Genomic DNA, 68381 nt, shown 5'->3' with positions numbered 1-68381 from the left:
ATATTTTATTATTTGAAAACATTCATTTATTTAACTTATTAAAATTTCTGCATGTGTATCTCAAAATTTAATATTTCGGGTTTATCTCACTGTTGCTTTGGGCTAGCGATATGTATGTATGATTACCATGTTTACCTGTTTTACCGTTTTACTTATATATTCGGTGATAACATAAGTTGTGTCCGCTTTTTTCCTAATTTAAAAATCCGACAGCTCTTCTTGTTCAAGTTCAATCAAATGGATAAAGAAAAATACTTAATACAAAAAACGTTATTATTTTTTTTTTTTTCTTGTGACTTGGAAAAAAACTGTGACAACTTATGTTAACACCAAATGAGATAACTTTTTTTAAATTTATATATACGTCCAATGGGCATTTTAAAGGACATATTTATACATAGAAAATAATTATAAAGGAAAGTAAAAAGACACAATGGTTTATAGTAAACTTGGTGGGAGTGGAAGCGGGAGATAGGTGTTAATAATTTATTTAAATCGTTTGAAAGAAGACAACTTGTTATCAAAGAAATCAAGACTGGTATGTTTGTTAGTAGACCTAAGAATTCTGGGCATAGGGGAATGAAAACCATAGTTAATTCTATGGTTATCGGTATGAAAGAGTAAGTTTTATCTGAGTCTTTAATTGAGTTCAGTAGTTCAGGCGCATCAAACAGTGAGTTGAGAATTTCAAATAGGACTAGAAGGTCGAATTTATTTCAACGGTCTAGAAGAAAATATATATTTAAACTAGTTTCTAACTCATCATACGTATATTGGTCTCCGGATAAACCCAACTTCCAGCCTATCTTTCTTAAAAATCGATGTTGAACTGATTCAATATTTTTGATGTGAACATCATAATATGGAGACCAGATAACAGAGGAATACTCTAGGTGCGGGCGAACTAGGGAACAGAAGAGAGTTTTAAAAGAATTGATATTTTTGAAGTCAGTTGTGCTTCCGTTAATAAATACAAGGAGTTTTAAGGATTTATTGATTACATTTTCAATATGAATTGTAAAAGATAGTAATTACATAATACCTAAATCTCATATACTAGACTTAGATGATAATATTTCATCGTTCAGTGAGTAGTCGTATATGTTTGGATTTTCCAGACGAAAAATCTCATAACCTTGCACTTACTTAAGTTGAGGTGTAGATCATTGGATGAGCACTAGGATATGATAATTTAACCTTTACTATTTACTTTTCAATCACTTTTGATTCCATCTTTAACAATAAAAAATTGACTTAATTTTATAAAATACACACGAGTACATACAATTTCATGGATACATTCGTGGTAATAATAAAAAAATCGTAAATACAATCTCGTTATTTATTCATAAAAACGCCCAACCAAACCGTTAGTGCTGTATTATTTATTCGGTTATTTGTTTCCGCAGCCCTTGTCTCTTGTTTTGCATGTTAAATTAATTACTGTTTTTCGGTCACTCAATACAATTAATTTATAGTAGAACCAATTTGCATATCATACTTTAACTGCTAAATTTGGATCTTTAGAAGTAAACAAAATTATATTATGCTAAATATCGAAACATCGATCACGCGCGTTAAAGCAGCATAAACAGCACTATCAGCAAGGGCCTATCGGGTGTGAGACGCGGGAGCGGGGAGTTTCCGCCCCGCAGCACCTCTTACCGCGCACGTCATGAACGTGGGCCCCGCCTGTACACGATGCATACCAGAAGGTGTGCGTTATTCACGCTCTAACTTGGGCGATCTGCGGCCGCCAGTTGCTAGTTGCTGGCCTACCACTTATCATACTCGATCCAAGTGAGCGATGGATATTGCGATCGTTAATACGAACGTTCGTCATTGATAAAAGAAAAGTAAAGACGAAAGAACAGGCTTTCCTTCACAACGAGACAAAAAATAATGAAGAACCTCAAGTGGATATGCGGTAGAGCAGTTTGATGAATAGGTATTTGAATACTGTTTTTCTGTAACTCTCTTTTAGGTGCCTCCCTAAATACTGTTCGAAAAAGACGACTACACGTCGGACTGATTATCACTTATAAAAATCGTCAAAATCGAGATCTCGTATTCCTGTTTCCCGCACCCTAAAACGCACTGATTGTTCAATGAAGAAAACGTATAAAAACACAGAAATATTATATTCTTAATTCTAAACATTTCCGCTTAAGAAATTTTTATGTATACAGTAAAACTACAAATATCTGGATTAATAAGTGCCAGACGTTATTTGTATATGCATAAATTCGGAAAGTGATCCTGTTTTTTAAAAAAAAACGCAGAATTTACTCTAAAATCACTTTTTTATTGCTTTTAAAAGAATACAGCGAATTAGAATTTCGTTGAACAAATGGACGACAAAAAAATGGTAAAACAAGTATATATGGCAAAAATTAATGGTAACGTGAGACGAGGACGACCAAGGAGTACGTGGCATGATCAGATAAACCAAAATCTTATGTCTGATCATGTCAAAAGCGGACAGAACCGAAGGGCATGTATGACAAGATGTATGCATGTGGAAGAAGCTAGGAATGTATGCCAGGATAGACGTGTGTGGTGGTCTATTCCCTCTACCTACCCCTACGGGGAAATGGCGTGATGGTAGTAGTAGTAGTAGTAGAATCACATTCAAAACTTCCTTTACATGTCGAGCAACGTTTGGTTTGACAAAGAAACTCGTTTACGAGCAGTGAGTTCCCGCATGCGCGCACGCTTTATTTTCTATTTCCTGATAACAACGATCAGGATATTTGGCAATCCGGATGGCTGAAGTTTGGGTAAACGTTGTTCTATTGTATCTTCATTTGGCGTCAAATTAACAAAGGACAGAAGTGCAACGAAACTGGAATATAGAAAATTCCAAAAGGGAGAAAATAATTTCATGTAAACATTAAATAAATAATTATAATACGCGCGTATCTTTAGACACAATAATACTCTAGGTTTTGTTCGACTTTTGTGCGTCATAAAATCGAAAAATAATGACGATTACACAGACATGGCGTGGTCTTCGTATCCCCGTTCGTTTACTCTAAACAAATTACTTGTGCGAAATTCGTGTGCCAAGGCCTCTCTGTAGAATGTAATGTCAGTTAGTGGATTCAAAATATCCTCTTCTAGATTAAAACTACACGTCTGTACAGTTCCTAGAGTTGTGCTATGCTGTGCTATACTGTGCTATGTTGAACGTTGTGCTATGTTTTGCGTTGTGCTGTTGTTTTACTAAGCTCTACTGCAGCTTTCCTTTACCGGACTTGAGCATAAACTCGATATTTATTCGTTCGCTATTCAATCGTCACAACTATTTTTTTTTTCAATCTAGTTGTAAATAATTTATCTTACAATTTTAGACTCGTTACGTGAATTCATTACTTTCAACTATACTTTTCAACTATTACCCTAGAGAAGAGAAAGCTCGGGTACTTCTGGCATGTGATGAGAGGTCAAAAATAAAGCAAACCAACGCGGCCCCTTTTTTTTTATTTTGTTGATAATGCTTGCCTCAGCCCGGCATAATTCACGGACCTCAACATTTGTGCACCTATCATACATCATTTTACCACACATTTGTCTGAGAAATCTTATTTTGATAGCATTCAACATTCTTTCAAATTTTTTTTTCAATTCAATACATTAAGGTCGGCCCCAGACATTATTGTAAACTGCTAGTTTTCCCTCTTGCGACAAACAGTATTTGTTTACTAAGGTAGATTTCAGTGCATCGTTTACCCTGTTCCCGGCTCTCACCCTTCTTTCAACATATTTCTCAGTCTTTCCACCCCTAATAAACATACATCCCAGATACACAAATTCTCAAGTCTCAAGTAGTTGGTAAAGAAATTGTTATGTTTGTTAATTGTTATGGATTATTTTATGAAATAATTTATTCTAATTAGTCCAAAAATAATAATCATTCCTTTCTTCTCAAAAAAATCTATTTTTTTATAGAATTATGTTTGTATCCCGACCATTATAGAGGGTTCTCTTCTTCTTCTTGGTTTAACACTTTGTATCTCGGAGCCGTGTAAACACGTGATTATATAACCACGCGTTGTGTCCCGGTCCCGTGTTTTCACATGTTTTACTAGCTGTTCAAAAAAGTGCATTTTATTGACATCTAGTGACTTTTATTAGTACTTTTTTACTGCTGGTAAACTACGTGAAAATACGGGACCAGGACACAACGCGTGGTTATTATAGTCACGTGTTTACACGACTCCGGGATACAAAGCACAAAAAAGGAGTGAGACGCTGAGGGTATATGTGCAAACATTGCAATGTGGCTCTCCATAAAGGGCAATGTTGGCAAAACTATTGTACAAAAATTACTTATTGATTGTTTCAAATAATTATGAGTATTAAGAATTGATTTACTTTAGTATTTTCATAAAAATGACACGTTTAAGAAACCCTTCACAAAGCAGGAAATTTCACAAAAATGTGCCGGGCATAGGGTAAATTCTATGTGTATTCGGCCGGTACTCAAAGTGTTCATCCCATGGATATGATTGCAGCCACAGAGTATACGCCTCTACTTGTCTTAGTCCTTTATCTGACCGTAGGATGTAACGTAATTCACGTCTGCCTTGATTTAATAAAAGTGCTGCTGACAGGTTGTCTTAGATGATGTTATTCAATATTTAGTTAAGAAAAGTTTATTATCAAATTTGAGCATAAAATATGAAACTAGCAACAGCGGTATAGTAACGTCAACCTGGCGAACGATTGACGAAGTGAGTTGCACAATGGCCCTTGATCTGCTTCGCCGGACTAACGGATGAGTATATTCATGAACAGACATTTGGCACAAAAAAGAAACAGTTGGATTGCTCCGAGCAAGAGACAGATGGACAGGATAAAATACACATTTGTGTGAGTGAGCTACTCTTTTTACCTATTCAGAATACCTGCAATTGGATTTGTAAAACGAAGAAAGAAACGGTAAACTACTACTACTACTACTACCATCACGCCATTTCCCCGTAAGGGTAGGCAGAGAGAATGGACCACCACACACGTCTATCCTGGCATACATTCCTAGCTTCTTCCACATTCATACATCTTGTCATACATGTCCTTCAGTTCTGTTTGCTTTTGACATGATCAGACTTAAGATTTTGGTTTATCTGATCATGCCACGTCTTCTTTGGTCATCTTCGTCTCACGTTACCGTTAATTTTTGCCATATATACTTGTTTTACCATTATTTTATCGTCCATTTGCTCTACGTGACCAAACCATCTCAGAGACCTTTTCTTAATCTTATCAATTAAACTTGACTCAGATTTACACTCTTGCCTGATTTCATCATTCGTAACCCTGTCATTTATTTATTTTCAGTTCACAAACAGTAAAATATATCACAATATAAATACAATACATTTATAAAATAAAAAATAATAACACCAAACATCTTTCACCAATTATATTATGTGAAAACCAATAGTCACAAAAGAAAAATTAAAAATTGTATATAGACCAAATTTTATTTTCATTATATTATGTTATCAAAGCAGTTTATTAGAATTAATATAAGATTAATTTTAATAAAATTTAATTCAAGATAGATGCAATTTATACAATCGAATATAATTTTACAAGATTATTTATAAAGTCTCGTAGTAGTAATATTTTTATTTTTATGTATATCAATAAATTGTAGTAATAATAGTCACAATAAAATAACATAAATAAAAAACAATACGTACTCTTATTTAGTGTATCCGTTTTATTATTGTTGTACATGTTAGTAAGGGTGAGTATATCTGTTTAGGGTGTGTGAGGGTGTGTGTATATGTGTATGGGTGTGTGAGTATTGTGTGTATGCAAGAGTGTGTAGTGAATATAAGTGGACTTATTGATCAATGATTATAAAAAAATATCTGATTTTTTTTAAAAACCTTAATGAGGAAACGAAGAAAAAAACTTAATGAAAACGCTCCGGCCTAAAATCCAAATTTAAAAATATGTAAAAAAAAATAAATTGAAAAGTATTAAAAAACTATATAAATATACATATACATACAAATATAACATATTTATATATTTGTTAGTACTCATTATTCACAGGGATCTGTCACAATAGATATTCACAGGTCGTAGTGTCATACATTGATTTTTCCACACATTCGTCTAAGAGATCGCATCCTTTCTCTGCCAGTTTCACTTCTATACATAAGTGTTGGGACTAAAACTTCGTTAAACTATTTGTACTAAATATATCATATAATAAATCCATGTAGTTTATTGTAACTTTTTTTTTCACTATGTATATTTTATCTTGCCGATAAGGATACATACTGTCTTTTCTCCTTTTCAATATGAACTGAAAGCCATTTTTAGATATGTACTAAGTAAACTAACCGACGCGCCGACGCGCCGGACGCATAAATGGACAAATTATAAATAATATCCGATATTCGGATGATACTGGACTTCTAGCAGACAGTATGGAAAGCTCGAAGCTATTATTGAACCAAAGTATGAACGGCTAGTTTTAGTTAAGAGCTAGAAATTAATATTTCCAAGATAAAATGTATGGGTACTAGCAAAAAAGCCACTAACTTTCCTAATTGCTTTAAAAATTGGATAGCAGGTTACTGAACAAGTTCTTTGTGAGCACCCTGACATTTCATGAACACATAGAGACAATCAGTGGTAATGCATTGAAGATGTTAGGATTTCTTCTGCGTACTGCCAGGGTTTTCGAAATACCCGCGTACTGAGAACTCTTTACAACTTCTCGGTGCGAAGTAGACTCGAGAGTGGCTCGATGATTTGGGGGCCACATGAACTGAAGTACTCTCTTATAACAGAGAAAATCCAAAAGAAGTTTCTGAGATATGAGAGAGTGCGGGTATTATCCTCGGCTCTACCCGACCGAGTTTCTCCAGGGTATGCTTGGCTACAACAGTTTAGAGACTAGAAAGATCGAAAGATCGATATCGATTGTTGCGCGGTATGATCGATAATTCTGAGATTATGATGAGCATTGGTTTGAATATTGCTGATAATTACCTTAAACCGCGTCAGCATAGATCGTTTCATATTCCAATATACAGGACCAACCTGCATATGGCTATGCCTGTTGGAAGGGCTACCGCTATGCTGAACAACATCGCTCTGGATATTAATCTGTTCCATGTATTCTAAGAGGTTTTCCGGAGCAGGATTCTCCTAGCACTTTGACATGAATTAAATTGAATCAATATAAATATTTAGTTTGTTGGCTGAATGATATATGGGATGACTCACAATGAATCAAAGTCAGAATAGAGATGGCGCGAGACTGCTTGTTAACTCTTGCATGGCTTTGATGTCACACTAGACTTGATATATCTCTCTTAATTTTTTTAATGACGAAGTTGTATTTTTCGAATTCTTCAAATTGACATTTTCACACCGGATTTGGGTAGTAAAATTAAAATTACTACACTGAATTCTAAAACATAAAATATTTAACCTTGCTACTCAAAGAATGACGTCCGCAAAAACAGCAATGCATCTGTATTAGGGAGAGCACGTAGATAGAGCACATAACGAAAGACGGAGACGCTGTTCTGTAGCCACCGTAGCCGGTGTTGTGTGAAACAAATTCAGTCGGTTGTTGACAGTGATGGGGGACGCACGCGTGAATTATGATTGGCGAATTTATGATTTTATACATTTATTTTTATAAATTAAGGAAAAAAGTTATTTAACAGTTTGTTTCCGTGTTTTTTTTATTCCAAATGTCTTAGCTTTAGAATATTCCGTCTTTTGCTTGTTGTAACACGATGTTACATCACCGCGCGCAAAGGGATTATTTACCAAAGTCTTTAAAGGGTAAAGAATGCGTGACCTCTTTTGCAGTAGGGACTTCGATTTGCACCTCTGAAAGCGCATTGTATAATTTGACGTCTTTTTGGTACTTTTCTATGGCATCGAAACGCGAATACTCACACGAGCCACTTTAAAAAACGTCGAAGCGCTTGAAATGTGGAGCGGAGCTACAGGCGAATAATAATAGAACTTAATATTCTGTTCATATTGTATTTTATAACATTATGTACCTAGCTGCTTTAAACCTTTAATTGTATTTCTTTATCTTATTAAAAAAATAGAAATATATATATATTGCTTTAATTTTTTAAAACCAACTTAACTTTAAAACACAGTTCTATATTTTATTACAGTATATTGTATTTTTTTTTAAATTTATGTTGTTAATACACTCATCTTTTTATTTTTATACCAACTATACTTCTTAACACTGTTCCTTTATTTTGTTCCTTTATTTTATTTCTTTATATTGTGTTTTTTTTTAATCTATGCTGTTTATATACTCATCTTCTTTTTTTATACCAACTTTACTTCTTAACACCGTTCTATCTTTTGTTGCTTTATATTGTATTTTTTAAATTTAATGTTGTTTATATACTTATATTTTGTAAAATTTTCATGTATTTAAAAGCCTTATGGGCGTGAAAAAATAATAAAATAAAATAAAAAATAAAATAAAATAAACATCTCCCGGGTGGACAGAGTCCGAAAGGATGACGTTCTCCGACGAGTGAAATAAAAAGAGAGGTATTGAATACCACTAAGAAAAGAAAACTTGAGTACTTCGGGCTTGTAATGAGACACAAAATATATTTAATGCCATATTACAAGTCATTTTACTAGGAAGGATTGAAGGAAGGCGCAGTGCAGGAAGAAACTGTTTATGACACCTGATTTTTATCATTCGAATCATTTCTATCAAACTTTTGTGTCATTTTTATTTATATAAATATAAATATAAATGGGTGCAAATAATATTTTTTTTATGTTCGTTTTTTTATGTTTGAATCAACTTAAGCGTATCGTCATACCTCCCTGTTTTGTGGTTGACTTTACATCGTATTCACTGTATTTTGTGGTTACCTACCGTATTATATGGGACTCGTTGCACATTATTTATTCAGTGTGTATCAATTGAATTTTAAAATAAAATGCTTTCTTTTCAGAATAGGTTTTGAAATTTAACATACTTAAAAAAAATACAGTTATAACATTACTTAACTAAAATGCTTTTCAAAAGGTTTCGAAAGTAACTATAAACATTTTTTTTTTTTAAATAATCAAACTTCTTACCAAGCTCGTTCCTGTACCTACCCTTTTCGGTATATGTAAATAAAAGTTTCAAAATATTGTTTTTTATACTTACCCACCCACAAACACGCACCCTCCCACACGCTCACCCTCACACACCCACAAGCACACGCTCATCTTCACACGCTCACCCTCGCACGTTCACCCTTACAAACCCACACGCTCAAACGCACACGCACACACCCACACGATCACACCCACACGCTCACACGCTCACACGCTCACCCTTACACGCTCCCCTCACACGCTCACGCCCACACGCATACCCTCCCTCATTCATTCACACACCCTCACATTCACATACACACCGTCACACACATACAATTACGTAAACTCTTTTTTTTATAATATTATGCGCTATTAGATTTACATTCGATTTTTTAAATTGGCTCTAGTTTTGTTAATATAGTTCTACTTATGTTTTATGTAATGGCTGTAAAAATCCCAAATAAAATAAAATCGAAGGCCCATCTCTCGGCTAGACTGGTTCCATTGCAGCGCTGAGTCCTCGTCCACTGCAGCAGCGAACGAAGTCAGAATTGCTGCGATAGCAAACAACCTTCACCCGGGAGAGAAACGAGCGGTCGTATAAAATATACGCAGATTTGATAATTTGATAAAAATATGCCACGTGGTTGTAAGTTTGATAAAATACAAACACATCGCCAACATGTTTAACAATGTTGTGCGTAGGCGTGGCCAACGCAAGCTACAAAAGATGACAAAGTACCCACGTACCTATATAGGTAAATGGTAGTATAAAGTAGGAGAGGTACCTTTGACGTCTTAAGATTGAAATACTTCTTTAGTAAAATTCCCGAGCGCTTAAAAGATTCTCGCATTAATTACCAACTATTTTACATAAAAGATTACGAAGATGCAAATTTGAAGCTGGCGAATTTAACAGACATATTTACATAATTGTGCATTATAAAAAAACGGTTCAAATCTCCGGGGCGGGGATCATTTTTCCTGAAATTACACTCCATCCGGAGTTTGCACCGTCTCCAGAGACAGGTTTTTAATGCGAGACATTGAGATTAACAATTTCGAGTGAATATTATTTTTGGGTACCTGCTGAGCTAGTCGGGTAAAGATTAACTTCTAACTTTACTTATTTTTAAATCGTGTATGGTTATTAACATTATAACGTGTGAATGAGTGAGCGGCAATATTTTTAACTCTTAAAAGCCTTTACTACAAAACATCGTGTTTTTGAAAAAAAACACAGCAGCATCTTATTTAGTAATTGCTTTTCCATAATTCATAAAAATTATAATAAAATTTAGGCCAGTCGTAGCAAAATAAATTAAAAATCAAGCTACACGCGTGCACCACTACACACTGCCAATAACCGACTGAATCTCCTTCACACTGACACCGGCCACAGAATAGTGTCTCTGTCTTCCTTGTAGTAAGTTCTATTCCCGTGCTCTTCCATATACAGTACAACAGATTTAATGTGATATTGGCACCACTTTCATTCGTATAATTATTCTTCGCACAGTAAAAAAAATATGTTTTTTGCATTAAAATCCAGCAAATTATACTTTCCAAATCCAATGTAAAAATTCCATTGATAAATTTACCCTTATAAATGGATATTGATTAATCCACCCGGTCCAAGAAGAAGCATAGAAATTGAAAAATATTTTCAGGCGTTGCCTAGTATGTAGGTGAATTATTCAATCATATGAATCTCACCCGCAACAATCAATGTTTTAGCTTCACAAACGTCAACAGATGGAAGAATTAAAGGAGAATAGATGTTCAGATATAGGCGGAATGGTGAATGTTACACGGTGTGTAAAGTAGGCACTTAAACTAGCCAATGACATTTCATAAGCCCTGTGGATGCCTAGACTTCTTTATTCCCTTTTTTAAAGTGTTCTTCATCTCTATTTTCATTTATTTATTTATTTATTTATTTATTCAGATATTTAGAACATTACAGAAAAAGACCCAATTCATTCTAAATACAATAATAAATCACAAATTACAGTAGATAATTATGTTATTAAAATAATATAACAAAATGTAAAAAGAAAAATTAAATGTTAGAAAGTGCTTTCCTAAGGGAAGGCCCACTGTCGTGAAATATGTCGACATCCGAGGCGATGCGATTAAGTAGCAAGATTGCCCTACCAACCGGCATAACCATTGGCAGGTTGGTTCTGCATCGCGGTAGGTAAAACAATCGATGCTGTCTTTGTCGAAGATAGTTATCAGGTACGAACAGACCTACATCCATCAGAATTTCTGAGTTATGTATGCGACCACCGATCACCTGGAAAAAGTGAACACCCAAATGAACGTCCCTCCTCCTCCATAATGACTGATAGCCTAGCATTCCCAGTAAAAAGTCAGTTGGGAAGAGCCAAGGATAATATCCACACTCTTTAAGGTACAGATAGCGCAGAAATTTTTTCTGCACTCTCTCCACCATCAAAGAGTATCGAGTCTCATGTGGCGACCAAATAATGGAACTAAACTCCAAACGACTTCTTACCAAGGAATTATACAATGTCCTCAAAATCTGAGTGTTAGAAAAGATCTTGGCATTTCTAAGAACAAAACCAAGCATTTTAAGGGAGTCATTACATAGATTAACTATATGAAGATTAAAAGATAACTGAGCATCAAACAACACCCCGAGATCTCTGGACGTTGAAACCCTTTCAAGTCTTACTCCGTCCATGAGATAACGATAGTATATTGTTTTGGATGCTCTTGTGTATGCCATTACAAAACATTTGGAAACATTGAAGAACAATTTGTTTTGTTTGCTCCATTGAATTATATTTTGAATGTCACACTGAAGTTTAATACAATCAGAAGAAGTCAGTATTTCACAAAAAATTTTTAGGTCGTCAGCAAATAAGATAAAATTACAAAATTTTATGACTTTACCAATATCATTTATAAAGATTAAAAATAACAATGGTCCCAAATTAGATCCTTGAGGAACCCCTGAAGAGGTATTAAATGTTTCAGATTGATACAGTCCATATGACACATATTGCTTACGATCTGTAAGATAATTTGTGAATAGCTTCAGAAGAATGTCGCTAAAGCCAATCCTCTGAAGTTTCAGAAGCAAAAGTTGGTGATCTACCTTATCAAACGCTTTGGAAAAATCGTTGTACGAACAGTCTACTTGAGCACCTTTGTCGAGTGACTTAGTGACAAAATTCGTAAACACCATCAAATTTGTATTGGTTGAACGCCCAGGCCGAAATCCATGTTGTTCGTTTGATATGAATGGTTCTAATTGGGGATAGACAAAATGATATATCAACCATTCAAATGCCTTTGCAGGAGCAGATAAAATTGCCACCGGCCTATAGTTTTCGATACATGTTTTATTCCCTTTTTTAAACACTGGAGAAATTTTGGAGATCTTCCATAACTCCGGAAAGACACCTGTTTTTAAGGACAGATTGAAAATAACAGTTAGTGGTTTTTTGAAAATGTGTACACAACTCTTCAGCACAGCGGTTGGAACAAAATCGGGACCAAGTGAACAAGTGTTCTTTAAAGAACTAATAGATTTGAAGACATCAGTTTCGCTGAAATAATCTATTGAAATATTTTGCGAGCCTTGAGACGAACTTTGTTTATTTAGATGCACCTCTTTATTCGGAGTAGAACAGTAAACAGATTTAAAATTACTAGCAAAAGCATTCACAATATCCACATTTCGAACGTCTTGACATTTCCAGGTCATGGAGTCCATGATCCCTCCATCCCGGCGCTTAGAGCCAATATATCTCCAAAAGTCACTGGGATTTCGCAAGATATTTGATTCGATATCGGAAATATAAAAGTCAAAGGCTGCATTTCTTTTCTGTTTTACCTCGGTTCGAAGATTACTAAAAAGAGAGTAGTAGTATGGATCACCAGAAGACTTCCACTTTTTGTGGTATCCGTGTTTTTTTCTGATGTCACTGATAATATCACGAGAGAACCACCTCGGATATCTCCTGTTACTCACAGCCGGGTGTTTCCTCGGAAAGCACATATCTAAACAATTGTAAACAGTGTTATAAAAATAATGAACAGCCTCATTAACATCAGTTAAATCTATTATGCCGTCCCAATCAGCATTAAAAAAGGAGTCGTAAAGGGAGCGGAAATCACCTTTAGTAAAATCCCATCCCCTTTCCGATGTTATATGCGTTATGGGAACTATTGTACATTAACAGCCCCTAGGGGGTTGAATCCAGTCCTTGTCTACAAAAATTTGGACAAACTCATTGTTGACAAACATATTACTAAAACCTACATAAATTAATTAGACACTGAAAAACATTTCGTTTTAATTTGTTCCAAAAAAATTGTTAATCATAAAATTGGGCGATTAAAATATCTGATAGGTTAAATTTGGAGCTGCTACTACGGAAAAATATTAAATTTTGAACATCGTTTCTTTTAAATGTATTTAAAAAAATAAAAAAAAAAACATTTTTTTTTAATTTACTGATTACTGACAAATATTCTAAATTACTTCACACAAGTAAAAATTACAAAGTTTTAATGAATGCAATATCTAAAAAAAATCATGTGTTTCTTTTGATAGATCCGGACATTTGTCTAGTTTTACTCTTGCATATCTTATTTATTATCAATGTATTTTTTAATTTTATTAGGTAAACAAATAGTATGTACACAAAAATTTACAATTTCTTTGTATATCAGTGTAAGACACTCATGCACACACCGAAAAAATTGTTTACACTTATTACAATAATTTAAATTGCGTTCAATATAACAAATGTTAAAGAAACGAAATGAAAAAATATGTACATAATAATTAAGTTAAATATCTGCTTCTCTTAAAATTTCTTTAATTTTTTACCTAAATTTACACATATTGTCACAAAAAATATCAGCCACGTATAATATATTGTTATATTGGTCGCATATTCTAGGTATTGTAGCTCGTTTAAAGGCTGGGAAATACGTTGATGCATTTTCTGTGTAAAACAGAAGATTCCGTCTTGTCAGTCTAGATGGCACACGGAATAAAAGTCTTTCAAGTAGGTTAGGAAAATAAATTTTATTGTTTATTAATTTGAATAAAAATAACCGGTTTAACATTATCCTTTGATTTTTAAGAGAGTTTATTCCATGGTACTGCATACTTTCAGCATGCATACATATCGTAATCTGAATAAAATATCCGAGACCCTTGACCAGTTCGCGACTTAAAAGTCAAGTGGTATTTATCTCCTCCCATTTTCGTATAAGGCATAATCTAAATGTATGGCAGGACTGCGGATCCTTCAATAGGGTAGAATTACATCGGGAATATATCGTCCCGGCACGTGACAGGATTAGCCGAGGAAAGTGCTTCTGGCGGGGAGGAGTGATGGACCGAATCTATAGTGATGCTTGTTTAGACGACTCCATTTGATTCTTGCAACTTAAATCGTCCATTTGCAAGGAGCCAGCAGTCACTGGTATCAGAGTGTTGGGAATCGGAAAGCCATGAAACTTGATTTGGTGTGATCTGATTTAAGATTTCACCGTTTTGAATCTTGATTGTATATCTGAAAAATACGAGTACCTACTTGGAGTGATTTATATAAAAAAAAAATACTTTAGTTGATCCAGAAAAAGTTTATTTTCTTTATGTTATTTTTTGTGCATTTATAATTATTTTTTGGATTAATAATAATAATAATAATTGTTATAGTTTATTAACGAAAATAACAATTTATTTATCTACTACGTACACGCGTAGGTAATAGATTTCTCTGGATCGTGTCTAGTCTGCCTAACTAGGCACAACCTGATTTAAGGCAGACACTTTTATGCAAAACAAACAAAAGCATTACTACCCACTAGTTCATTTGTCATACAGATTTATATAAAGTTGTTATTTTACATAAATGCCGGCCTCGAGGTGTAGTGGTCAGCGCATTTGCCTACCATGCAAGAGGTCCGTGCGCTCAGTAGCTGCAAGACTTGCTGTAATCTAACTTATATTTTGATAAATTTGTTTTTGTTTCGTTTATTAAAATATCACCCAAACTCTAAACTTTACTGTCAAATAAAATAAAAAAACGTAAATAAGGGCTAGATTTCTTAATGTACATGCGCTCTGTAGCTGCAAGACGTGCTGGAATATTCATTTATTGTACAGCGCCCTTGAGGTGATTTTCATAAAAGTGGCGCTATATAAATTATCCATATATATATATATATATATATATTTACATAATTTTATTGTTGTCCTTGCAAAGTCGAGGCTTGTCTGCGGGTTAAATTAGATTTTTTAAATTATTCAAATAAATTACTCCAACATATATGTAAAATGACTTATAATAATAACAATGGAATTTCATCAAGCATTGTCAGTAGATGACATAAATCGAATATTATGAACGTAATTTCTGTCCCATTTCTACTCTGTAAATGAATGGTTAACTAAGTTTGTGACATTTGTCTCAGTCCGTCCGAACTGCCTTCAGTCGGTACACAGCGCGGCGCGCAGCACTATGCCGCATGCCGGCCGGTTCACGGGACAATTCCAGGAAAACATTGCACTAGAACTAGAGAGAATGCTGACTGCAGGTACCACACAAATGCTTCATTCACTTACTTGAGAACTGTCATCTGAACTGTTAATTGCAAATATTCCAACTTTGAAAACAATTTGCAACTTGTGACGCGCATAATGTACGATTGACAGATTTACTTTCGTATTAGTTTTCGTATTAGATTTCTCAACAAAGGTGGAGATTTTTTTAAGAAGCATAAGTGTGTTTAGAAAAAAACGGGATTTTTTTAATTTCGCAGGTTTGGAGAGTCTGATTCATAGAATTAGGAATAGTCCAGAAGAAGTGTAGAATCATATTTGAATACATCGGACTGTGTCCAAAAATGCCCCCACTATGCCCTACTTTCACCGCACGCATTCGTGCTGTCACCGCTAATATTGATTGACTTTTGTCTGTTGTCAGAGGAGATAAGTAAAGGGTCATTTAATAAGAGTAATTGAATTAATGAACTTTAAACTTTAAATATAAAGCAAATTTTGTTTTACATAAAACGGATATTTTTATATCATATCGAATAATATTTGATGCTTTAAAGATAATGTCGGTCAAATGTCCACCACAGAATTGTTTAATCCGAGGTCCAGTTTTCATCAGTTCTCTCATTAGATGAGCAAATGAGGGTAAAAAAAATTATTACCCTGGCAACACTAACGAAATATCCATTTCGATTTCTTCGACAACCTGACAGCTGGGAAAAAAAAATCATTTTTTAAGTAATGTATTTGCTACTTACACATTCATTTGCTAATTACACATGAAAAGTGATACCATCCTGTTTCTTTCAAGATCCTAGCAGTATTTCTACACTTTGAAAGGACACAACACGGCATGGTTGAATTCAAATCGGGAGTTGCGTACTGAGCGACGTCTACAAAGAAACTAATGGGTCCAAACCTAAAACTTCTCATTTATGAGTAGTTTAGTCACCTTCTGTTTGATGCTCGTATGCGGTTTCTGGACTATTCCTAATTCTATAGTCCGATTGTTATTTTCAAGTAAAAATTATGTTTGTACACATACCCCTGTAGTATGCTAAAAAAATATTTGTATTCATTGTTAAGTTTGTCTATGGCAGCCGCTAAAGTTAGACGTGTTCGGCGTGTTCGGCGTGCTCGGCGTGCTCGGCGCGCTCGGCGATTCTCGTCTTGGCGATCCAGAATGCCTCCACTGGGATGATCGAGCCTTCGTTTCGACGTCATATCCGTAAACCCATGTTTCGTCACCTGTTTTAACAAGTTTGAATATTTCTGCATCGTTGTTGACTTCATTTAGTGACACCTGAGCAACATCCATTCGACGCTGTTTTTGTTCAAATTCATAAAAATTTTAACAAATTTTCAAAATTCAATAATTTTTAACAAATTTTGCTGCCACGCGTTTTATACCCAAAACATTCGAAAATATTTCATGTCATGAGCCAAACTATATACTAACATCATCAGCAACTTCTTTGATTGTGATTTGGCGATCGTTCACAACGATTTTATTCACTTTTACCACGTTTTCATCGGTTTTTAATGTGCTGGGGCGTCCGGGCCGTTCGTCATCTTCAACGTCTTCACGACCATCTTGGAAACCTTTATACCACCGTCTTGTTTTACTCAAATCAGACTCACCGTAGGCTTTTGTTAACATTTCACACACTTTATTTCATTTTTTACACAAAATTTTATTCAAATTTTTTGATCAATTTTTTTAACAAACGAAAATCGCCGAGCTCGAAAAACACGCCTAACCTTAGCGGCTGTCGCAGACACAGTAAACAATGAATACAGCTGAAAAGTTAAGCGTATATTAGTGGTATGTAGACCAACATAAAAAATCGGACTCTCCGAACCCGCGAAATGAAAAAAAAACCGTTTTTTCTGAAAACACCTCGTATATCGCAAATATATTCCTAATATTTTCAAAACGTCATCATCACCATTCTATTCCAAGCGGATGCGGGCTGAGTAATATTCTACGAATGCGGGTGATCTTATGATGCCCAAGAAAGGCTAGCATTATGTGTTATAGAATGCACGCACGTAAGATGACCGGCATATTTATGATTTTTATTTTCTTTTGCTACAACAAGGCTAAATTATATGTTTATATGTATAGACTATGGAAAAAATTAATAAACAGTATGTTTCCATGTTTTTTTTTTGTAATATTTGAACTTTAGAATATTCCGATTTTTTGCTTCTGGTCAAACTATGTTACCTCACCGCGCGCAAAGGAATTATTTACTATAGTTTTTTAAGAGTTAAATACATAAACCTATATATAATGTACTTTTTTTATGATAAAAAAAGCATAATACACCGAAAGTTTAATTTGATAAAATAAATACCAGACGACAAACAGCTAAAAAGCGATTGACTTTTTATTACCGCTTTACTGATAGCGATTACCTTTAATTATTTTTTGTAGCATTATTTTACATTAACAACCCTTAGGGGATTTTATCAAACATATTAACATGTCAACATAGAGGGGGGAACTTTTGGCTTTGGACTTTGGAAAATGTTTCTTCTCGAGGGAATCTGAGGATTGTTCAAATAATTGTAATTAAATGAAAGCCGTTTTGTTTAAACTGTTCTAAATAAAGTTAAAAGTTAGTTCTTCTCATCTGGGCGGAAACTGAGTATAGATCTATCAAGTTGCAGGAATGGACCTTTAATGGCAGCGAGCACTTCCGGCTCCGGAACTGTCGCTTCCGGCGCCGGAACGTCTACTTCCGGTCTCGTCAGAGACTTTCACAATCATCAATTACTTTATTTCGTCAAGCGGCGACGCAAATGATATCTTATTAGCAACTTGTGATACAAAAACATGTTGCCCTAAATATTACAAAGAATAAGATTTATTAAGATAATGTTTCGGTGTATTTTTTTACCCTTAAGTTATTTTTGTATTGTTTAATTCTATAGTGAAAATCGTTCAGGGTGTTTCGGAATCCACCCGAAGTGGCTTTGTAAATAGCGAACGTTTTGGATGGAGAAACGTGTCGCGTTATCCACCCAAGTAATAACCGAAACAATAAAAATAATTTTTCATTATATTGAGGCCGAGATTTTACATAATACGAGATATTTTATTAAATGATTGATAATGATGATGAACAGAGATGAAGAATATTTGAGAAAGGGGAATATAGAAGTCCAGGCATCTACAGGGGTTATGACCTGTAGCTGGTTGTTTTACGTGGCCATTTTACACACTGCGCAACATTTACCATTCTACCTATATTTGAACATCTGTATTCTTTTAATTCTTTTTTCCGCTGATGTTTATGAAGATAAAGAACTGAAACCTTTTATTGACGCGGGTGAGATTTATCTGATGGAAATTTCCCACCCACCCTACTAACCACCCGTCTGCTCGGCAACGCCTAAAAATCTTTTTCAATTTGTATATACTTCTTAGACCAGGTGGATTTATCAAGATCGTTAACCCTTTAGATGCCTGTAGCTCAATCACAAATGATTATCGACGTGCTAATAAGCGACGTTATAACAATTTCTTACTATGGTTGTTTATCGTATTTGCGATCACAATGGAACATCCGTAAGATCGGGATTATTTTTTTTTTTTTAAATATCGTCACACTTCAACCTGATGCTTGGCAACACTTTATATTAAATGTCAAAATATTTACGTTTCGCGACGCATAATCCTGCTGCGCAATCACATATGTGAAGCTAAATGTTCTTTCACTCTATATTTAATAGCTCTCCCGCTTTGTCCTATATATGAACCGAGACAAGTACATGTTAGTTCGCATATTCCGCTATTTTCAAATTTGTCAACCTGATCTTTACTATTAATTCATGTTTGGCCCGAAGATTTTTTATTATAAAATGAAACTAAAGGATTATTTTTTTGTAAAACTTGTTTTATTTTATTGCTGGTATTTCCGATAAAATTTAATTTTACCCACTTTTTATTCTTATTTTTGTCAATAGATGTATGTCCTGCACTTGATTGAGACATTGTATTTTTTCCGTTTTAAATTATTCACCAGGAATTCATTGTAGTCATTATTACGTGCTAATATTTTAATAAGATTAAGTTCTTTTTCGTAGTTTTTTGTTAACATTGGTACATTTAATAATCTATGAGTGAATTAACGAGTGAAATGTGGACATTTTGTGCGAAATATGATGACGTGAAGAATTATGGATTATGTTATCGCTGAATGTGCGCTTTCTTAATATACTAAAATCTAATTTACCGTTAATTATTTATATTGTTAAATCTAAAAAGTTAATTTTATTTCCGCCTAATTCTAATGTAAATTGAGTAAATTTATCTAAAGAGTTTATTTGATTAAAAAAGAGATCTAAAACGCGTTTTGAATTATTTAAAATTATAAAAATGTCTTCCATATATCTATAATAACACAAGACATGTTTAAATAAGCTAAGTTTTACAATTTCTTTTTCTAAAACGTCCGTGTAAAAGTCCGCTAAAATTGGTGAAACTGGACTCCCCATAGCTAGTCCATTTATTTATTGGTAAATTTCATCGTTAAATTTAAAATAGTTCTGATCTATTCATATGTCTAATAAGTCTTGAATTTCATATCTTAAATTTGGGCTTATATTTTTATCAATCATATACAAGTCTAAAGCATTTTTCAAATTGACAGTTGGAATTTTAGTGAAAAGATTAATAACATCGAATGAAACGAGTAAAGAGTTTGAAGGGACATTTAAATGTTTTATTTTATCTATTAATTCTAAAGAGTTTTATACTGTGTGTGTAGGTTTAAATGTTAAAATACTTTGAATTATGCAATTAGCCCCCTTGGCAAGTTTATAACACGGTGCTGAATTATATGACACTACCGGTCGTAACGGGGTATTTCCTTTGTGCACTTTCCTTACTAGCCCCCTTACTCACCCTTATTAGCCCCCTTAGTTAGACCCTGTACATTGTAATAAAACAATAAATATTTTTCATAACATAGAATATCCTTTCAAAGTACACCGCCAACACTTGTTTCCATCATTTGTCTCACTCTGTTCCATTGCAATATTGTGTATTGTATCTTTTTCAACTTATTTTTAAATGTACATACACTTAAGATAATATTTAGTTTTAAATAAATTATCCATACATTGTATAATATTCACCTGTCTGAAGATGCTCATTAGAGAGTGAAAGCACTAATTGGTCAAAATAAATAAGTGGAAGTGTACCAAGTATTTTTTAAATTAATAACTTATATGTAAATATAAATTATTACATCATGCTCATTACTATTTTGCAAATGCAATATATTGTATTATTTTTTATAATAAACGCCGATTTTTCGGCAATGAGCTGTATTTATTTACGAGTAAAACAAAAACCAAACCGACACTAGCGTCGACGTAGAGATTACATACGCGTTGACCGCGATAACTTAAGCATGTTCATCATTGTTCATTGTGATCGCTCAAATGCTTAGCATGTTTTTAAGCATGTCAATAATCATTTGTGATTACGCCGCTGGACTTATATTACCTTATCTAAAATGGCCTTCATTTATTTTGTTAAATGATACTATTAACAGCCCCCTGAGGGGTTTAATCCAGTCACTGTCTGTAAAAATGTTAACAAACTACAAATATTGATAAGAAAATCAATTCTATGTTTGAAGCATTTACTTTGTGGTTATTCATTATAATAAAGTAAATTAAACAACTTTGTTTTTAACCACTATTTTTTTTTTTACCAGCGTCCAGTTTCAAAGCAAACAAGCTTCTTCGTCTAGGTTTACGTAACTAATTAAATGAAAGCCCTTTGGTTTAAACATTTCTAAATAAAGTTAAAAATTAGTTCTTCTCATCTGGGCGGAAACTGAGTATAGATCTATCAAGTTGCAAAAATGGTTACGTAGACCTTGACAAAAAAGCTTGTTTGTTTTGAAACCGGTCGGTGGAAAAAAAAATAGTGGTTAAAAACAAAGTTGTTCTATTTACTTGACGTTAAGAAAAGTGACGTTAGCAGGCGCTCCTCAAAGGGCGATTTTGTGGCATTATGGAGTAGAACAGTGTTTATTTATTGGCTATTTATTTATATTTACCAGTTCCCGAGTGACACCGATGCATCCGTTATGAATACCATATTGGATATTTATAAATACGCATCCCTCACAATATTTTGAATCATTTATAACTAAATCAGCGCACAAGATAACTATGTATATTATTTAATAGTCCTTGAACTGCCATATAAATTATGAAATCTTGCACAGTAAATGTAAACGACGAATGTATTGAACAAGTACCTTAAAGAATTAGTGTATCTGAGAGGCAGGTTTTCGAGAGATGGAAAAGATGTTGAAAGGACGGTGAATGCGGGCATTAAAAAGAGCGGCGCACTAAGCACAAAAATTGCTAAAAAAATGTCCATCGAAGCTAAACTGGTAGTGCAAAGAGTTTTCGTCCTAACAGTATTATTTTTAAAAAACTAGCAGAAGAGGGACGAAACAGAGTGAACGTTATTAAACTTCTTAGATTTTCACGGCCGTTAAGATGCACAATAAGTTTTTCTGGGTTATTATGCCGTGTGTCGTTCGTACTCTCTACCGACGTTTCGGATCGCGTTACAGCGTCCATCATCAGGGTTGATGTATCAGCGTCCAACATCAACCCTGATGATGGACGCTGTAACGCGATCCGAAACGTCGGTAGAGAGTACGAACGACACACGGCATAATAACCCAGAAAAACTTATTGTGCAGAGTGAACGTTGTTGAGATGCGATCTCTTGGACAAATGTTTGAGAAATCCATGCATGACTGGGTGACGAATGATGAAATCAGGTACAGGTGCAAATCCGAGGCATATATAATTGAAGGTCACTGAGATTACTCGGTCATGTGCAACGAATGGAAAGAATGGTAAAACAGATGTATGGTGAGAATGAACGGTAACGTAGGACGAAGACGACTAAAAAAGACGTGGCAACCGAAATCTTTAGTCCGGTTATGTCAAAAGCAAACACTGCAGCCGGAAGGCACGTATGCCAAGATGTAAGAATATGGAAGAAGCTTAGAATGTATGTTAAGATAGACGAGTGTGGCAGTCCATCCTCTCCGCCTACCCCTACGAAAAATGGCGTGATGGTAGTAGTGGGTAATTTCGCCTCGTTCGGTGAATTCCGTGTAAACATTCACGGCAAGAGGGTACTGACAGTTGACAGTTGACAGTACCGGGCATATGCGGGGTAGGTACCGAAATGTCGCATCCCAAATACCGCCTCGACACGCGTGAAAAGGTACAAATACTTTGAAAAGGGTCCCGAAGATAACATTTATTCCGAACAAGAAAGGAGAGGGAAGGAACAGAAGGAGAGGAAGATAAAAGAACTTAAGAGAGAAAAGATAAAGAATTTCCAACTCGTCCTGAGATCAAATATCAATGAAAACCCTTTTTATGTTAATGTTCGTTTTGTGAGCTATTTCCAGCTACAATGAGAAATCGATAAGCAATTTATGTTTATAGAAGTGTTTGCCTTCGTGGCGGTGTGGCTCAAGACTCGGGATCTACCGATTTCAGTGGGTTTTTTTTTATTTGTTAATAGACTATTAACCTTAATTTTTAAAAAATAAAAAAAATAATACATCACTATGATTTTTTAAGGTTTTGTATTTCTGAATTGTATTCTCGATCAGTTCTTCCCATCGGTCTGTTGACGGCAAGCAAACCGGAAATCTTCCGTAACTTTCTTATTATCGGTTGATTTATATGAACTAGTGACGTCAGTCAAAGTTGTTCGTTTTTATATGTATATTTTTTTCATACATTTTCAGGAGACTTTGGCGTACAATTTAATGCTTAAATTTTTGCCGCGGGCAATAAAACATTTATTGTATCTAATTTCCCGTAGGGCTGAAGTTTCTCATTGGATCAAATCGTTTTAATTTTACATATCTAAAAATGTGATTATTAAAACAATTGCATTACTTCATATCTTTTTTTAAATCAATGTTCAATTTTTAAAATCTCTCTTAGTTTAATTTGATAGTGCAAATGGCACATTGGTAGGCGTATTTTAATACTACGTTTCTCGATTGCTTTAAATATGAAAGCCGAGTAACATGTCTTAAACTGCAAATGACAATTATTTATTTACCATGAAATATTTTAGAAAAATCTTTTTAAAAAAAGTTGATTTTGTTTTTACAATAAATGTTACAAATACAAAAAACACTAGTTTATGGACAAAAAAAACCACAAAGGCATAACCTGTGTGAAAAGATACTGGAAGAATGGTAAAAATCAAGGGTTAGGGACTTGAGTAAGTCTTCGCTGTTTCCCGCCAGATGGTGCGGCCTTTCTTTTTCTTCTTCTTCAGCCTTTTGCCCTCCACTGCTGGATATAGGCCTCTTCCATATCCTTTAATTTCTTTGAGGTTTTCCGAAGCCTCTCTTATTTTCCGTCTTGCGGGGTCATGTCTCGCAACATGTCCTGCCCTTTGCCATTTCAGTCTTGCTACGCGATTCGTGACACGGTGCGGCCATAGCCTTTTTAAATCGGCCACTACTAAAGCCAACTTCTTCGTGAAGCTCACCTTGAAATAGCAATCTGTGTTTTTCCGCAGAAGCATAAACAACTAAACATGACGAATTTCGTGCCAAAAAAAGAGCATTTGCGGAGAATTTCAATGTTTTACTTTTTTCAAAAAAATCTGCAGCTCAAATACATAATACAACAACAACAACAACAAACCATCACGCCGTTTTCCCGTAGGGGTAGGCAGAGAGGATAGAACGCCATAACACTCTATCTTGGCATACAGACCTCGCTTCCTCTGCATTAATACATCTTCTTATGCGCGCACGCCGATTATTCCTACTTTTGACATGTCTATCTTCAAGTATTTGATGGACTTGATCGTGCCATGTCTTTCTCGGTCTTCCTCGTTTTCTGCATCCATCAACATTTGCATCGTAGATCCTTTTAGCCGTTCTTTCGCTGTCCATTCGCTCTACATGTCCAAACCAACGCAGCACCCCTTTCTTGATTCTGTCAAAAATGCATGTCTCAGCCTTACACACTTCACGGATCTCGACATTTGTGCACCTATCATACATCGTTTTACCACACATTTGCCTGGGGGATCGCATTTCGACAGCATTCAACCTACTTTCATCATTATTTTTCCAATTCCATACTTCGCTCCCATACATTAGAGTTGGAACTAGAACTCCGTTGTGAACTGCTAGTTTAGCCTCCTGCGATAAACATTTGTTTGCCAAAGTAGATTTAAGTGCACCGTTCACCCTGTTCCCGGCACTCACCCTCCTTTCAATATTTTTCTCGGCCTTTCCGTCCCTAGTAAACATACTTCCCAGGTAGACAAATTCTTCTACCTGATTCAGAATATCTCCGTTCACGCTGATCTCACATTTTGTTATACTTTCATTTCTATCAAAAACCGTTACTTTCGATTTATCAACATTCATAAGCAAATCGCTTTTCTTGCATACATCGTAGACTTTTGTTACCAAGAATTGAAGGTCTTCTTTGCTGCTAGCAAGAAGCACGGCATCATCCGCATACAGAAGACAGTTAACAGTTATACCACTCATTTTTGCTCTCATTCTTAAATTTTTCAGATTCGTGTAATCCTATGAAATCCGGTGGCCCTTGTTTTGATCTCCCTAGTCCTGACTGCTGACGTCTTCCCCGGCGGCAAGTCAAGAAAGCATTAGTACTTCTTGTGACGTCGCGTCGCGACGAACAACGCATGAAAAACCGCATTTTTCCAAAGTTTTACTTTTGCATTGCAGCATGGTTTTATGGTTTCGACATGCCTTTAAAAAAAAAAGTGTTGTTGTTTATTTTTGAAATGATAACTATGTTTGTACTTACCTGTATTATTCTTGTAAATGCCCCTTGGGCGTATTGCAAAATTAAATAAATTTTAAAAAAATATTTTGAAAGTTTAATCGTTCGTACTTCGTGAGGTGCCCAAAACACGTGCTCGGAATGAGCGGAAGTAAGCAGAGCATTCTTGGTATCAGCAGTAGCGATTTTTCTCAAATTTTAAATTTAAGTGGCAGACATAATTTAAAATAAAACAGTTAGATTGGGGCACATTTATTCGTATTTGTGGGGGCGTCCGTAAATCTTCCGTCTAATTGCGGCAAATAAATAGTTGCGCTGAGATTTCTCTCCCAGTCCGTATCTGGAAACACAAATCACTTTCTTCTAGCCACCCTCCCTCCACCCCCCTCGCAGCCGCCTCGTCCCGCCAGTCTCTTATCTCTCCGCGTCGGGTATTGATCACGTGCTCTCGCGAGAGCCAGCCGGGCGCAACCATCGAGCCACTAGGACTTAATATAAATATTTAAACTTTACGGTCACCAGTTAATGTTAGTAAGTAATAAATATAATTACTTACCGTCTTTTCTATGCCTACATGTTTCGGCAGGACACTAATTGCACTAACATGCAAATCCCACTATAACATTCCACCGAACGGCTTATTATTTTTTTTAGTGGTGGGGATCAGTGCTATGCAAGCTCCTAACGTCACTGCGACCTCTGAAGATCTATTGTGACGGGTCCCCGTGAATAGCTCTCGCACTCCAAGCTAAGAGCCTGGCTACTGTGTAGAGGACGAGAGTTTACATTTCGCTCAATTTCCCCCTCCAAGCCCAGATCCGTGAAGTATCGGGCTATTGGGTAGGAGGCGAGCTCTTTAACATCCTCAGGTTTAACCAGCGGTCCCCGGAGGATGAGGCTCCTTTTATGATACAAAGCATCACATCCACATAGAATGTGTATAACCGGACAGCTTACTGTGGCACTCCGACGCGGATTCGATTCGTTTGTGTAAACATAAGTTGCGACCGATTTTTTCCAAATGAAGGGAACAGCAAAATAAAATTACAACTTCGTCGATGATATATTCTATTTCCTTATTTAAGAACATATTACTCAATTATTCAAAGCGTCTTCACCCTACACTGCGCAAAAATTGTAAGCAGATTCGGCAGCTTTATTCCCTCAATTGAACTCAAACAGTGAGAGGCATCGTATATATTCACTTTTGTCCACTTGACATTATATTTTGAAGGCTCGTTATCACATAAAATAATATACGTACTTTTTTCTTTTTGAGGGAAAAATAAGAAACCTAAAACCTAAACTAAGGTGAATTTAATTTTGTCATCAAAAGTGTTCTTAAAATTAAGAAATGAAGTTAATTGACGTTCTGTTCCAGTCCAAATACAAACAATATCATCAACATAGCGTTTCCATAAGAAGACATTGTTAATGAAAATATTTTTTGAGTTTCATATTTTACTCTCAATGTTATCTAAAAACATATCTGCTACTAAAGGGCTTGTTGGACTTTCCATCGCGAGTCCTAAAGTTTAGTTATAATATTTATTATTAAATTGGAAATAATTTTGATTTAAGCAAATGTTAAACAAACGACCTAAATCATTTTACATGTTTTGTAAATCCGATGAGTTCAGGATATCTTTAATAATTACTTTCGATGACTGGATATTAATATTGGTGAATAGATTGACGACGTCAAATAAGATTAATTTAGCATTGTTGGGGATTACCAAGTTTTTAAGTGCATCAATTAGCTTTAATGATTTGTTTCTATCTCTAATAACTATCTCTATACAATAATTAGCTCTAATTACATTGATTAAAATGTTTGACCACAAATTTAGTGCTTTAAATATAAACATAATATAAATATATAAACTTTAAACAGCGACAAAAAAGCAACAACACCTTTTAGACCGATCTCCAAATTCAATCACAGGTTGTGATCTTACCCCTAGTATAAATGTTAAATTTCTGGATGTTCATTTAGATTCAGATCTTTCTCTTCATTCTCAGGTCAATAAAACGGTAAGTGCTGGTTTCTTCCGACAGATCAAATTCGTGCGGAGAAATATTCCTATAGATGCAACTAAAGCTCTTGTAAATGCTTATGTCGTTTTGCATCTAGATTACTGTAATGGTATCTACGCAAATCTCCCAAAATATCAAACTAATAAACTTCAATCTGTTTTCAATGCAGCAGCAAGGCTTATTACGGAAGTAAAAAAATATTCTCACATCTCACAACATCTTCGAGATTTGCACTGGTTAAAAAGCCCAGAGAGAATAAAATACAAACTTTGCTGGACAGTATTCAAATCCCTTCATAAAATGGCTTCAAAATACTTATTGGACCTTTGTATTAGGGAAAATACATGTCAAAGAAAATCTACTCTTAGGTCAGCATTTGATTCAGGAAGAAGAAAACTTGTCGAAATCCGGCGCTCCCCGAACACTAGATTTGGAGATCGTGCTTTTGCCGCCACCGGTCCCTCTGCCTGGAACCAATTGCCTTCAAACTTACGAATCATCGACAGTCCCAGTCAGTTAAGATCCCAACTAAAATCCCACTTCCTTAGACTATCATACCCTCAATTTTAATGAGGAAAAATAATATATCACTTTAGTTTAGTTAGAATGTAAGTTTAGGTATACAATTGTAAAGCGCCCTTGAGGTGATACATTAATTAGCCGAATATTATTATTATTATACTAAAATATTGCACGTAAATGTTGCGCACCTCTGATAGGTCCCGCCTAAATTATTGTCCCGAGAAGTGCGAATATTAGAACAGAAAGGAGAATGGTATCGGAGGCGAGATTACAACACCTCGGCTGCTCAGTTTCATTATCTGACGCCGCGCCGCTTCCAGATGCACATCTTACTTGGGGTTGGGTCCATGGCTCCGCGGGCCATGAGAGTGATTGAAGATAAATGCGGCAAGCTCCTAGTGTGTGTAACGTTATGCCAAAAGACGTATTTATCTACGGAGAATAACTCTTTAAAGACTGCGGTAAATAATCCCTTCGTGTGCGCTGATGTAACATCCTGTCACGTCATTCTAAAGTTCAGATATATTTTTAGAATAAAAAACGTGGGGACATAATTCTTTTTCCATAATTTTATGTAAAAAATTGGGTTCCGTATGTTTGTGGCTGGAGATTTTGGAAAGTAATCGATGGATCGACTCATTTTTTTTTACAAAACGTTGCATTTTAGCAGAAAGGTGTTTCTATTTACTTTTCATCAGGAAGTGCTAATAGAAAAGGAACATTCTATGCGTTTTAAGTTGACTCATAATGTGTCGTAGTTAACAAGTACTGATTGATAGTTCTATAAAGTTCTGCCATTTTATCAATTTTAACCAAAGCAACAATTTTATTTCCTTAAATTCTACAGCATAGTCGGAGCAACGCAAATTAAGATATTTAATTAAGCAATGTATTTTCTCGGTCAATGTATATTTGCTAAACTATATTTATTTACTCCCCTAATGACAAAGAAATGACAAAGCCACAGCAAAACGTGACCGGGTTCAGCTAGTAATTTTTTTTTAAAAATATCCCCAATATGGCAAGTTACATGAAAAACCCGGTCATTTTACGAGCGTGCGTGCATCACCTTTCACTGTCAGTAACCGACTGAATCTATTTTCTCACAAATACCGGCCACAGAACAGCCTCTCGGTCTGCCTCGTTGTGAGCTCTATCAACGCGCTCTCTCTTATACGGATTTATTGCTATATTGGAGTCAAATTCATTATTCGCGTAGCCAGGATAATTGTTTTTTTTTATTATGAATAGTTGTACAAATTTTACTTTCCAAATCCGGTGGGAAAATGTCCATTTGAAGATTACAAAAATACAGCTTTATCAATTTAAAAAAAAAGAGAGATATATCAAGTCTTTTATCGTATGCAGACTAGTGTGACATCACAGTCACACAAGAGATAATAAATTAAAAAAACAATCGTGAGGCTCCATTAAGCATAATATGAGTTTTAACATAGGTACTTGAGTTTTAAAATTATTTATTTATTTACAGGATTTCTGGCCTGTCATTGGCTGGTTTAAGTAGCTACTGTACACAATCTGTAATATTCACCTTACTTCTCACGTTTCAACATACGAATTTACACAATTCTTCCACCATTTGACTTTTGTAAAGTAAAAAAGCTGAAACGTTTATCGTGTGGGTGAAATTTATCCGGCTGAAGCATACTAGGCATCACCCGAAAACAATTTTTATACGTCTTATACTAGTTAATTTAATCAACAATGTTGTGTCCGAATGTGAGTACACAGACTGGATTTTCTTCTTAGGTCAACACATGTTTTTTATTTTTACAATATACATAAGAGGTAAAACAGAGTATTCAAAAAATAAAGAATAATTACGTAGCAATGAAATTCATATTAATAGTATACAAAAAAAATCCCACAAAGGCATGGCCTGTTCGTGGGTATACATATGGAAGAGTTGTGGAAATGTGGATGTTTAAACATAGCCATATAGGCATTGCCAGAATAGTAAATGTTACATGTGTGTAAAGTGGCCACATCAACCAGCCGATGTCGGGTCATAACATAAAGGTTCTTCTTCTCTGTTGCAACAAATTTAGATCTACATAACTGCCTAGGGAGAAAATCCGACCTGTCTACAAACATTTGGACACTCTCGAAACATTTTGGAGAGTTACAACTTTTACACGCGAGCTTCGACTTTTGGATGCGAATTTCATTTTTTGAGTGCGTGTTTTGACATTTTTAATTTATTCCAGGGGAAATAACGACTACAGAGGTGGACTCGGAGAGCGGGCCGATGGTGACCAACACCATCCAACTCGTCCTGACCAGGGCTGAACTGGCGGCCACAGTGCAGTGCGAGGTGGTGTCGGACGCTCTGGATGCCCCCGTGGTCATCATTATGGACATAGATGTCAACGGTGAGTCGCTTACTCATTATCCTCCAACTTCTCTTAGTCATATTATAGCGTGCATGCGGCTTAACTGCGGAATCATCTCCCATCCTCTATTTAAACAAATGGATATAAAAATATTGCTATTTCTGTTTTTCTAGCTATATTGTTTTTTTTATCTCTCGAATTCGTTTTGAAACATAAATTACACGAACAACACGTTTATTTTATAAGTTGATCAAAAAAAATGGTAATTAGGAAAAAAATCCGCTAATGAACAGTACACGTATACACGGTTTTTCAGGGCCAGACCGCGAAACTTTAGGAACATTAATATCGTTAGTTTTAAAAAAATCACTACAAAATTTTCCAAAAAGTTATTTTTTAAAAAAAATCTTTTAATGTAGTAAATCCTTAATTTCTCGGACAAGCAGGCCCTTCACAAACCCCTACCCCTCTCCTACCCAGCCACTTCACTTGTCCGCGTCTGGTGCGTATCGCTTGGTTGGTCAAGTACGTTTTTATAGCAGCTTTTTTTTGTCGCGGAGGGGTAGGATAAGGTTTGCGAAAGGGATGCTTGTCCGAAAAATTAAAGGTTTACTCCATTTCGAGAACATAAAAAGAAAAAAAAAACGACTTTTTGGAAAAATTTTACTAGGATTTTTTAAAAGCTCACCATGAGGAACGTTTTTCTGAAGTTTCGCGGGCTGGCCCTGAAAAACAGTAAATACAAGAAGTTTAAATAAATAAATAAAAATACATACAATTTGTAGGACTTTCGCTTTGTGGTTATTCATTATAATAAAATATATATACGAAAAACTACGTTGTTTTTAACTTCATTACACCTTGGTAAAGAAACTTATGTAGCTTTGAAATCATGAGTGGTTAAAAATAAAAAAATATATTTTTTAAATAGAAATATTAGCGTTCTTGTAATTTACTCAAGTATTCCAATTTTGGTGGCGTTTTTTAACAAGTTGTAAATCACTCACTATTAGAAAATGGACATCAAGTTAAGGTAGAGTGAGGTTCGAACCTCGGACCTCTGATCCATGAGTCCGCAACACTAGCCACGGGACCACAACCCAATTCAAAATTTATTTGTAATTTTGAATTTATGTAATTTAATAAAAACTCATTTATCCTCAAATAAGAATTGAGTCGGTAAATGGCCCAACGGTAGTGGGTAGATCGAAAACCCGAGGCCTATTTTTCGCTTGTGCACACACCTCGAATTCTATTTTCTAAGACGTTTATTATAACTTTAAAACATGAGTTTTGGTTCAAAACGTAATAAAAAGAATATCCGTATTCACACAATATTTTACGACTTCAGATTTTCAGAAATACGAGTGAAATATATGTGGTGTGTACAGTCCATGATCGACGACACACACGCGTGCTATATAATTTTACCTGAAATATAGTGCCACGACTCCGAGAAAAAACTCAGCGTTTTCTATTGAAATTAATTCATTACATTCTGCGAAACGCGAGATCAACGTCATGCAGTACATTGACATCATCTCTGACATGCAAATATGAAGAACAAAGGAACGTGGCGTATAAAGAGACCATAGGGCGCAGTCAACGCCCAGTTCAGTCCAGTAAAGTTCAGTCAGTCAGTCACTCAGTCCCAGCATGTAGTTCAAGTGCAGCCAGTTCAACTCTTCATCGCAGTACAACTCGCTCGATAAAATTCATTATTTATTTTTCATGTAATAAATACGCATTGACCAGCAACCTCGTGTCTTTTGTCAATCTCTAACTGGGGTAGGAGCTCAAACAACCTTCAGCACCTCAATCTTCCAAATATAATAGTAAAAAACCAATATAATGTAATTGGTCAAATATAAAAGACTCAAAATATAATACAAATTTTAAAATAAAAATAACTGCACATTTAAATAGTGTAGCGCGAGATTTTTTTGAAAAATATATGTGGATAAATAAACGTGTTACTTTATATAATTGGTACATTTATTATTTATATTCTTATGTATAACATAACTTGATATTTATTTTTTACTATAAATTATGCTGTACTTTTTATGTTTAAGTAATATTATGTATTCTTAGCACATATATATATACTTTATATTTATACGATAACGATTATTTATTTCTTACGTTTAATTAGCTATGCATTTATAATTAAGTAGTTTCAGTTTTTTGGTTATATTATGTAGTATGGAACTACTTATACTTTAAAAGATAAAGTCTCTCCATCTTAAAACAGGCTGAGCCATGTTAGACGGAGACTATCCTAAACAATGGACGATCCGTTTTCATTTTCATTTTCCCTGGTAGTAAATATTTATACTTACATATGCAAAATTGTCGGCCTCGTGGTGCAATGGTCAGCGCGTGAGCCTGCCATGCAAGAGGTCTCGGTAACAAAAATGATCAAGATACGCTGCGATCGGTGTACCATTGCAGTGCCCTATGCACCATTAGGTATGAAAGGGAATGATAATGATGATGATATATAATTTATTATCTTATAAGTCCACAATATCAAGTCAAACTATTATTGACAATTCAATTCCATAAATTAAAAAAATACTTACCTTGTTTATTTTCATTACCTTATACTTGTTCTTTATTTTTTACTATTATATCAAATTGCATTGTAGTATTGGCAAATACGCATTTCATAGATACATATTTTTATTTCTTATTTTTTCGTGATAATATATGCTCGCTTGTTTATTAATTTAACTTTAACATGTCTTTCTTGCTTACCGTAACACTTTATTTATTGTTTGCTTTACATAATTTATTTCATAAGCTTATCTTTGCATTTTTTGTCTATATGCTAACTGTTTTTTCTTGCATACCTTTGTTATTATTGTTTTTTTTTTTACTTTGTAAAACTTTTTATTGCATCCTATTTAACTATTTTCTCATTTTTTTTTTGTATATTCTGTGTTTATTATTTAGTATGTTAGCGAGTATTTCATTTTTATTTTTTGTAAATGCCTTTTGGGCGTTAATGAACAAAATAAATAAATAAATATGCAATGAATTTATAAAAGTTTTTATGGAAGCTTTATTGCATAACATAATATTGTAATATATGTTTTCTGTATCACGAGATTCTTATTACGAGTAAGTTTACCTACTCTTGTAAAATGGTCTCAATACGCATTTAATATAACTAGTACAAATATTTATACATCCATGACGCGCATGAACGCTGTGAGCTGTGAGCTGTGAGCTGTGACAGCGTTGGTGAATTAATCTGGGAATAACAGCGAACAAAAAGTATCCTTTTTCCGTGGTAAATATTACGTCCGTATAAAAATAATTAAATCACAAGTGTAAAGCAAGTTTCGGTGATAAATCAGGACATAGAGCGCTGTCGTGAGTTGTGACTTGGAAATCCTTCATAAATTGTGTCCTGGACAAAACGTAATATTCAAATATAAAAAAACTCTGGATGAAACTAAACTTTTGGCGGCCTCCGTGCTAAAGTGGTTAAAACGCTCGACTGAGGCACGTTCCGGGTTCGATTCCCGATGACAACACACAAATTAAAATGTGATTATTTTCAAACCTGGGTGTTCTGGGCCGCAATTCACCTCTGTAATTAGGCCTCCTTACCTAGTGTTTTGAAAAAAAATAAAATATTAATAAATGGAATATTCTGTGTCCGGGTAGATAAAGAATACAGTTCTGTGTGTGAAACTGAACCGAAACCCTGCATGAGTGTTTTGGGCTCGATGGCTACTAAGCTTCTACTACTTATCTAAGTAGCAACTGAAATGGCTCTCACTTCTGTTCAATGTACTTCATAGTCCTAACCCTCCTATATACCTGCGTGAAAAATTTCAACGCTTATCAGTTCATGGTTTACCTCTTTGTTCTAATTCTCAAGGCACTCTCTTAATATCCGTCCACAATTTCTCTTTCTTCTCTAACTCATATAGTGTCCATGCGGCTCGACTGCGAAATCATCTCCCATTCACCATCAAAGATATTACTACAGTGTCTCTGTTTAAATCACGTCTGAAGAAACATCTTCTTTCTCTTCTTTAGTCTCTCCTCCTTTCCTCTTTTTTCCTTTTTCCCGTTGAGTAATATTATTGATTTTAGTTTACTTATATTCAAATACAGTCACTTCTATTTTTACATATCTTTAGCTTTTTTTTTCGTTTTCTAAGGTTACAGATCTTTTACTTCATAAAAGTCAACAGATGGAAGAGTTGAGGAAATGTGGATGTTTAAACATAGGCAAAATGGTGAATGTTACACAGTGGGTAAAGTGGCCACTTAAACCAACCAACGACAGGTCATAAGCCCTGTAAATGAATAGACTTTCATATTCCCTGCTCAAAAATGTTTTACTTCTCTGTGGCAATAAATTTAGTAGTGGTTACCTTTTATTAAATGACTAGTATTTCAGTTTTAAATAGTAAATTATCTACTTTTGATATTCAAATTTCCTTAAATAATAAATTTGATGGATAGCTAATAGGTTTTTTGTAATTATTTTAGAAATCATTTTTATTCTATAGCATATGAATATGTAATATGAAAATCTAGACATCCATCATTTTAGACATTAATAGAACGTTTACATTTCTACCTCATCTTCACGCGTTGATTTTTAAAAGAATACTGATTAATGTAAAGTGGCGCAGTTATTTCTTTTCTGTTTTTAGATAAAATATTATTACTATGAAATTGTTTATTTATTATTTATATCACTACAGAGATGGGTAGAATTTTTGTTTCAAGATTATGGATATTCGAGCGTTTACAGGGCTTATGACCTGTCATAGGTTGGGTTCAAGTGGCCACTTTTATGTAGAATTCTACAACATTCCCCATTCCGCTTATTAGCGAATATCCATATCGGTGACATTTTTGGTTTTTGTATATATGTCATGAAACAAGGAAAGCTTTCGCTAGCGCGTTTGGAGCGCCATCTATGTATTTGATATTGAGGTTAAGTATTAAAGCAAATTACTTTATTTATGTAGCTAAGACTCTATCCGAGTTAAATTAATTACTAGTAATCGCCTGCAGATGACTCTGCAATTTATTTTTACTTAATTTTTGACCAGATCTTGTTTACACAATATTATTTTTTTTAAATTTTTATTTTTATTTTTCATTTTATTTTTCATACAAAAAACTTTATTTTACTTTGTAGATAAAATTGACGATAAATTTTAACTTCCCATCAGCATACATACCCTGATGATGGGTAATTCAGAAAACCTGAAACTATAATATATTATACTCTTATGTGGTAAAAATTACAAAGTATTTCATTTGAAATAAATGGTCATATAGAACCTCGTATAGAGTTATGTTGGGTTCGGATCAGATTTGCCAACTAAAAAGGCGTTCCAGTGTTGGCAACCTAATATTTTTTATTCAAGTACTTCGCTCTCCGCTACGGTATGAAGAAAAGTCAGACCGCGCATCCCCTCAAAAAGACATCAAACTGGTTTTCCACTTTACATTCTCTTTAATGGCCAAAATACCGACGTATCTTTAATGACATATTTTCACCCAAAAATATTTATTTGATTTTATCCTAATTATAATCGAGGGCTTTGGAAGCAAAGATAGCAAACTCCCGTTTTGGTGTTTTCGAGAAAAATAACAAAAACTGCAACACTAATGCCAAAGAGAGTATTTATTTCATTTAATTTTTTTTTTTTTTTTTGCACCACAACAGGCCAGGAGGCCCAATTACAGTGGTGAATTACATTACATAACAACCAGGCTTGAGAAAAATCACATTAAATTTTTTGTGTTCTCACCAGGAATCGAACCCGGAACCTTCCGTGCGCGAGTCAAGCGTCTTGACCACTACACCACGGAGGCCGCTATTTATGTTAGCAATGTTATTTTTACTGAACTTAAACTTTAAAGTACTAATAAATTAGCTTTAATAGAAAGACGAATTCAAAAATCATTCTTAATACTCGTATTTGTATGGCACGGCCATTTTGAAAATTTTAATCTCAAGCCTGTCATCGGTCGAATAAAATGGCTGATGGAAATTGCTATGTTTGCTTCCAAATACTACTTTCAAAATATCAGAAGTATGATTTTAAACTACATTTGCAACTCAACTCGAGGTTTTTATAAAAATAAAATTGATAAACTACAGAATGACACCATAACCAAAAGAAATATTTTTTGGAGGTTGCTATCTCTGCTTCCGATGCCCTCAATTATCCTAATCAGTTAACACTGTGATTTTGTGAACGCCCGTCTGTAAAATAATGGTCCCGATTACCAATAATACAGCGGTGCAGTAAGCCAACTGTACAGACTGACTGTCCAAGTGAATTAGTCATGATCAGGTGACACGTGTGTTTACAGAGCGCGGTAATGCCGACATTGCCAACATTGCCAACAAGAGGCGAAGCTACAAATTTCATTTACCTTTTTTTACCTTTGACCGCAGTTGATTGAATTGATTTATTATTCGATTTATATTCATGCGGCGAGAGGGGGTAGAGCGGTGGCGGCCGATCTTATAAAGAGGTGATCGCGTTACCCCTTCGTGGAGCGTGTTAGCAAAAATAAAAACAATTTAAATTTAAATCTGGTTTAGAAGATTTCTTTTCACGAATTCAGAGCGCGTTTTATGTGTGACAGCTACGGTTTATTTGGAAGATTTTTCACTGAAAGTTTTATAACACTTCAGTGGGGATCGGTTGCAAAACATAAATCGATAACCATTTTAATAAATGTATATAAAACATTATATACTTGTCGTAAATTTTGTTGATCCGTGTCCATTGTCCAGGCGGATGAAGAATACCGATCGGTGCGTGAAACAGAACCAGAACCCTAGACGAGTGTTTCCAACTCGAAGGCTACTCTAAAGTTTTTTTACGTTTACTTTAGAGTAGCCTTTAGATTTTTAAATCTCGAAAAAGATAATCGAGTGGAGATGTGTCCGCGTGCCTTAGGTCGGCAATTAAATCGATATTAGGGATTTTAAACATTTTTTTTTCGTCACTGTCATTCCCTTTCCGCACCTAATGGTGCATAGGGCACTTCATCGGTACACCAATCGCAGCGTATCTCGGTCATATTTTTAATCAGTCTTAGATTATGAAATATTCAAGCGTAAAAACACCTTATAACATAAATATTTCGTATCAACCATGTCGGAAGTCGAACCCGAGTCCTCTTTTATGGTAGGCAAACGCGCTGACCGATACACCGCGAGGCTGACATGAAATATTATAGCGTAAAAACCCCTTTTTAAATAAATATTTCGAGTCAACCGTGTCGGGAATCGAACTCGTGGCCTCTGCGAGGTGAGCGAACGCGCTGACAACTGCACCACGAGGTAGACTAAATGTATTTTAATCAAAAATAATAAATAAGCTGATACGAACGTGTTAAAGATACGAACCGATACCTGCGCGCTGATTCAGATCATCATTCGGTACTAAAACGAGGACTTTAATGAGAAATGAACAAAACTACAGATGATGCGTCGATCGCAAGCTGCGAAGGAAATTAGCGAAACAGATGTTACAAAGGGGACTGCATACTTACTACGCATGTACAAAGTGTTACTGACAGGACAGCACAGTGCTGAAGTAACAAAACAATTAGGAAATTTGGGACTGTGGGAAAATTACAAGACCACTTGTTGAACCCGAGACCCGAAAGACGAGAACGCCCTGGAAACTGAAGCAGTTCATAAACTGAGCTGCCAAAGATGTGATAAAGTGTACGTTGGACACATAGGGCGCGCGATAGAAAATAATTGACGAACATAAAAGGGCGTGTAAACTAGGACAACCTAAAAAATCTGCAATAGGGGGACATATGTTCGCCTTCGAACCGAAGATTTCAAATAAACCTTGAAATTACAGTGCGTGAATAAGGAAATAGGCAATTGAAATACACAAATATACAAAAACATAAACAAAGACGAAGGGCTGAAATTAAACTCAACGTGATTTCCGGTACTACACTCGACACAAATGACATGGAATGTGCCTGTTGCCGACTGGGACGCGGTTTAAATTACTAGTACATAAATACTTTTTCTTTTCTACAAAACACGCGAGATTGTTTTTTGAGTCAGGAGTTTTGAACTGGTTTGCAGATCGGCTCGATGGTTCACCGAATCACAGCTGACTCAGCTGACCCGAAGCGTCGCGTACGCGTACGATTCGAACGAAACTCACAATGAACCGCTGTGAGCGGCCTATTGGTAGTTTGAGCTGCAGTTCAACGGCTTTTTGAACTTGTTTAAATTTTAGTTCCCCACGCCTAGTTTACTCTGAAGATGGCTCCAGTACACTTGCGCAGGTAGGTTCGCCTTCGCGTCGGAACGAATCGGAATAATTAATATCAAAACAGTTTACTAAAAAAATTAAACAAAATGCTGTCAGAGTTAAAACTTTGAATGGAGTTTTACTGTCGTCAGTAGAAGTTTTACTGTTGCGTCAGATGGTTCACTTCACCCGGAATGGGAAGAATCAATTATTATCAACTGTATAATATACCACACACTTTCCTCTATCGTTCTGGTTCAATTTGTTTTTCATAAATTGATAAAATTATATAATTTAACATGCCTCTGAATAAATTGATGGTTTTTACATCGTTACTTGCTTTTGGATTATGCACACACACCCTAAAACTAACTCTCAGCCGAATACACACACCCTCGCAAATTCACTCTCTCTTACGAACCCTCATTCGCCCTTTACCCTCTAATATTTACCCTCAAACGCGCACATTTAAGCGTGTATCATAATTAACAAGCATGATCATTATTTCGAAACTTCACTGATCTGTCTGAAAGACCTTTCAACCTTTCTTTAGAATGTCATTTGTCATTGTTGACTGCATATTTCCGTAAAATAAATAAATGAATAAAGTTTCACGGGCTCTTTATGACAGAATCGCCTATCTTTCAACATTAAAAATTCGCTTATTTTATTTTTATCCATAACATCTCGGAACGATTACGACAAGCATAAACCACATCGCGGGCGCACAGCATACTCGTCAATAGACATAAAACGCTTTTTATGGCTATTTACAGTAAATGTTTCTTCGCAAAACTTTTAATACGATAAAAAATAATCATGAAATGGGCCGGTGCAATATTCCTCGTAATAAAGGCCGCCTCTGCTTTATTTCCGAAGGAAATATATCTCTTCGTAATAAAAGGAGACTAGTGATGAGCGCAACGGATGGCTAAATAATCGAATCGTCATTTATTGTTTTTTTATGTTTTTTTTATAAGGGAGATGCGTTATTTTTTGCCTCGCTTATAATGTACAAGGTTGTTATATTAATGATTTATTTTTACTTTAAACAATTAACTACTAAATTTGCTTCAAAGAAAAACTTAATTTAAGTCGCCATATTATATGCGAGGATCGGTTAGAATGTTTCGGCCGTGACCTGCTTTAGGAGTTTTTTGCATCGAGAAGGCGGACTGTTTTCGTCCATCAACAGACCTTCCGATCCACTTATTTCTTAAAACACTGTGGTAAATATTCCCTTTGCGCGCGGTGATGTAACATCGTGTTACCGCTAGTAATATATGGAATATCCTAAAGTTCAAGCATTTGAAAAGAAAAAAAAACCATGGAGACATACTGTTTAATATTCTTTTTCTATAAATTATGCGAATAAACATATAATTTATACACTACGGAGGCCGCCAACACCCGCCACAGAACAGCGTCTCTATCTTCCTTGTTCTGAATTATATCTTCGTGTTCTCTCTTTTACAGATTTGTTGTTAAATTAGCGAACATTCATTCTTCGCGAAGCAAGGATCAATATTTTTTGTATTAACATCCAGAAGTTACAAAAAAATATTTTCCAAATCCGGTGTGAATATGTCCATTTAAAGATTACAAAAAATACGAGTTCATAATTAAAAAAAAGAGAGATATATCAAGTCTTGTGTCCTATGTCGACTAGTGTGAAATCACAGCAGGGGCGAACCGTGTATAGAAGCAATTATGCGCAGCTTACCATTACATTTGACTAACCATTATAATGTTTTACTGTAACTTTATTTACAGAAAAACAAATAAATAATTACCATTTATTTTCAATAATTTCCACCGTTTGTGTTTTTCTCCTAATATAAATATTAATAAAGCGCGCCCAGCGCCTGCGGTGAGCCAAAAGACTAGCCGATTATTCCAGCCTATTTTTTCGTACAAATAAGTATACTTTATTTTGAATGTCTTAACCTTAGTGCGAGTTTTTTCTCCTAGATTAAACTTGCTGATTACACAAATTATTTGAAGATTCTTGATTTGGGAGACAGTATTTCAAACACTGTTTCTTAAGGACTATTTTTTGGTACTTTTGACATAAGACCATAATTACTTTCATGCGTCATATTGCAGGACATATGGCGCTCGACGCGGCCGTTTTTAGCACTATTAATTTCTTGAACAATTCGTTCAGTTGACAATTCAATTGAATACCTAATATTGACAGAATTCATAGTGCTATTTTTTTAAATGAGTTATGTATTAAAATACTGGATAATATATCTATATAATATAATATATCACGAAGTTACATCGTTTGAGTTGATTTCATGGATGAGAGTTGTTGTATCACAAAGAACTACTGAAAAATATCAATTTATGGTATTTATTACTTACATTATATTATGTACCTTCTATGTAGGTACAAAAATATGATATTTTTTTATGGCTTACCTGTAAATAAAATCACCATTTGCCACTGCATCACAGCCACACAAGAGTTAGAGAGTGTTCGGCATTCGATGTCCCGCTATCGTTGATACGTTTAATTACCTTAACCATATCGTTCATGTATGACGTAACTCTCTTGACAAGTTTTTATGATTTACTTATACGAATACCGTGTACATCCTTATTTAGGCTTCCGCATCGCGCTTTCGGTTGCATTCACTGTAAAATAAAAAAGGTGTAATGCATCGACAGATGGGGACATCTTGGGAAGTAACATCGTGACATGGGCAGGTGTTGATCTCGGATAGCTTGAATCTGCACAGGTAGCTCATGAACTCGCCGCGCCATGGCCCGTCAGGATTTGTGGGTGAGTTCGCACCCTGCGCGCTACGTTTCCCTGAAATCAAAAGCACGGTAAATAGGCGGTTTTCCTGAGATTCTGTAAAGCAGCGATCGTTCCAGAGCTGCTCTGCAAAGCTCTCTGTAAAGCTCCGCTTCTTATTTTTCTCCTGGCAAAACTTAGCGGAAAGTCAGCTGAATCAGGATCTGTCTTCGTTGCTTCCAGATCCTTTTCGTCCGCTCTTTCATTTTATTTTATTTTAAATTTATTTTAGTTTTGCACCACAACAGGCCAGGAGGCCCAATTACAGTGGTGAATTACATCACAGAACACCCAGGCTTGAGAAAAATCACATTTAATTTTTGTGTTCTCACCGGGAATCGAAACCGAAACCTTCCGTGTGTGAGGCGTCTTGACCACTACACCACGGAGGCCACCATTATTTACCAATAATTTGGCATATTTGTCTTTTGCAATTCAATCTGCTATCTGTTATGAAAATATGAGAATGGTAAAATGTTCAATTAAAACTTTAAAATATGCATATAGGTAAATTATAAGTTATTACTATGGAGCATGAATGAAAGATAATCATTGGATCCTGCAGGACTTATAATCGGAATTTTTAAGAATTATGATTTTTATGTATTTATTTTATTTTGTTTTTGTGTGTGTAAATTAATTTTAGTTTCTTTTATTACTTCTTTTATTTTCTTATTTTCTCCTTTCTTTTCTTTTAAAACAATTAGTATTATCTTTAACTCGATCTTTATTGTTACTCAAATTGACTTATTTTATTTATTCATTTCATTTATTTGAAACTTCAAGTACAAAGAATAAGTACTTTGGCGGACTCATAGCTAAAAGCAATATCTTCCAGCCAACCAAAAAACAGACTGGTCAAAAGAAGAGTATATTTTTTTTAAATAATATTTTATATAATTTATGAAAGATGGTAGAGTTCGATGTTAACAATGCTTACTTACAAATTGTATATATTTTATGTAACCTTGTTGAACTTGCAAATCTTTTTTTTAATAAGAGGTTCACCTAATATTAATTACCATATACAAACTTTGGAACACAGTTAGGTAGTATAGCGTGTTATTTATTTTCTTTTAGGCTTGTTTTTCTTAATTTTACTATTGTATCTTCTGTGGATTTTTAAACAGAGACAGAATGGTAAAATTTACAGAGTGTGTATTCAATTCTCCGGTAATATAAATAATAAAACATTATGTCGTACGCCTGAGTTCCATAATTCGACCAAAATAATAAACATAAGTGCCTATTTACAAAGATACGTTTTAAACACTTTTCTTTTCTCGGTAAATGTTTCAATATGTTTTTTTTTCAGTTTAAAAAATCAAACTGATTATTTTAATCATTAATGTTTCGAGTACGTTTAAAAGTTTGTAGACAGGCTGGATTTCCTCCTTAGAGTGTTATTTAGATCCTTATTTGTTGCAACAGAGAGGGAAAATATTTTGAAAAGGGATTATGAAAGTCTAGTTATTTACAGGGCTTATGACCTATTTTTGGCTTGCCAGCCTGTCTACAAACATTTGAACATACTTAAAACATTGCTGTTTAACAGGCTGGTAAGCCAATGACAGGTTGTAAGTTCCCTAAATGCCTAGACTTTCATATTCTCTTCTTAAAATGTGCTTCCTCTTTGTTGCAACAAATTTCGATTGATTATTTTAAAATGACAAATACTTCAAAACGTATATACATAGTCGAAGTGATTATTCTAATTACACAACTGGTTAAAAGAGTCGCCGTTCGTCTTTTTCCTTAGCGACCTCATTCGTCCGCCGAATTTCGCAGATCAGCCGTCACGAAGTAAACGGTAAACGGTAGACGGTAGACGGTACCCCCATAATCCTAATATTACAATTCTAGGAAAACAAACTCCACCCTATTCTGAAATAAATTCACAAACTTCAAAGGCCGATACTTGGTTGTGATTTGTGTTTCCAATTTAGAGCATTTCTTGTTTTTTTTTATTTGGAATTTGCGTAAATATTGCTTTTTTATTCAAGTTAGGTTCGGAATCAAAAACGATTAACTCTCCATTTTGAATACAAATATCTATAAAATTATGTAAACAGAATGTTCGGTATTACGGAAAATCGTTTTTTTTTTTATTCGGCCATTTCCAAAGGTCTAGCTTTCAACCAGCCAACATGTTAATCGTTGATCTATATAAATTCATTCAACGAACGGCCTAGCCATTCAATCGAATGCCGGAAATTAATGGACAGCCTAGCCGTCCAATCGAGTGGTTAATTGAAGTATTCGGCGGCGACATATACATCATAAATATAATTATCTCATACATTGTATATTTTGTTTCAAATACTGTACGGTCTCCGCAATAAATAAATAAAGCCATATGTCAAAATTTATCGCAATATCCCCTTCTAAAAAAATGTTTTTTTTTCGCCATCTGTATTGATATCTCCCTAGGGAGTGAAATCCGGAGATGTCTACAAACGTTTGTACATACTGTAGTGGAATAGAGGGATGCGTCTTCCGTTCACAAGCATCGTTCAGTAGAAGGACAAGATACTGAAATAATCCACATATATTTTTGTAGTTTATTGTAATCCACGATCATAATCACAACGATACCGTTGTAATATAATAGATACTTAATACTAGACTAAAAATGATTTCAAACTTACAATTAACATCATATGTTTTTTTCAAATTATTTTTTTTTATTTATTTGACACTTTTTTTTGCACCGCAACAGGCCAGGAGGCCTAATTACAGTGGTGAATTACATCACAGAGCACCCAGGCTTGAGAAAAATCACAATTTATTTTTTTGTGTTCTCACCGGGAATCGAACCCGGAACCTTCCGGGCGTGAGTCAAGCGTCTTGACCACGACACCACGGAGGCCGTTTATATACATATACAATATATATACATATAAGGGCGGGCATATTGCCTTAAGGCAATTTCTTCCTACCTACCCAAACCGTTTCGTTTGAGAAAATTATAAATACATGGAAATTATAATTTATAATTACAAAAATACAAAATTATAATTACGGAAGAATTGAAATTTAAAAAAGGGATATATAAAATTGTTTTGCATTCACCTATCATTACTTATCTACGACAATAATGCCAGTATGCTGTCGCCAATTTCATTTTTGAATTTGTTAATATTCAAGTTAAAAATTTTCGCTCGCATTGGCACCCATACTATTACTAACAAATTTAAATTTCTATGTGTGCAAGAATATGTATGGTGGCGCAAAAGTCATCACCCTATCGGAAGATGCCTTAACTTTTGCAAAAACAGTAAACAGATACAAAACACGTGTCAACAAGACATGAATCGCTGTACTCCTCTAAGAACGCTGAACAATTGTTTCGATTATTTTGCGGAATAATTCGTCGGTGGTGTTGGCTGTTGGCTGTTGGCGCAGCGTGAATTTAGGCGCAGATTTCCCGGTTGTCCGACACCAGCTGGATAAGCCTACGGCGTTCAGCCGCTCGCCTAGATGTGTATGGGACCACATGAGATGCTGCCAGGTCTGACCGGCCCCGGAGCAGCCGTTCTGCCCAGAATATCCCGCCTGCGGCTAAGAAGTCGCGGATGATCCCGGAGTATCGACCTGACGACGTGCCACGTAACTGGGCAACAATCGGCGTTCTTTACAGAGAACATGTGGTTCTAACAGGATGGATCAACGGCGCATACTGCACGAGCCACAACCAATATTCTGAGGGCTGTATTTCCTAGTCGCTTAATGTCTCGTTTTAGTTATTTGCACTGGCCGGCAAGATCACCCGATTTAACCGTTCCTGACTTTTTTGTGGGGTTTCTTGAAGTCGAGAGTCCGCGTAAACAAGTCTCGGACTCTCGAAGCTCTCAAAGAAAATATCCGTCAAGAATGCGAGAACCTAGCGAGAACCTAGCGCTGAAAGTTCTGGAATGATTGAAGGAAAATGCCATAAATCAGGTCCGCTTGGTCAATTCTGGCGGCGCGCGGCGGCCCCTTGGCCGATATCATTTTCTCGACATAATGGAAAAAAGTAAAGATATCAAATAAACATAATCTTTGGATTGCTTTTGAGCAGAATCAAAATTTTTTATTTATAAAAAAATGACAGTCAAAGAACATCGGGTGACAACTTTGGCGCCACTTGTATAATATAAGACTGGGATATGTTGTAAAATGTTTTTTTTTTTTTTTTTAATTATGATTATGTTTTTGATGCTATAGAATGTTTGTGATGATAAACTCGTATGTCCGTGTCAACTAATTACTCGTCCCAACTCAACACAAGACTTTGAGTCCCATGGAGTTGGGACTTATGTCTCAAAAAATGTGTAATTAATTGTTTATAAGTAAATAATGCTTCAATAATTCATACAAGATTAATACTAAAAATGGCCGCTAGGCGTGTTTACGATTTTACTTCTTCAATCAGGGTAAGACGCACATTTTTTATTATTATTTTGATTTAAATGGCTTGCAGATCGAGGACGAATTAAAATATATTACAATACTCAAAATACTGTTAATTTAAAACTATGTATGTCTGGATGTTATCCCCTATTTACGCACAATACAATTAATTCCCAGTGGTCAATATGAACATATTATACAACATACATAATATACATTATGCTAACACAAAGTCAGTCGGAAGGAGATGAGGTACTATCAGCCAATAGCGGATAGTACACGAATGGGTATTATCGTACGATGTCCGCTAACTCGTGTACACAATATTAACACAGCCTACTAATTACAGATAACCGTAATTACTCACACATCTTCAATCAAAATAATTCACCTACCTGTATTCAATTATTCAGATTTATCGAAATCCGTTTCAACAAAGATGTTTATCAAATGTTTTTAAATATTTGTATTTAACCACTTACCGACTTGTCTATGTCTACCGGTTTCGAGACGTACCCGTCTCTTCGTCAGGACACAAATTAAAATCGTCAGCTATGTTTCACAGTTCAGATTTGTGTTTCGCTAACTGACCAGGGCTGGTATTCCAAACGAAGTTATAGCGCGGTATAGCGCGTTTTTACGTACTAAATACGCATTATAGCGCGCTGTAAACGCGTTCGGAATACCAGCCCAGAACTCGTGACGTCGCGCGTCGCGTCGCGGACGGTGTTAATTCATAGTTTCGGTGGGGATTTACGAAATAGCAAATCTTTGAAAATCAAAGCGACGATAATACGATACATATTATTTTCGTTGCTTAGTTTGACTTCAGTTTAACAACTGAACTTCCTCATTGTCAGATAACACGCTAAGCGGCATAATTCTGTGGAAGTATTAGGAATCCATTTGCGAAGGTACATTTATGTAGAACTCGCGATTCCATCCCTGACTGTGACTGTAGGAAAGGACAAACTCACACCAATATACGGTGAAAATAGAGATGCGAATGATCCGATTGTACATTTAGATTAACAGTAACAACAAACTATTCGAATATAATGACAACCGGTTTTTTTTTTTTTAGTAACCACAGCAGGTCAAGAGCCCTAATCGTATTTATTTAAGCGAACCTGCCATACTACAAGCCCTTATCTTCACTTGATAAAATGAGGAAGTTTTGTTTTTTTTTTATTGTGAATAGACTATTGAACTAAGCTAATTTTAGTTTTTAATTTTTGTATATCGTATTATCGGGCTATGATTTTTTCAAGTTTTTTACTTCTGAAATTACTGCGCACGTGACGTCAGAGGTTCTCTTCCGCTTATTCTCAATCAATTCTGTTGATTGGTCCGTTCACGGTACGTAAACCGAATACTTTTCACATCTCTTTTATCATTGGTAGATTCATATGAACTAGTGACGTCTTTCGAAGTAGTTTGTTTTTATGAAAATGTTTTTATAATTTTTTTCGTGCATTTTCAAAAAAAATTTAAATAAATTTTAATGCTCAAATTTATACCGCGCGCAAGAAAACATTTTTGTTTCCAATTTCCCGTAGGGCTGAAGTTCCTTGGTGTCCAGGATTTTTACCTGAGAGCAGTCATTAAGTAGACAACATTTTCCCAGGGTTTTGGTTCTATTTCACACGGAAAACTGTATTTGAATTCGCCTGGACAGTCTTTAATATTTCAGTACGTTTAATTTCAGGGAGTCACACGCGCTAACGAGAACATCAAGAGGCTTGCGAATATTGAAAGACTTCATCATTTAGCCCGATCCGTTTTACAAGTCTATGGTCTTTTTCAGATTTGCGCATTCCAAAAATAAATTTCAAGCTTTAATGAACGCTTAGTTACTTTTTTAAACAAAAAAATTTTTGTTTAAGATTCGTGATATTTAGAACTTACATTTACTGCTTTCAATGCCCTTATAGAAGAATAGCCCTTATGAATAAGTGTTGAAAAACCAAATTGAATTTAAAAAAGCTGCAAGATTTACTAGTAATCGCAACAGTAATTTTCCTAACATAAATCTAAAATTTGAGGTTTAAAGATGTAATAAAAAATAATATTTTATCTTTAGCCGCACAAACTCGTGTAATCCAATAGTAATAATTTCGGACGATCTCTATCTCTGCGCACTGACTCGCTGTGTGGAATAAAGTTTTAAACTATATATTATGTAAAGTTACTAATCCAAGAAATGCAAACGATGGCTTGTGATGTATTTTTTCCTAACAATAATGTTTCATAAAACATTATTTTCGATGTTAAAAAAATATGGTACGCTGTATTTTTTAATCGTCCTCGCAGTATATATAGTTAATTTGTCTGTCACCTTCAGCATTATTTTCTCAATTGTGACGTAACCGTTAAATATAACTATTAGCTTGTTGGTTCATTAGCTTGTTGGTAAATCAGGAGAACCAATTCCGGGTGAGCAAACCTGGCCATCTCCACTCCTGTACCGGCCATTCTGTAACAATTTATTCAGAGAAAACCTTTAACGTTATTTTACATGTTCGAAAGACACCCTAATTCAGAAATTGATCAAAAATTAATACCTTTCAAGCCCAAAAGAAAATTGTTGTTTACAAATCCTTCATATTCCCAGAATCACCCTAATCAAGACAAAACTTACGAATATGTTGTTTTTTATCAGGGTAAATATTCAAATATTATCACAACCGGTTAATAAATATTCGATTCCTATGAGTTAATTGCCAGTGTCTCTAGCGGGAGCATTGGGAACGCGTAATTTGTGCTGTTAGATGGAAGATAGTCAGATTTATAGTTCAGTTCTACTTTAGCGGGTTCGGTTCGCAGTCCTCTAGGATTCTGATAAGATATCTGAAGTTAATTGGTCTTCACTTCTACACACGCTACCTACAGTTAGTAGAATAAAGGGGACTCCATTGCTATCGCCCTAAGAATATAATCATTATCAAATCAGTTTGCATTTGATTCCCTTTCTTGAGCACACTCAAAGTTTAAGGAGATAAAAAAGATTTATGGTTACGCAGGCAGATTGGAATATTTATGTGACGGTCACATCGGTCACTACTTTCATGACTTTACCGACACAGAAAGGTGCATAAGATACTGCAATAATAAATCATTATAATTCATTATTGATTTGACTACTCGAATTTTGATTAATTATGGAACAGTAAAAATGAAAAAAACTGTATTTAAATTTGTTGCAACAGAGAGGGAAAACATTTTTGAGGGGGGAATATCGGAGTCTAGGCATTTGTAGGGCTTATGACCTGTCAAGTGGCCACATTACACATTGTGTAACATTCACTATTTTGCCCATGTTTGAACATCAATATTTTCTCAACTCTTCCATCTGTTGACTTTTGTGATGTAAAAGAGCTGAAACCTTTACCATATGGGTTTAAACATAGTTCAAAAATTAAGACTCGTTCTATCTGGCTGCGATACGCTCTCACTTACTTTTATGATGCATACGCTTACACATACCTAGACACTACTAAAAATGTACCATAGTTTAATGTGTATGAGTTTTATTTAGAAATTTCGCTGCTCTGTGTTTAAACCTTATCTTTTTTTAAAATTGTCTACGAACATTTGGACAGACTCAAATATTGTAATAATTTAATCATTTTTTTATGACTGAATGTTTCTGTAAAATAAATAATAATAAAATTTACAACTTGTTCCACTCGCCTTCGTCTTGACTCCTCCGCATACTGGCACCACCGGCTATCTGGACAACGTCGTGGGTCCATTTCTTCGATGGCCTTCCAACACTGCTTTCATTTGTCCAGGATCTCCACTCCGGTATTCGCGGTGCCCGTCTGGAGTCCCCCTGTCTAGTCGTATATATGATGTCCCGCACATTGCCACTTCGGTTCTGCAACAACAGTTAATGAACGTCATCGGTGACTTTGGTTCTCTGTCTAATCTCTTTGTTTCGTATTCTATCTCGGAGACCCGCACTGAGCATCTTACGTTTCATAAACCGTCGTTTATTTTGTTACGGACCATTATTTCAGCTTTAAAATTGTTAAAGGATTTTACAAAATGGATCTGACAAAAGTAAGATTTTATGAAGAGCTTTAAATATCGAATTTTTTCTTTATTTTTCAGTCCGTCCTACCAAGATCTCCATGTCTGGAGTGGAGGGGCATGCGGTGCAGGGTAGCAAGGTGACGCTGGAGTGTCTGGTACAAGGGGCCAGGCCCGCAGCCAACCTGACCTGGTATAATGGCTCTAGGCCCTTGGAGACTGAGCAGACGCAGGCGGTGGCCAAACTACAGGTGAGTGTTTCTATAATATGTCGGTAGTTATCCACGATTTTAGAAGATCTGGTACTTTTCATACAAATTTAGGGTAAAATCTCGTGCAATACAGAATATGCACGTTGACAATTGGACGTGCGCAGATAAAACAAGAAAATCATCCGCTAGAGTCGATCTCGCTAGATCTTTTGACGCTTATAATAAATAATGAATATCATAATGTTTTATGAGAAAAATGTTGCGATGAATCCTTGTAGAAAATATTATTAGTTTTTTTAATTAATTTAATCTTTTATCGTCTGAAAGACAGTGCAAAAAGTGAATGATACATTTCCTGCGTGTAAACAACAAATAATACAAAATATGCAAATTACTGATTTTTTTAGCGCGGATGTCAAATTGCTACCATTGTGGTTAATAGAAAATGACCTCAAATTTTGATTAGGAAATAAAGAAAATATAATAGAGAACAACTTTATAATATACAAGCAATAACATCCTTACAGAGTTCAGTTGTTAATCAGTCAGTTACTCGCGCTCCATTTCCGATTCGGTTATTATACTATTCACATCGAAGCGCAACGTCATTTTGTTCTGTCAACTCCATCTGGGGAAGGAGTTCCCTGCATCAACAATCGTTAATCCTACAACTATTATATTATTCTAAACATATCGTTTGATTTTGTATAAATCCAAGTTGTCTCTTAGTTTTTCGCTATAATATTTTTTTTTGGTGTTGCCTTTTCTATTTTTAATATCATCTGAATTGTGCTTATTTGAAATAAAATCTTTAAAATTATATAAATAACTTAATTGGATTCGCAGGAGTTTAAAAAAAATGTCCACTCTAAATACATTTTTATCTGTTACTTACGTAAGTAAAAACTTCATAATACGAAAAGATAATGCTATACGAGTCTTATGTCAAGAACACTCAGCGTTTTTTAAAAAAATTAAAATAAAGACTTATAGAAATATAAAAACATTTTTAAGTTCGCTTATAAAAATATTTGTAGGATGTTCGTGACTTTTAGAGGATTAAGGATTTGAATGTTAAATAATATTTGCCCCGGGCTGAGCACATCTCGTAACATACCTTTGCGATATATTTAGAGAGGTACTTGTTAATCTGAAAGATATACATAATATTATATTATTCTATCTACCTCGATAGAGGTACATATGGCGAAAAAGAATTCGTAATACGATAAAGGTATTACGTATAAAGTGTACTGACGTTGACTATAATACTAAGGTCACTTAATTTTTTGCAGAAAAGTCATAAAAATAAGAACACATGAAATTATTACGAATTATTTAGTCTCTTACCAATCGCTTAGTTCTACTTAATTTATAATTTCATGATTTTACTTTACTGTAAAAAAACTCAATGGGTACCTACTTAAATTATTATTCGATTTCTTCAGTGAAATTGATCGCAGGGAATCTGAGGGGTTCGAACGAACGATGATTTGTATACTTAAATTTGAAATATTGACTCATCAGAGAAACACACCTAAAAAAATTCGTTATCACACGATTGCAATTTTTTAAAGCTTGAAAACCACAAAAATGACAAATACCCGATTCTAGTCTTCAACAGTCGTATGTTGGTGTACTTTGACCTATGAGTGTCAGTAGTGGTACCAGCAGCAAAAATAATAAAGAAATTCTCATCAAATTCGAGTTATTTAAAAGTAAAGACAACGTAAACATTAAAACCGCAAAACAATTGTACTGTCCATTAATTTGGCAACCCAATGTATGAAGACTAATGTAACGTCACAGTCACACACGAGTTATTAATACATTTGAAATATGGTACAAAGAGAAACACCTTCTTAGTTTATCTTAAGGAACATTAATCAACCGGAATCTCAATTTGTTATTACCTTATATTTAAAACATTGGAAGTCCGCGGTCCTGAAATGCGCCCACCCAGTGTACAGAGCAGATATCTCGGACGCCCGTTTAAGGAGCTATTGAAAAACAATAATATATGGCAGGTGAATGGGCACTTACATAAAGTGGAAATTTTACCGTCCGAGGATATAATATATATATATATATCTGGGAATTCCTTTATTCTCCACTACACGGCTCTAGTGCGAGTACGTACCGTCTCGTCTCGCTCTTCAGATGCTCATATGAATTCCTATCGAGTACCTATCTAAAGTTGCTACGCTCGGAGAGATAAAAATATTTACTTTATAGCGTAATGCCATTAAAATGAAACAGTAGAACTCTAACCATCTGAACTCCGATTATCCGAATCGCTTTTAAAATTTCAAAAAAAAAATAAAGACGAAAACGTACTGCGATTCGTAAAATAATGATTCTGTCTAAGCGCTCTATCGTCCTTCCCTCTGTCCTCCCTTCCTCCACTGTTCGTGATGATGATAGTCAAACAGCTTACTTTGACCGATACGTTCTGCGAGCAATGACTTTCATTTACAGTACTGTACGTACATACTGTACAGCACTTGTAACTACGCTTAACACGTAAAAGTGTTGCCTTTTCATTTAATTAACTTATTTATTTACTTATCCAATATAAAATACAAATACATAGTTTATAAAATATTTTTTTTTACAATAGGTACATTTAATGTAATTTTATTTTTATTTATGGATGTAGCCACTCCACTGGCCCACAGGCACGTTCCGGAGTGTCAGTGTATTATTTATTTTGTACATAATTGTACATACTTTCACATCAATTGTTGTGTAAAAATTAAAAAGAAATATGAAAAAAGATTCTCAAACTTATCTACATCAATAAAACGAGAAAGGACTTTCAAGAAACTAAAATTATATTTTGATATATGAAACATATTCCTCAGCTTCCTGTTTAGTCTTTTTATCAATCCGTTTATGGACTCGAGCTTTGAAAATATTGTTTTTCATTTTGTTCACCAATATGTCCTTGCTTAAAAGGTTGTATAGCTTAGAAAAAAAAAGCTTATCTTAAAAGCTCTTTCTATTTCTCATTAAAAATTAACATTTTCCCCAATTTTCAACATACATACGGTAATAAATTAAAATAGACACTAGAATAGGGTCCGGTCCCAATTGATTAGGACAATCGGAGTTCTACTGTACATTTCTTATTTATTGATATTATAAGATTGCAATTTCAATTTATTTCTTTAATTCGTTTATGTACATCACAAAAAAATATTCGAGGCAAAAAAAACACGAAAAAAAAATTGTGATTCAATTTAAATGTGATGAAATGGTAAAATAAAAGTATCTAGTAATTAGAGTAAAGGGGAGCCATCCTCTGAGAGCTTTCTTTCGAAAACACGAAACATGTCGATATTCAAAGAGGGTTGAGTAAAGACATTGCTAACTAAAATACTGGTGGATTTTTTAAAGCTGGCGCGTTTGCAATACTTACACAGCTGCATTGTGTAGTATTTGTAAATAAGCTCATGTTATGACATCGCACGGCGAACGCAATATGTAAATAATATCTGCGGATTAAAGTATCACTTGTCTTTTATTTATATAATAAATTACAATGAACTTCCATCAAGAATTTTCACATATAAACTCAAATGTTTTTAAATAATATCTGTCTCTTTCGCCCTCAGAAGCGCTTATGAGCGGGACATAGACAACTATCACTTTGTTAGCGGCCAATGATATAAAATATACACTGGATACTTTTACGATTCTTAATAGTAAAAATATAACCATATGTATTCGATGAGTATGTATTAAGCGATGGATTGAAAATACTGGTTTATGAATATATATTTTCATTTTATCAAATCGTGAGGTTGATTATCTAGTGCTGGCGCTTTCGCAAAACTTACACAAAAAAAAATTTAATGCACAGAATATTAATTTTAAAAATCTTGATATTAAAATAAAATAAATATTTTTTTAAATCTCTTTTAGATAAGAGCGAAAAAAAACAATCACTTAAGATGTCATATATTTATTTATTTTTAAACAAGCAAGTTTTTCATTTGATATTTTGTCTTCATTATAATAATAATTAATACAGTGTAATTAAAATGCTCAATACAAATTATATTGGAGAAAATATACACTTAAAAATACATACTTATTGATAAACAATAAAAATAGCACATTTGGTTAAAATTGAATATTACCTTTTTTTATCAACATTCTGTTGATTTTAAATGCTTTGTGTGAATTTTGCGAACGTGCCAGTTTTAATTAAACAACCAGTACCTATTAACTTACGATTTCGCTTTTTCCTAATTTTTTTATTAAAATTTTACTTTTACATATTATTACACATGCACCTTATAACTAAGTTACATGAACCATTTTTTGTCCTCATCGGATACTGAACTATAACACTTTTTTTTCGGCCTTTTATTTTTCACACGTGTTGCATAATGCCATCAATTATTGCATCTATTTTTATTGTTATTAGATACCTATCTGGAACTTTCTATTATTTCCACTCTTTAAGTCTTTTTTTAACACATAGCATGTTACAACAAACATTAACTCCTAACTAAAATTTAAATCGTATCTTTAAATTTGTGCTTCATGTTCTGCACATTCTGTACTTTATAACATGTGTGTTAGGTCCTTAGTGACGTGGCGTCATGAAGCTCTCTGGGCGTAGATTGATAGTGAATTAATGAAAAAAAAGTAATGCGTTTATCCAATTTTTTGTAGATAAGGAATGGGTTCAACTCTGAAAGGAGTTTTTAATATTAATTTATTACAATAGAGATGGAGAATATCTACAAGAAAGGAATGTGGAAGACTAGGCATTTAAGGGGCTTACGACCTGTCATTGGCTGGTTTAAGTAGTGACATTAGACGTGGTGCAATATTCGCCATTCTGCCTATGTTTGAACATCCATATTCCTTCAATTCTTTCATCCGTCGAGTAGAGTGAAGTTAAAGACTATATGTAGGTGAAATAACTCCCCAGGGTGATGAATCCCCATCCTTGTCTACAAAAATTTGGCCAAACTCTAAAGATTGTCTGTCGATAAAACCGACTGGTCCAGGAAGAAATAAAAAAATTAGACAGTTTAAGCGTTGCCTAGTATGCGCGTGAAATAAATTCAATTAAATGAATCTCCCCCGCATCAATAAACGTTTTTCCTGTTTTACTTTTAAAAAGTTAACATATCTAAGAGTTGAGGGAATGTAGTTGTTTAAACATATGCAGAATGGTGAATGTTACGCAGTTGACCGTCGCGTCGCGTTTGCACTGAGAATGGAGATATGCAGTTAGTTGACTGACCATTTTTCAAACCCTTTCGAGATGTCCACAAATAGGAAAACGATAATTTCTCAACTTGCAGAAAGCGTATTGAAAACAAACGCATGGCGAAACCCGATAAACGAGAGTGGTACAGGTAAATTAACTTTAGTTGAGACCACGCATACATAGTTTTTTGCTATATCTGTTTACATTTGTTTTAAAAATATTATTTTTTTAAAGTTAAAAATAAGAATCCAAATAACATATAAGCTATATTCACAAAAATATACAAAAACTAGAAAAAAGTGATGTATGATATACCGCTATATAATCAGGAAGGTTTATGTGAAATTAAAAATAATTGTATATATTAAACAGTTTATTGTTCATCTGATATTAAACGGAAAACACGCGAGATTTTATAAAAATACTGTCTTGACTAAACTTTATGTAATTGCTTCAAAACCAAGATAAAATAAAAAGTTCATAATTTTGCAAAATGTTTTTTTTTCTCAAAACTGACTTTTTTGCGTTATGATACTTTTCTAGCGGGGCGGGGGCGGGGGCGGGAGTGCGAAATGTTTAGGCCTTATTGCTAAACCGATCACCGCCAGCGGGTTAAAGAAGACACGGATCGATCGTAATTACTTCTGGCTGTAAAATATCTCGCGGTTTGGCGGAAAAAACATGGCCCGCAAAGTTGCTCCTCCGCGGAAGTTCCGCGAGCGGCCGCAATTTTAGCACCTCTGATTTATGTGCGGGCGACCGCGCGCGGGAGGGGTAATCAATGGCGGAGGAGGATGTTCGAGAAAAAATGGCGCGCGGGAGCCATTTGAATATTTAAAAACATTTACACCAGAAGTTATACGGCGCTTTAATTTAACACGTGGTGTGTGAGTTGTACGAACTTTCTTCGGAACAGACTTTTCAATTCGGGACCGTTTTTTCAAAACTCGACATTCCCTCGAAAAGTAATTTTTCAATCATTGTTTTAAAAATAACACCTCACAACTAAGCCCGAAGGTAATCTAATGTATAATGTATAATTTTATTTTGTATTTCATTAGCACCCAATGTAAATTATTGAAATTAGATATACACTATAAAATATCGTGTTTCGCAAAAACGGTAAGAATTTGATATTTTTTGAAGCCGGTTTTTATCATATTTCGGTAAACGATGCGTCTCAAAAAAATCTCGACGAAAAAACAATTTTCAATTAATCTAAATAGAAATTAAAATTGGAATTTGAACAGTTTGTTTGAATATTTAATAATCTTTTCGTATGAAAGCCTTATTTTATATTGTATTTTTATCGGCAGTGGTCCGTTTTAGTGGTCTTGTTTTGATGCTACGAGTCCTATGTTTTTTTCATTTTAATTTGTAAATATGTAACTTGCACTGAGGCTGAAATTATTGCTAAGTAAAAGGCCTGAATAAAAATTCCAAAAAAAATTTCAGCTTTTCCTAGTAGGTGAAATATTCAGCCAGATGAATTTCACCCACATCCGTAGAAATTTCAGCTTTTTTACATCATAAAAGCCAGCAGATAGAAGAGTTGAGGAAATGTGGATGCTCAATGTTAAACAGGGTGTAAAGTGGCCGCTGAAACTAGCAAATGACAGGTCATAAGCCGTTCTGAATTCCCATATCCCCTTCTCCAAAATGTTTCCTCTCTTCGTTGCGGTAAATTTCAATATCATTGGCTGGTTTAAATGGCAACTTTATCCACTGTGTAATATTCACCGTTTTGCCTTTGTTTGTAAATCCATATTTTTTTCAATTCTTCCGCCTGTTCAGTTTTGTGAAGTTGAAGAGCCGAAACCTTAGCCGGCGCACGCGCGCACGCGCGCGCCGGGCAACGCCTGAAGACATTTTGTAATTTCTATTATTCTCGGAACTGTTGGTTTAATAAACAATATTTAAGCTTGTCCAAATGTTCGTAGACCGAGACTGGATTTCACCCTCTAGCAGATTGTTGAGATTAACGTGGCATGGTGGGATTTTTCTATTTATTCGTAATTTTCCTTTTCCGTATCGTTATTCGTTATCATGTCTATAATAATATACAATTCGACAACAAAAAAATGTTTTTTTTTATATTTATTAAAAACATTGTTTATATTCCGAATACCTTTATTATTACTTTGTTCCATTGTAAACCAATAAATTCACATTTAAAATAAATTAATTATATTTCGTATGTATTAAAAGCGCTTTGATTTTTAAATGTTTTGAATTTTTAAAAATACTTCGCGTGTGACGTTTCAAGTTTTCCTCCCCTTCTTCTTGATGAAGTCCGCTGAATGGTGATTTAACGTACCGTAAACTGATAATTTATCACAACTGTTTTATCATCGTTTGATTCGGAAGAACTAGTGACGTTGTGCAAAATAGTTTGTTTTTATAAAAAGTATTTTTATTATTTTTTTCATACATTTTCAAGAAACTTCGCGGTACAATTTAATGCTGTAATTTTACCGCACGTAAAAATATTTTTTTACCCAATTTTCCGTAGGGTTAAACTTTCTCATTAGTAATATTTATTATTATTATCACTTTTTTTATTATATTATTAGAATTTTTAATTTATCATACATTTATTTTTATTCTTATTAATATTATAAAGTAACGCCTAGTAGGAGAAGACCCTAACATATGTATATGTTTATTTATATATCTCCGTATGCATATTTATTTATTAAACTTTTTGTATATATTTTTATTTGTACATTGGCGGGCTTATTGCCAAATGGCTTTGTTTGCAATTTGTTTTTACGATAAACTTATTTTATTAATATTATTGGAGTTTAAAACATTAACTTTGTGGTCAAACATTTTAACTAATGTTAGTAAATATTCGTATATAACTACTTACTGACTTTTTTAATCTACCGGTTGCGAGACGTGCCCGTCTTTTCGTCAGGACACTCACTACACCAACATGCAAGTACTAAAATACACCTCCACCTTCACCGTTTTTTTTATTTTATATATTTAACTTTTTGTACATAATGTTATTTGTACATTGGTGGGCTTATTGCCAAATGGCAATTTCTTCCAACCAACCAATAAAATAAAAGTTTTATTTTTATAATTCAAGTTACGGAACATATTCAATAGAAAAAAAAGGATTAAAAAGCTAAATATATAAAAATAGAAATAAATGTATTTGATTATAAATTACCATAAATCAAAACTATTACTCAATTGGAAAAGGGAAAAAGAGGAAAGAGGAAAAAGGAAAGGAGGAGAGATTAAGGAAGAGAAAGGAGATGTTTCTTCAGACATGATTTAAACAGAGATAATGTAGCAACATCTTTGATGGTGGATGGGAGATGATTCCACAGTCGAGCCGCATGGACACTATATGAGTTAGCGAAGAAAAAGGAATTGTGGGTGGGTATTAAGAGAGTGCCTTGAGAATCAGAACGAAGAGGTAAACCATGAACTGATAAGCGTTGAAATTTTTCACGCAGGTATATAGGAGCGTTAGGACTATGAAGTATATTGAACAGAAGTGAGAGGGAGTGATAGTCTCTCCGCTGTCTAATTTTGAGCCATTTCAGTTGCCTACGATAATCAGAAATGTGGTTATATTTTTTAAGACCAAAAATGTACCTTATGCATGTATTCTGAAGTCGTTCAAGTTTATCGAGTTGCTCACAGCCTACATCAGTCATGGAAACATCAGCGTAATCTAGAATGGGTAGTAGTAATGCTTGTACAAGGGTGCATTTAGTATTAATGGGTAAGAATTTTTGCAACCTTCTAAGTGAGTGTAGACTGATAAATATACACATACACGTGTGCACACATATAAAAATACATTCACATACATTTGAAATGTTAAATCTTTTTTTCCCCTTTCATCTTGTTTCTCTTCTTTTAAATAAAAATACTTAATCAATAAATAAAATAATAATTTTTCAATAAATAACATTACAGGTACATTGACAAGTTAATCTTAATAAGTTCCTAGGGGTTGAAATCCAATCTTTGCCGACAAACATTTAGAAAAACTCAAAATTTTGTTGGTACAGTTTGTTTGAATATGTAATAACCTCCTCGTACGGGTTATATTATTTTTGTTTGTCTTGTTGATACGCCTGTATTTTTACCAGTTGTCCTTTTTATCATGGACGTGGCCACGGGGAGCCGGGTGGGGCGCGTGGCCCCCCGCTTGTCGCTGTGCTTGGGCAAATGACTGGTCAATAATATCGAGAGGTTATAATAATATTGCGCCGGTGCGCGGCGGAGCTGGACTCTGGCACAACCAATGTCAAGGATGTCAAGGAACACACTCGGGTGTGCCAAACGCCGAACTAGAGGCTGCGCTACAGTTCGGGCAATATTATAAGAGGATACTTTTGACAGATTACAATAGTGCTGTGGTAGTCTTTTTTCATTCGATTTTCAAATGAGATTTTTTAATTTTGAATAAGTTTCCGTCAGACGGGGTGAATAGAAACGAGTTTTAATATTTACGATTAAATAGCTCAGTACTAACAAAAATATATTTATTTATACTTTTACAATGTTTGTATTTTACTTATTTATATACAGGATAATGTTCCCTCACTGGGGTGTCCCGTGCCGAGGGAAATATTTTACAATAAGCGAAACATGCCTTAAATTAGTTATTCAACAAAGCTAACATAATAATAAAATCAAAACATAATTAATATGCAGAAATATTATAAAAGGGTTCTCGCAAAGTTTTGCCTTTGACCAAATAAAGCTCAGCCTCATCGAGTGAGGGTTATCACTAGAGCCCCTCCCAGGGCACTGCAGATTGAACAAACACCGCCCTAGAATGAACCTTCCCCAAACTTCTAAATGCAGGTTCTGCAGTGCAGACGAGGAAACACCCATACAAATTATATGTAATGTGATGCTTTACATCATAAAAGGAGCCTCATCCTCGGGGGACCGCTGGTTAAACCTGAGGATGTTAAAAAGCTCGCCCCCTACCTAATAGCCCGATACTTTACGGATCTGGGCGATTTAGCAAAATGTAAACTCTCGCCTTCCACACAGTAGCCAGGCTCTTTTTAGACCTGGGCTCGAAGGGCGGGAACTATTCACGGGGACAGGTCACAATCGGTCTTCACAGGTCGCAGTGACGTCAGGAGCTTGCATAGCACTGACCCCCACCACTGAAAATAAGAATAATAAGAATAATGATATTTTTATTTTTAATATATATTTATTGAACTTACTTTTATTACTTTTAATACTCAATTGCATGTAAACACTATTAAAATACCTATTTAAATAAAGTTTACAAAATTAATGACTAAAATTGAATAATTATTAAAAATTCGTTCATTGATACAAAACTAGTAAAAACAATAAATAAAATATGCATCGAAATAAAACGAGCAATGTAAGTTGAATGAATCTATGAACATAAAAACTCATCTTGTACATTATACTTCTTAAACCTAAACAATCGAATGTAAAAAATGTCGATCTGTTCGTTTTCAATGCGGTTGTATAATCCGCACATCCTGGATATTGGATTGAAGAAGGACAAATTACACATTTACGAGTATATAAAATATGTCTCCATTGTTTGGGCGGGCTAGATAAATTTTTCAGTAGTAAAATATTAATAAATTAAATTGCAATGATTGCGATTCAATTACATAGGAAAAAACTAAAATTAACTTACGGTGCATATTTAACAATCATTCTCCGAATTCACAAACCATCTAATAGAAAATAATAATATGTTTAATAAAGACACTGAGTTGACGGTTCTACGTGTTGAAAATAAAACATTAAAATTAGACAACTTAAAAATCTAAGAAATTAAAAAAGTTATAGTAAATAAAAGCAAAAAAACAATAAATAATCGAATTAACAATATTTACTGTAGTCTACTCCTGTTAAATTTGAGAGCAAGTACAAATAATCGAATTTCAACCACTCTCACCTCACCCCCCCACAAACACAAAATACCACTTGACGTAAATACTGTATTATTTACCTATTGAAAAATATCATTTAAATTCAATGCTCAGTTATACCTTGTTAAAGGAGCACCTGTAGCTCCGAAACCGATCGATAATTAAATGAATTATAAGTTGTTGAAACAAACTTCTTTTATTGTGATTTTAAGTATTAAATATATTCATCACGGCTTAAATTGGATGAGGAAGCCATTTTGAAACCGGTCGACGTACAACTCTTAAGTTAAGTGGTTTATACAAATGTATAGATAAATAAGCGTAAAATGTCATACCACAAAGTGAAAACTGTTTTTGATATTAAAAATAAATTTAATTTGATAATTTATGCATGCGAGTCAGAACGTAGGCACTAGATATTTCTAATGTTTGTATCTCCGCGTTTGTCTCGTTTGTCAGTTCGGTTGCACTTCCGGTCGTTGTGACGTCGCTTCCGGGTGCAAACTGCACACAGAAACCGGAAGTCAGCTCTTCCGCAGAGGTGTGACGTCACACGACCACAATTCTAAATCCAACAACAGCTTTCTCCGAATATTATTCAATAGCAAGATCCTATATTTATGTCGCGTACGTCTTTCGGTTTACATAAATATTTTAAATAACGTTTTCAAGCAATATTTATCGAAGTATCTTCTGGGGCAATTTTCAAAAAGCAAATAACTGACTTTGTTGAGATGTCTACCGGACAAAATAAAATTCTTCGAGTATTAAAATCCCAGTATCTACAACAGTCAAAACATACTCAAAATATCATTAAAAAAATTATTATTTTAGGTTTTTATTGATTGATTATTAATTATATTTTTTAATGCGTATTATATGGATAGTGTTATGTAAAATTATGTTAAGCCACACAAACCTAAAATTGAGATAATTGATGTTTAACATCAGGCGCATTTTTCAAAAATATGATTAATTATTTAGCTTGGCTGTTAAGTTAAGTAAGTATAAACAATACTTAAATGACCAAAAAATATAATACATTTTTTAATTTCCCATATTTTAATATATAAATTTAACAAATAAGTGGGATGCCATACTTTTACACAACACCTCAGATACCTTTAACACCTTAAACCTTCCTAATAATAATAAATCAAAAATTGTTTGTACAATGTCACCTTTTAAAAAAACCTGTAGTTTTTATAAATATATTTTTACTATAAACATATATTTGATTTTATGCATGGGGTCTCGGGTTTGATTCCCGGCATGGTTGTTATGAAATATTTATTCGAAAGGGTGTTTTCACACTAGAATGTTTCTAAGTCCCTGGACTGGTACCTGAAGCGTAAGACTGATCACCTTACAAAATTAATCGAGATATTCTACGGTTGGTGTACCAATCCAGTACACTATGCACCATTAGATGCGGAAAGGGAATGATGATGATATTTGATTGAAATGGAAAATTTGAAAGGAAAGCAATTAAGGATACAATAAATGAGTTAATTTAATATCATTAATTAATGAGTGCACAATTTAGAAAATGTATATTATTCCCTTACATTAATTCATTATTCCTAAATAATTTGTAATAACCTGTTAGTATAATTTATGGTAAATAAGGCTTATCAATTAAAAAAAATATATATATTTTATTTATTTGTGCATGTTGTATTAATATATAATAATTGATGAACAATATATAAACATAACAAACTGTGATTATTTTACAAATATCATAAGTATCTATCCATGCGCAGGAGCTAATTGCAAATGGTGCCCTACGCACCCCTGTGTGCTTTAAAGAAATGATGATGATGATAAACTGAACATTTCGTAAATGCATTTCCAAAGCTTGTTTTATATTTTTTCATTGGGGATATCAACAGTAATACAAGTAAAAAATATAACAAATAAAATATAGATAATAAAACCAATGACAGATATCCACAGAAATACCTGAAATACTCGAACAATACATGGTAGTGTGTTTGTTTGAGTGTAAGTGTGTGAGTGGGTGGGTGAGCGGGTGTTTTAATGGAATGAGGGTGGACATGCGTGTAAATATTATTGCGCAAGGGTCAAAAATATATACAATATGAAGAATTAGATTCTATTATAAAAACTACTAAGTAAAATAGAAAAATGTGTGTTTTAAAACACGAATTTTAAATGTTAATTTGTTACATTCAAAGGGATCAATAAAGGGAAGTTCAAATTATACTGACGAGCTAAACGTATAAGTGGAGAGTTCTGGGCTTAGTAATACGGGTGCGGTAGCCAGAGGCATTTAATGATAACTCCGACTTAAGAGCTGGGCCATCAATAATATTGATTAATTTCTAATTAACCGCTATCAAATTATCGGTCTGCGTAAAACAATAATGGATAAAGAGTTAGTTTTGTCCTTTGTAATGACGATTCCCCAATTAGATGAATTGATTAATGAGCAACATATATTATGAAATATGTATTTTCTAATCCAGTGTATTTCAACCTGTGGGTCGCGACCCCGGAGGGGGTCGCCGAGCCTCGCTCGGGGGCTGCGGCCGCGAGCGAGGTAAAAGTAAAAAGCGGGGGTGTCGGGTCCTAAACTACAATCATATCAGTTGTGTCTGTGCAGCTGTGTCTGTCTGTTTATTTTTTAGCAATTCGTCGAATCAAATCGTTTTTGAGATGCAAATAACCAGATTATTTTCTAATTGGAGTCTGTTTATTTATTTAGTTTTCATATCTACAATTGAATTGAACGTCAAGAGGAAACGCGGTCTGATTTTTCTTCATACAAACGTATTACTGTATTTCCTCCCTGGATTATGGCACCGGAGCAATGCCATGACACGGTGTAGATATAAGTACGGAGTAATAATTCGCTACCGCCAGAGGGGCCCTTTCGCTGTAGGTATTCATTATTGGAACAGAAGGGTTCCAAATTTTCGGTTTAGTTTCCGGTTTACCAAAACGTGTTACGGGCGCTTTCTTAGTACCTACGGCCAGTTGTAGTGGAATCTGTTTCGTGTGGTTATGATAATTGTATGGACTGATTATTTTACCAATATTTTGTCGCAAGGTGGCATGTATAAAAGAAAAGATTTCAACTTACATATTTTGTCTGTAGTTTTATTTACGTTTTTCGATCCCCGACATGGTTGATATAAAATATTTATTTTAAAGGGTGTATTTATAGTAAAATATTTCATAATCCCTGGACTGGCACCCGAAGCGTGAGGCTGGTCATCTTACCTTCGTGTAACAAAAATGATCAAGATACGCTGCAATCGGTGTGCCAATGCAGTATCCTATGCACCATAAAGTGATGATGATTTATTCACAACTCAATCGACTATAATTAATTTGAAATACAAGGAATGAATACCGGACAATGCTGTTTAAACCTAGGCCTAGGCGTGGAAATCGGAACAACTTTACGCTGTGTATTATGTATGAGTGAGTAGCAACGTCGCGCGTCGTTTTGAAGGCAACCGAAAGCAATGATGGTCGGAAAGTGTCAGTAGCTCAATCACAAATAACTGTCGACGTGCTTAATAACATGCTAAGCATTTGAGCGATCACAATGAACATGCTTAAGTTATCGCAGTCATAAATCAACGCGTGTGTCGGTTTGTTTTTAGTTTTCCTAGTAAATAATAATAAATACAGTTCATTGGCGAAAAATTGACATTTACTATAAAAAATAATACAATTTATTGCACTTGCAAAATAGTAAGGAGTGTCTAATACAAAAAAGTGAAAATTAAATTACAATTACTATGGTGACTGCTTTTCTTGACATTTGGCTTGCCAACCGCCGCCGCCGGCTTAATGCAATAAATAGCATGATAAATAATAAATTAATAAAAATAGCGGTTTTGGAATTTTTTCCATATTTACCCCGGTGAAATTCAAATATGTGATTGCGCAGCAGGATTATACGTCGCGAAACGTAAATTATTTAACATTTGATTTTAGGTGTTCACGGATGTTTCATTGTGATCGCGAATACGATAAACAACCACGGTGAGAAATTGTTATCACGTCGCTTATTAGCACGTCGATAGTTATTTGTGATTGAGCTACAGATTTAAGTTTCCGGTCGTCGGCGCCGTGTTGCGGGTCTGCGTTGGCAGACTTGTCACCTGAAGTTTCGTGTGTTCAGTGTTGCAAGTTCCCATACTGTTGACTGAGGATAACTTCGTGGTTAATAAACATATAGTGGTTTTTGTCCGTATGAGTGACTCTATTAGTGGCGTATTATTACTCTAAGAGCGCGTCCCTATCGTTTTGTTTTTTCGATAACTCGTTTCTTTTAGGAGCCAGCGCCATCCAAGAACCATTTAAAATAGCCAGTTTTATCTGCCGTCTTTGGACATACGAGGGCGGATTGATAATGAAGCTACCTAGCGCTAGATGGAAGCACAAAAACAAAAAAGATTTATTTTTTCCAAATTGCTAAAATGTCAAAAAATGTCACCCAAATTCATTGATTAGTTTATTTGTTTGAAGTAAACAACTTTTGTGTTTCTTGAAAAATAGAAAAAAGCTCATTTCGTGCAGTAATTAAACACTATTATTTGAAAGGGAAAATAGCAAAAGAGACAAGAAAAAAGCTCGATAAAAATTACGGTGAGTCTGCTCCGTCAGATTACATGGTAAAATATTGGATTGCTGAATATAAACGCGGCCGAACAATCACTGCAACAATACCATCAACGGGAAGGCTAAAAGAGGTGGTTACTGAAGAAAATATCAAGAAAATCCTCGATATAGTTTTGAATGATCGCCGAGTGAAGTTGCGTGAGATTGTTGAAATGGTAATCATCTCATATGAACGTGTGTTCAACATTTTGCATGAACGTTTGCATATGAAAAAGCTATCGGCTAAAAATGACTCGCAGGAAAAAGATTCAGCTCAAACGAAGAAGTGATTACCGAAACTAACGCGTATTTTGAGAGGTTCACAAAATCGTATTATTCAGGTGGTATAAAAAAGTTGGAATATCGTCTTACTAAGTGTCGAAGTAAAAGAAGACTATGTTGAGAAATAAATGGTTTTGGAAAAAAAAAGTTGTTTTCCTACTTAGGTAACTTCATTTTCAATCCGCCCTCGAACGGTATGCAAATATGATCAATATTTTTGAAAAACGCAAAAGGTACCGAAACAGAAAATTTCTTTCCGAAACTTTCTTTCAAAAAATCTTAATCGGCTGTAACTGATTAGTTTTAGTGGCCACTTTACACATCGTGTGACATTCATCATTTTTGCCTATGCTTAAACATTTAAATTTCATAAATTCTTCCATCTTTTCATGGGGGTGAAGTTAAAGAACTGATACCTTTATTGTTTCGAAGAGATTAATCTGAGTGAATTGTTTCACATACTAGGGAACGCCTGAACACTATTTTACATTTTTCATACTTCTTCTGGTCCAAACCAGTCAGTTTAATTACAATAATATTTTAAAAATTTCCCAATGTTTGTAAAACGATTCAACAAGTCATCGCTGAAAATATCGACATATTATGCACGAATATTGTGATATCCTGGGCCCCGATTATGGGGTGTAAACAGAGTTCAAATGTGTGTAATTTTATGAATTTTTGGTAAAAACATGTTTGATCACATGTTGCCGATGAACGTGCATTATTTTTTTTTTACAAATATTCACATTTTTGTTCAACAAAATCTATTTTACTTTACAGACTATATAAGTCTCTTACCTTTCCATTATTATCGGGGCCCTGGAGGATCGCCAGTTTTATTTATCACGTAAAGGGGTTGCGTATTCAAAAAGGTTGAAAAACGCTGTTCTAATCTACATAGTCCAATCTATGACGTAACGAGCCGACACTCGTTAATCACGCTCTAGTTTGTGTTTGGGAATAATTGCTATCTAACTTTCGTGGCGAATAATTAACATTTATATTTCCTACTAGCTACTACCCGCGGCGTGGTATTAGGGAGACATCGGTTAATTCATTTGTTTTGTCGTTTTCGGGATAAAAAGTAGCCAGTCTCGATTGTCGGTCATCCGACTATCGCTAAGCAATATAAACGACAGTCCGTCGTTATTTCGCTTTGATGATAATTAATTTTTCCCCTAAGAATTCTTCCGAGGGAGCGATATTTTTTTTTTTAGAGATGAAAAAGAGCTTGTGATGTTTTTTAGCTTTCCCACTATCCTTATGTCACGTCGATCGGTCGCTCCGTTGCGACGTAAAAGAAATACAAACAAACGTACAAGCAAACTTTCGCATTAATAATTTTAAGTATGGATTTCAACACATTTGTTCGCCCCGTGGTGTAGTGGTCGCGCGTTGGTTTAGATGTGTGTACCGACAGTGTTGATATAAAGGGTTTATTCAACAAGGCCCTTAATTATTATCACGACCATTTTTCATAGTCCCTGGGCAAATAAATAAAGCATAAGACGGGTCACCCCACCATTACGTAAAATATGAAGATAAACTGTAATCGATACACCAACCAATATAGTGCCTTATGCATTCAGTCATTATTATAATTTATCTATCAGCACCCAGCGGTGTATAGGGCACTACGTTGAAATTTCAATTGCAGCGGACATGGATTGTTTTTATTACATGGAAGGTAAGAAGATCACTGTGATCAGTCTTACGATTCGGGTGCCAGTCCAAGGACAAATAAATATTTCTTGTAGAACAACCTTTGAAACCAACATTTCATTGTCCATCCAGTCAGAAATTAAACCCAGGACCTCAAGCATGATACGTTAATAAAATGACTAATCATTAAAGAATGGTCAAGACATGTTGATCGACCTAAATAACTTTTGGTCTTCGTATTATCCTCGTCTGATCCCGGTGCAGTAAGTCACGGTGTGAAGATAAAGTTGATCATGAAACTTTACCATTAAAAATTAAACTAATTGGCATCGGTGGTGATTTGTATCGATGGATATGTTCTAGCATTGATCATAAATCACAAGCTGTCGTAATTTCTGGATATAAACCGAACTGTTTTTCTGTTACATCTGGCGTACTACAAGATCAATTCTAGGACCCCTTATATTTAATATA

General features: G+C 34.6%; 1 protein-coding gene across 1 annotated transcript; it reads left to right on the top strand.

Moving 5' to 3' along the window:
* Positions 1 to 30317: 30317 nt before the first annotated feature.
* LOC148272911 (uncharacterized) lies at positions 30318 to 56064 on the top strand. Its single transcript, XM_088239407.1, has 3 exons — positions 30318 to 30483; positions 50047 to 50216; positions 55954 to 56064. The coding sequence occupies exons 1-3, from the start codon at positions 30360 to 30362 to the stop codon at positions 56062 to 56064; spliced, it is 405 nt and encodes a 134-aa protein (XP_088095533.1). The 5' UTR covers positions 30318 to 30359.
* The last annotated feature ends 12317 nt before the right edge of the window (positions 56065 to 68381 follow it).

The sequence above is a fragment of the Micrasema longulum genome, unplaced genomic scaffold (assembly GCF_059751315.1).
Source record: "Micrasema longulum isolate JH-2025_06_02 unplaced genomic scaffold, ASM5975131v1 h1tg002156l, whole genome shotgun sequence".
Classification (NCBI taxonomy): Eukaryota; Metazoa; Arthropoda; class Insecta; order Trichoptera; family Brachycentridae; genus Micrasema; species Micrasema longulum.
This window is presented reverse-complemented; position numbering and strand designations above follow the sequence as displayed.

Bases quoted from the DNA above. Each gene is read 5' to 3' on its own strand.
- LOC148272911 (XM_088239407.1), top strand. From the start codon at position 30,360: ATGGTGACCAACACCATCCAACTCGTCCTGACCAGGGCTGAACTGGCG. The intron at 30,484-50,046 runs GTGAGTCGCTTA...TTTATTTTTCAG, and splicing joins TATGGACATAGATGTCAACG to TCCGTCCTACCAAGATCTCC. The intron at 50,217-55,953 runs GTGAGTGTTTCT...ATACTTTTCTAG, and splicing joins AGGCGGTGGCCAAACTACAG to CGGGGCGGGGGCGGGGGCGG.